We start from the raw sequence: 72,089 nt of genomic DNA, 5'->3' as shown, positions 1-72,089 counted from the left end.
TTTCTCCATCACCACTGGAATCGTGGAGTACATGCAAAGCATGTCCTGATGCTGCTCTATATACTTCACACTGTTCAATGAATCAGCTCTAGTACTGGGTAGGATTAAAGCATTACCCCATGGCCTGGGTTACCTGGCCTCCCTGTGAGATGGTGTGTCATGGAGGGAGTCTCTCTCCCTTTGATGCTCTGCAAACTCATAGTTTTCTGCATGGTTTATAGTGTATGCTCCTGCCTGTTGCTTTTTGCAAAGGGTCTGAGGTTTCTTTTAGTTTTTCTATTAAGTTCTTGTGTGGTTTCTCGAAAAAAAGTTCACAACAAGTATCTCCACACACCATTTTGTCTTCCCAAGTGGGAGAGGCATGCTAATAATGTCTCCGACCCATTGTCTTAGAAAGAAAATCTCCTTTGTGTTTTTAAGAAGACGTGAATGTCCAACAGCTATGTATCAAGATTATTGGGCTAGGATAAATCTTGGTAATACATTGAACTGGAAATTTTTTTTGTTTTAAACACATTTATTGTGAAGTATAACGCATATAAGGAAAACTATATAAAATATTTGTCTAGTTTAGCATTTGATTATAAAGTGAACATCCAGTAACCATAACTAAGTTCAGGAAATAGAGCATCTTTTTTATCACAAACTTTTTATCTCCCTTAAGGATTAATAGACTTCTGTTTTTGGTGAAAATTGCTTCTTTACTTTCTTCATAGTTTTGCTACTGATTCACACATCCTTAAACACTATTCTTATAATTCCCTGTGTTAAAATAAAACTTTCGACAAATTAAATTAAGCAGAGTTTGAGCAAAGAATAATTCATGAATTGGGCATCACTTTCAACCAGGAGAGGTTCAGAGAATGCCCAATAACATGGACAAGTAGCATTTATAGACATAAAAAGGAGGTTACATGCAGAAACAAATTGATTGATTACAACTTGGCATTTGCCTTATTTAAGCACGATGTAAGGAGGTCTTTGACTTTTATGTACATGATCTGATCAGTTGGTAGCCTGTGATTGGATGAAACTTGGCTGTTACGATTGGCTGAGACTCAGCTACTCCTTACTAAAATATATCCTTAAATTAGGATGCAGTATGTTTACATACTCGGTTAGGTTGCAGTTTGCTACATAGGAGCTCAAAGTACCTAGACAATGCTGGACCAAAATTAGTCTACTTTAAGAGATGTTTTTGACAAGTGTTGTAAACTTTTGACATATTTGACAAGCCTCCCAAAGTCAGATTTCAACTACAAAATTAAGTCTTTTGTTTTTTAAATTGTTAACTTCAGAATGTTATGGAGGGCATCTGCAACATCTGATAGAGAGATAAAAAGCATTATTTGATATGTTCAATTACTTGGAAAGCATTGTCAAATAAGAAATGTTGTTTAACCTTCTTTGAGATGTATTGTATTGAATATGTTATTAATATGTGTTCCAAAATTGTATGTGATTCCTAAAATGATGATGTCTGGGTACATGTTATCAGTTGTAATTATGGTTATTATGTTAAATTATGTAGGCCACAAAGTCACAAAATTTTGTTGGCATTTGTGTCTTTATGCTTATTTTAAGTTCTTTCCACAGTTAATCGCTTAATTCTGATGCACTTTTTGAAAACATCACTAACAAGTAAAATCTTAAGAGTATTGTGTTTTCAGGGAGGTTCATGAAAGGATGGAAAGAACCCTGACAAGTGCTCCTGAATACAAGGTTCTGATAACTTTAGGATTATATCATTTGGACTGAGTAACAATTCCCCTAACTCTAATAAAAAGACTGACTGGTTGATAATACTGCTAACCCCAGCAGAACAAAAATTAATTGAATACCAAGTAAATACCTCGCTAGATTTTTATGCTAAGTCTACCAGTACTGAAAATGTTTAGATATTCAGTTTTAATAAACTTATGATCCAAGTCAAATTATCTATGATAACCCTGATAAATAGTACACACCTAAATTGGAGAAGTAAAATTTGTATTTAAGATATAATTCCAATATTAAGTGTGGACTCATAGAGAAACTGGATGACTCTATGTGGTCTTTCGTGAGTCCTTAAAGCTTTCATTATTAAAAGCTCTGCATTCCATGACTCATTATGAAAGAAATAAGATGATTCAAATTGAATATATATATTTTTAGAAGTCACTATATATATATATGCATGTATATGTATGTAGAAACTTCTAAATTGCTAAAGTGGTTTTTGACCATTGTTTGGTTTGTCAAACCCATAATCCTGGGAAAACAGTCAAACTTCAGGTACATCTCTAATAGCTGATGGGCCAACTAAGCATTTATAGAAGGATTTCTTTCCATTGTCATTTTCGATGCATGTTTTCTGTTTATATAAAAGCTTTCCCTCACAAGAGGGCTGATGTTATAATGATAGCTGAAACATTATTAGGAAATATGTTTTCCTCATGGGATGTTCTTGAAGAAATCTCTAGTGATAGAAGTACTTGTTTCACTAGAAAAGTTGTAAAACAGTTAAATAAGGTATTACAGATACGATAGCATTAAGCAAAGCTAACTGAATTGACTGGCTTACCTTCATCAAAGGTATTGTAGATTAATGACAGATTCACTTCCTGTGGAAAAATAAGTTGATAACTTGTAAAATAGTCACTGAAAGGCCTATGTACCTAATAGTAGAAACTTATGTATCTTCTGCTTGTAAGCTCTGATATGACTAAATGCTACCAGGCTTTAATGCAATGTGCCAAAATGCATTTTCACCAGGTAAAGAAAGCTTTACATGTTCCACTGACTGAGCACATTCGAACCATTCACAATCTAGAACCTGGATATTGGGTCTTCTGAGAATGACATCAGAGAAAGACTGACCTTGCCACCCACACTGCCGCCAAATTTCAGGACCTTGAAACTTGGGGTTGGAATCTCACAACTCAGGAGGACCCTTCTCTGTATGTTGATTGGAGACCTTAAGGTAAAGGAACCCAGGGAAATTTCTCCCCAGAAGCAGACGTCATCCCAGACCTGGACTGGTTTTATCCCAAGATTGCAGATCAATACTTCTCTGCTATCATGAAACTCTTATTTCTCATTATTTTCCCTTGCTTATGCCTCAACGAACAATAGAACCGAAAATGAGGTCCCTCTTATTCATTCATAAGGTATACTTTTATTTGTGCAGGATTTTTTAGCCAACCTTATATGTGGACAACCATATGCCTTGATAGCTAAAATATGAAGGGCCAATGTGGATAAGAAATGATACCTTTGTTGCTTCATAATCAGTCAGAAATATAACATTGGTCCACTCCTGTTAACCTTCATCATAGATTAAAGAGAACAGTGTCAGAAGGCTTTCAGTCTTCTGGATGGGCATCATGTGTTAGGCCTCCTTTTTCATGGTTTGGAGTAAATGAAACAATGATTAGAAATGTATCCTTCATAATAAGTTGTATAGCAGATTATACTGTAAAGGCTATGATCACACAACACATTTTAAATTCTGTTGCTAAACTTGTGCTAAATAATATAATGGCTCTACTTTACTTACTGGTTAAACAGAGAAGTGGCTGTGCAGTTATTAATGAGTTCTAGTTGCACATGGAGGAATACATGAAGTATTTTAGAGGCTCATTTATAGGGGATCAATGAACAGGCTGCTTGATTAAAAGAAGTGTATTCTATATAGCTCATTCTTTGATCTGTTTGATTTTAGTTGATTTGGTTTATGGAGATCCTGGCTAGTGTACATGCTCCAAACACTTGGTATTATCTTCCTGATAGTCATAATAGTAGTTTCCCTGGTGTGCTTTATTCTTGCAAAAGCTTTAGACATTTGCATGCAGCCATCTCTAGAATGTCAAGGTCTCTCTTTGACTATAATGGCATAAACTCAAAAAAAGATGTGTGACCATGAGGACACCATAACTCATCAGTGATGTGCTGAGGCCAGGAACCCAAAATGATAGTAACTGAGTGACGCTAAGGCCCTATGTTTTGGTTACACTGTCATCTAAATGAGAACCTTACCAAAAGTGAAAAATTTTTAAAGAAAATTATGGGAAGCCATTGTTTTGGACTGAGCTCATGTTCTAGGCCCCAGCAGACTAAACCGAACAAAATTGGAGTCATTTATGCTAAATGTGACATAATCAAACTAAAACTTTAGCAAAACAGATAGATCCTAAAACAGACTAGGGTTTTTCTCCTGTAAATCAGAGATTACAACACAAAACTTAACCTCTTCTCTAAACATTTAAAAACTAATCACATAAAGTCCTTGTCCCCACCTTACAAAACCCACTGTTTTGCTATTTTCCAATGGGATTTGAGACCAAATAAGTGCATTTACAATGGTGACAGAGTGACATCAATGCTTAAAGTTTTGGTCTATCAAAACTAAGAGGATGATAAAACGGGGGGAATAGTTAAAGTAAGTTTAGCCTAAAGCTGCCTCACATATTTTATTAATAAGTTCTGCCTAAAGTTTTCTCCATACTTATCAAACTGTAACCTAAGTGGACATGTAAACTGACTGTAACCTACTCTTCTGCCCATCACTGAGTTTCAGCCAATCAAAGGCCGTCAACTGTTCAAACCAATTTCAAATAAGGCAAACACTGAACTCTATTCAATCTGGCTGTTTCTGTACACCACTTCCATTTTCTGTACATCACTTTTCTTTTTCTGTCCATAAATCTTCTTCTACCACGTGGCTGCACTCTGAGACTATTCTGGCTTGGGAGATTGCCTGATATATGAATCATTCTTTGCTCAATTAAGTTGTTAAGTTTTTTAAAAGGACATGTTTTGGGGCTTTTTATACACTTTTGAATATATGTGTTCTCTTGAGCCTAGCCTCTTTTGCATAATATCATGTTTGTAAAATGTATTCCTGTTGCTGTGTATACTTGTGTTTCTTTCATTTTTATTGCTTCATAGTGTGATGTTTATATGAATATACTATAATTCTACAATTATACACTTTTTGATGGCTATGTGGGTTTTTTTTTCTGTTGGGGCTGTTATGAATGGTACTGCATATATTTTCTTACATAAAAGGAGTAGTGAAATTGCTGAGTGGTAGGATATGATTTCCCTCAATTTTATTAGATAATTTCCAAATTATTCTCCAAAGTGGTTTTACAAGCTTATACTCTCACCAGGGGAATATGAACTTTCCTATCTTAAAGTGATTGCTTTCAATATTTTACCATTAAGAATGATACTTTATAGTTTTTTAGATGATTCTTATTGGATTAAATAAATTCACCTTGTTAATAGCACTCTACATATTTTTAATTGAGAATGGATGAGAACATTAAAAGAACCAGTTAGTCAATTTAGACATTTGAAATTTCATCCTTCTAGTGGTGTTTATCACTCTGAGCTGTTAATTTGTATTTTCTTGATCTTGAATATGGTCGAGCACTTCTTCATACGGTTATTGTCCATTTTGATTTTCTTCTTATGAAGTTTCATTCAAGTCAATTGCCCATTTTTAGAAGTTGGCATTGTTACCTGTTCTTTTTTTAAAATCGATATAGGTTTATTATATATTCTTGTTGGTTATATGCACAGTAAATATCTATGCTCACTCTGTGGCTTATTTGTTAATGTTCTTTATGATTTTTTTGATGAATAGAATTTTTAAATGTAATTTAATTTTTCAAACCTTCTATATTGTCATAAAAATCTACAACATTGTCTCTAAATGGCTTTGTTGTTTTTTCTTACAAATGTTGGTGCTTAATACACCTGGAATTGATATTTGTGTGTGGTGTATGGTATCCAATTATTTTTTACACTTTAATATTGTTCTATTGCCCTTTATTTAATTTTAAAAAGTCTTGTTATTACATCTTTTCATCACTGCAGCCTCTGTTCATAAATCAAGTTTCCATATATAAGTGAGTGAAAGTAACATTCCGTGCTTTATTTTCTGTTCTGTTGAGCTATTGTGCCCAATAATTAACTCATCATATTAACTACTATAGCTTTATAATAATCTTGGATAATAAGTTTATATGGTTATTGATATTTGGCAGAGCTATTTATACCATCATGTTCTTTTGCAACATTATTCTGACTATACTTGGCCCTTTGAATTTTCATATAAATTTTAGAGTCAACTTATCAAGTTATACACAAGAAATATTGTTGGAAATTTTACTGATGTGAAATTTAATCTATAAATCAATTTTTGATAGTTGACCTCTACAATTCATGTCTTTAATTTATGAACATTGTACTTCTCTCATTTATTTTGGTCTCCTTTAAATAACTCACAATGAAGTTTTAAATTTTTTCTAATTTTCTGTTGTGTTTTTTTCTAGTTATTTGATATTTTGGATCATATAAAATATTTAAAAATTTATAATCTTTTAAGAAAGACAACTTTACATTGTCCTTGTATTTAGCACATATAAGACAACCAGTTTTCATCATGAGTTTATTTGCAGATTCATTTTTATTTTCAACTTATAAAATCATATATTCTGTGGCTAATGATAGTTTTATTTCTTTCTGACCATTTTACCTCTTATTTGTACAGATATTCATTTATCTATTTATTTACAACTTACTGAGCTACCTAGGACATACAGTACACTGTTTTTATTTATTTATTTATTTATTTATTTATTTATTTGAGATGGAGTCTCGCTCTGTCACCCAGGCTGGAGTGCAGTGGCGAGATCTCGGCTCACTGCAAGCTCCGCCTCCCGGGTTCCAGCGATTCTCCTCCCTCAGCCTCCCGAGTAGCTGGGACTACAGGCACCCGCCACCACTCCTGGCTAATTTTTTGTATTTTTAGTAGAGATGGTGTTTCACCGTGTTAGCCAGCATGGTCTTGATCTCCTCACCTTGTGATCTGCCCGCCTCAGCCTCCCAAAGTGCTGGGATTACACGTGTGAGCCACCACGCCCGGTCCTGGTACACTGTTAAATAGAAACGGTGATAGCAACATTCTTCTCCCACTCCTGTGCTGAGAAAGTTGACTTCAGGATGTATAAAGCAAGGCCAACTTAAAAATCATTTATGTTGACTTGGAATGCAATGAATCCAAACCACTTAATTTAATAAGACAGTCTATATTTGAAATCACCAAATGTATGACTTATTTCATTCTTTATGAACTCTTTGCTAACTCAGAAGTGCTTTGACTGTTAACTTTTTTATTTTTACTGTTTTTAATTAGCCTTTCTCAGTTATACTTGCATATGTCAAATTTTTTAATTTTTAGATAATACTGAAATTTCTGAAAAAAAATTTGGGCTGTTTTTTACATGTTTGCATTTTTATAGAGTATACTTATATAGTCCATGTAGGTATCTGTGAAGGCAAATAGGTACATAGCTACATAGTAACTACAAGTTCCTATTAAGAGTAACAGAGTTTGGAAATTCCTTTCGGATGAAATGGTGGTAGTTAGAAATGCCTTTCTGATCTAGGCACCAACCCAACATTAAGATAGTAAGATAGGGGTAAGGAACGAAAAGCTTATTGCATAAGGATGTGATTTCAGAGAGGGTGGTACTATTTTTACAAGGGCGACATAAATTTAAAAATTGATTTGAGTACATATAAAAATTATTTAGATAGTTGCCTCATCTTCTCCCTATTAGAGCAATTTTAAAGCAGTAGAGGCTTCTCACCCACACTTAATGTGAAGAGACTGAAGATTTTTAGACATGTTCCAAAGACAAAAATCTGTGGACTCATGTTTAAACACTTAGAATTAATCCTGGGGGAAAATATACATATATTATTGGTCATCCTTACATTTTGTGAATACTGTTCTTCAGTTGCTAAAGGATGATGATTATCTCCCCATACTGCAAATGATCCAAATATTTTATTCATAGATAAGAGAAAGTGTATCATAATTTAACATCGTTCAAGAAGTGAAAAGCTCTGTGACTGCCTCACCCCAGGCTACAACCTAATGCTTTTACACAAAATCTGAGTTTAATTATATACTGTGTTTGTTGTCAAACATAACACCAGATAAGAAACAATAAATGGCTCAGAAGGCAGGACTGCATAGCCTATCCTTGTTGGTGATAAAAGCAACATCCATTATATGTATTATTATTTTTGAATATAAAGGGAAACATAGAGCTGTGGTTTTTGAAATTAAAAACATAAAATTGCCAATATTTTACATTCACTGACATGATTTTACCTATCACTAATAAACATTTGGGAATATAATATAGTTTAGAAATAGATTTACATTCAAAAGAAATATTAGATACTAGAATAGAATAGAATATATTTTAGAAATAGATTTACATTTAAAAAGAAACATTAGATATTATATTAAATAGCTTTATTTTATATAGATGAAAAAAGTTGCCAAAGTTGTCTCTTTAATTTGGAGCAAATTTAATCATTTGTCTCAGTTCTTGCCCATTCCTTTAATCAGATTAATTGTATCCTTGCTTTATTTACCTAGCAAGAGTTACTCTGTTGGTTCAACAATTCATTTTACAAGTGACTACAGATACTTAGTGAGCTTGACACCTACGTCTTCCTCAGTCTCAAGTATCTCTACTACTTGCTCTTCTAGGGGAATTATATAGAATGTGTATAATAGGTCAAAAAACAAAATATTTCTTTTATTAATGGTCTTTCTTTAACACTTTTATTCTCTTCCAAGTATACTTCATTTAGTGATGCCTTTCAATTTGTACTTTCTTTTCTGTTTCTGTTCTGAGTTAGTTAATGCTGAGGTTGTATAAGTCAGATAATATCATCTCTACTCCTATAACTGGTTTGCCTACTTAAATTACATTAATCAGGCAATTCTGATAATCTTTCTTCTCCCTGAGCACACAAAAACACATGAACAAGCAAACACACACACACGCTCGTGTGCAAAAAGACAGTTTGTGTAAAGCATCAAATTGATATTTGGTATAAGTTGGACACCACCATAGAGGAAAGGTTAAGATCAAGGTGAAGTTATTGGTTCTGGATTGGCAGGGGATAACTACATTGATTCTCTCCTTTCTCTTTGGATGTTATCCTCTATTTCTAACAACAGAAAATAATTTCATGGTTAGAAGAAAACCAGATGTGTATTTTCAATAATTTGATTAACAAATAGGTGCTATATACCTTCTATGATCTCATGTCTGTGGTAGATGTAGCTACTTGAGAAAAGCAGATAGAAAAAAAGGATGTTATATATAAAGAATAATGAGTTTGTCTGGCATGTAATAGTTATATTTGCAAACACAATGCACTTTTTTAGCATATGCTGTGGCATGAAAGAGGACTGGGGGCATGGCTATAGAAGAATGATGAAGCATGAAGAGTACTCCAAAGATGCTTACTGAGGTTTGAAAATGTTATTTTCCATTCTAATATGACTTTTCGGATGATAAAAACTTGTTCAAAACCTATGAACAACTTTAGAGATACTAAAACATATTGCTATCTAATAAAATAGTTTCAAAAGGATTTTATAAATTTAAACCCTGATAAGCAATACCTGAGAATGCCTGTTTTAACTACAGCCTCATCAATATTGACACTTTCTTCAGTATTACTAATTTCATAGGTGAAAACAGTATCTCACTAAAATTGCATCTTAGCTAGTTACTTTAGACAGTGTTATTGTCGTATGTCTGTCATCTAGTTGTTTTATCCTTTTATAGTTGTCTGTTGTTATGTTTTCCCAAAAACTACTTTTGCCCATGTGCTCTTGTATTGATTTGTGTGACCTCTTTATATAAAAACAAATAATATACCAATTGATTTGGCATAACTGGTGTGAATATTTTCCAAGTTTGCCTTCAAAATTTTATTTGGTTAATAGAAATATAAGAGTAAAATGTTAATATAGTTAAATTCATTGAGTTTTAATGTTTTATTTATTCTGTTATATTTTAATGATTTTTTGAAGTTCAACAATTTTATCCATTAAAAAATCATATATGTTCATTAAAGATAATTTGGAATATCCAAAAAACAGAAGAGTAAGAAAAGTTTTCTTTTGCTATTGCTATTTTCTGCCTTTTAGCACTATGCACTCTGCTTCATTTTGTTAACAGTATATGATAGAATAATTGCTCTTTCATGTCATGTTTCTTCCTGTCATGTCATGCAATTCATTTATTAAATAAACATTTATTTATCATCATTAAATATCAGCCACTCTTCCAGGTACTGAAATGCAGCTATGAACAAAGTCTTTGATCACATGGAAAATATTTTCTAGTGATAGTGTGGTGGGGGACAAAAACACATATCAACATAAAACATGATGGGTATTTTTTAGCGCTATGAAGAAAAAGAAAGTCGGTTAAGTAATAGTAATAAAGAGTTTTGGAAGGAGGGGTTGCAATTTAGTACAGGGTTTGAGGGAAACCGTTGTTTGGTGATACTTTAGCAGAGATCTGAGTGAAATGATAGAATGAGAAAAGAGAATCCCAGGCAAAGGGACAGAGCAGAAACAAAGGAGCTGAGATAGGAATGTGCTTGATGTTTTAGAGAACATTGAAGTGACAGTGTGACAAGAGTGGCATGAGGGAGGGGAAGTGCAGTAGGAGATTTAATCAAGGAGGTAAGGTCACAGTAAGAACTTTGAACTTCACTGAATATGAGATAGGCTGCCATTGATCATTTAGAGAGAGAAGTTACATGATATGACTTGTAAAGATTTACCTTGGTAGTTTTGTGGAGAATAGACTATAGGAAGAAAACAAGGAGAGCTGGAAAATCTGTTAGGAGACTACCAAAATAATCTGCCTTAATAAATAGCCTATCTTAATAGGCTACATAATGGCCTACATAAATAACCTACATTAGAGGATTAGAGGTGATGGCAGTTTGGACTGGGAGATTGGCAACAGAGGTGATATAAAATCCTAAGATTTTGAATATATTTTGAAAACGTAGCCATCATGATTTCCCGACAGATTGGATTTGGGGGGCATGAGAAGAAGAAAGGAGTAAAGAAAAACCCCAAGGCTTTTAGCCTAAAAACTTCAAGAAAAAAGCTGACATTTACTGAGATGAAAAATATACAAGGGTAGAGGAATAAGTTTAGACTGTGAGGACATAAGAGTTCAGTTAATACAAGGTGTTTGTAATTATATATTTAAATAGTTTTTCTTTATTAAAAATATCCTATACTTAAGCTTGCTATGGTGGAAATGTTTGTGTATTTCCAAAATTCATGTTAAAATCCTAACCTCCAAAGCTGCGATATTAGGAGGTAGGGTCTGTTGGGAGGTGATTAGAGAATGAGGGTAGGGTCCTCATGAATAGAATTGATGTCCTTATAAAAGAGACCCAAGAGAGCTTGTTTGCCCCTCCCACCAGGTGAGGCTGTGGGGAGAAGGCATTGTCTATGATCAATAGGCTCTCACCAGACACCTAACCTGCCTTGATCTTAGACTTTCAACCTCCATAACTGTGAGAAATAAATTTTCGTTGTTTACAAACTACCCAATTGATGGTATTTTGTATTAACAGCAGAAACTAAGACAAGCCTCTGGAACAGTGTTTCTAGATCAGAAGTTGGAAAATGAGAACTTGCAGGCCACCACTTGTTTTTGTATGGCCACAGCTAAAAAAAGGTTTTTACAGGTGAACACATTTACAATTGATTTGATGATTGAGAACACTAACTTTGAACCTTAAGTGAAATATACCCCTCTCAAATTCTTCTCATTAGTAGAATTTTATTATAGTATTCTTTTCTTCTCAATATCATCACTATATTTTGAATTTTGTCAAATTTAACATTTGTGGAAATGTGTTTTTTCTTCTTATATGAGAACCTGCATAATATCCTTGATGCTTCCTCTTGGCCCACAAGGGCTGCAACATTTGTTATCTGGACTTTTATATAAACAATTTGCTGACTCCTGTTCCAGAAAAAGTATGCATAAAAATCTTCTGGGAGCTATGAGAAAAAATGTAGATTTCTGTTCTTCACCCCAATGTCACCACTGCTACATCAAATTTGATTCGGTAAGCCAAGGGTGAGTCCTAGGAATCCAAATTTTAACAAATACTCCCATTGATTCTGATACACTTTGAAACACAATTTGAGAAACACAAAAATGCTGAACAGGTTTTAATACTGTCGTTTAACTAAATGTGGGCCAGTGCTTCCACACCAGCATGCTGGTAAATATTAGTTCACCAAAAAGATCTTACTGGAGTGAATTGCTACAGGGATCACACTTGCCTATGGTTCTGTCCACCTGTCCAGTCACCTTTCTTTGGACCATAGACTTGTTTGGGAACCAAAGCTTTGTTTTTGGACTAAGAGGTCTGTGGTTCCTAATTTGAGCCCACGTGATAATTGATGCATTGTTAGTCCTGGGATCCTTGTATTTGTTCTTATCTCCCTTTCTATATCATCTTTATTATTGCTTATATATGCATGCATCCACCCTCACATTCATCCATCCATTGATCTATTCGTCCATCCAATTTCCTTACAAACACAAAGATTTTAACTTGATTATATTTAGAACAGTCCTCCAGCCCAATTGCCATGCACATCTTGAGTTTTTAATAGGTATGATCTACCATTTGTGCCATAGAAAATTAAAAAATTTACCAATACACCTTGGAAAGAGAAAATTTTGGGTGTCTAACTCAGTACAAACAAAGGGAGCTTCAAAAATCAAATCATTATAACACATTTCAGAATCATTGTTATTATAATATTGCTTTAATACCTTAATAATTCTAAGAAGTTCTGGAGCTTTTAGATAGTACCTATGAAATTAAGAAAGCAAGCAGTAATGTATCTTCTGAGATAATTTCTAGCATTAAATACTGACACTTTTTAATGAACTTTCAATGCGTGCCACAAGTTTATATTTCCAAGGGCCAAGTCTTTCTTTTTGCCACCTTTTCTACATTCTCATTGTTCCTCTGGATCTACATCAATGGTGCAACAGAGAAAATGACTCTCCTTTCAGAGTTGTTATGAAAGATTTCCATGACTTTTTTTTATCCTTTTGTATCTAATCATCACCTTTAGAAATTTCTGTGAGGGCTCTCTCTCTGGAGAGAATGTATTAACTAGTATCTGACGCAGATATGTTTTCCATTTTTTCAACTGTAAAATTATTATTTTTTTTTGCATTTCAAAATGTGTATTCAATTGATCTGAAACTCCTCTCTTTTTAAATTATGAATTCTTAATACTGACAAGTTATTTAATATAATGTTCTTAATTATTCACTGAAGAATTTTTTTAGGGAGAGATTCCATATTGTTTTATGTATTTAAAAACATTTGAAATTTCATCCAACAACTTGAACACTAGGTAACCTTTGCATATATAGCAAGATAAACTGCTTTACCAGAAAAGGTTAGCAATACCCTAAAAATGTATGACCCAAGATCAATTAAAACATAATTGTCACAACCCCAATTTCTCAGCCCCAGATTACAGTTAAAATTTCAAGCAAGCAATTATTTGAGTCAGAAACTCAGCTTAAATGATATTTATGATGAGAATTGCTGCTGAGGGGAGGTTGTAGTCCTGTTTCCCAGTTTATATATTACCTTAAAATGTACTCAGGAGATATTTTTATACTTGAGCGTTACAATAAACTATATACCTGCATCTCTCACAATCTAAAGATAATACAAACAGTACTCAGTAGTCTGAGAAAATTATTCTGCCTGAAGTAAAACTGTTTTTCATTTTGGAGACTAAAGTAAGAGACATACCTAGTTTATACTTTTTCATTCTTTCATGGTTTCTTTCACTTATATCAAAATATAATACAAGTTTCAGAAAACTGCATCTTCCTACACATTTTTACTCTTTAACTGAGAGGGCTCACATTATTGTAATATGTCTCCATGAAACAACTAGATAATTTCATTGCCTATGTTACACTTCAGAAGTATTGGGCAGTTTCTCTTAGCGTTATCTCTTGTTATGCTTGCAGTATGATTTCATACCACAAAATTTATCCCACATTAGCAATATATATTTCTAGATATATTCCCTAGTCTTTGATATTCATATGCTCCAGCGCATGTATACATTATGAAACCACAATTCCAAACAGACCCCATGGCTTTGTCATTGGTTTAATTAGCATCATTATGAAATTTACATTTTTTAAAAGAATATCTTTAGCTAAATACATTCACTCACATCTAAACAGTAGACAAGTTTCCCACCATGTACAATGTAACGTGAAAGTCCTGAAGCTTTATCTCACCAAATTGTACAATATCAAACACATGCACATCTAATAGTTACAGATAAATTTCTGAGGTGATGTTTAGACAGACTACATAAACCAGAAATATCTCATGTACTTTTGCATAATCAGCAAGGATAGGATTGAGATTCAGTGAGGGAGGTAAGAGAGTAGAAGGAAGTAGATTAGCACCAATAATTATTTAAGCAATTTCACTTACAAATGAAATACTCCTGAGGCTTAGTGTCACTGTAGTAGTCATATCAATGATAAAAATAACCATACAAATTGAATACAAACGGTTTGTGATGTTTTATCTTCAATTAAGTATCAAAATAGGCAGAATTTTAATGCCTTTATAGTATTAATTTATATTTCTAACATTTAAATTACATTTATTTCTGTACATCCTTTCTTTTAATTATTTTGACTTAATTTGCCACTCCCCTATTTTTTTTAAATTCAGCAATAAACAAGGAAACAAATTATTCATGCTGACTTGCGTTGCTTTGTAATCATCTTTAATGTAATAAAACTGTCCTCTGAGACAAAAAGACTAAAGTAGGTTCTTATTTCTTTATTTATAAATATTAATATATGATAGATTTTTGTGCAACAAGACCATTTACTGATATATTCTGGGCTTCCTGAGACACTGAAAAAGAAATATTTGTAAATTCCTCACTGTATTTGTTTTATTCAGGGATTTAGTCTGCTCAATATCCTCAAAGAGAGGTTACTTAAAAAAAAGTTGGCTGTCATTCTGTGTTAATTCGCTTAAATTACTTTTTAAAATACTGTTTTGTAAAGTCCTTGATTTTTCAAAAGCATAATTTATCCTTTTAGAAGTTTCAATTTAATCACAAAAGGATGTAAAATTATTTAGTTTACATTATAGAAGACTTATTTTTTCATACAAAAGATTCCAACACTTGTGTTTCACTTACTCTAAAACAGAGCCAGTCATGCCATACAATATCAGCACTCATCCCTTATCAGCACTCCTTATCTCTCTTAAGCACTAAATATTTTTTTAAATAAATAAACTGTGAAGTTCCCAAAGTTTGATGAGAAATTTAGTGAGTAGACTGATCTTTTTTTCTACCAAATGGGAGCTATTTTGAAGTTGCCTGCGACTTTTGAGGGTGAAAGTATTTGGAGTTAGTTTTTTAAAGTTTTATAAGAATGATATCTTCAGTATTGGTACTTTGAATTCGTCAAGGCTTTATTTTCTCATATTTCCAATGGTAGCTAGATGATTTTTAAATACTTACTATGATTCCCTGGAACCAAGAGGGATACATGAACTCTCATGAGGCTTCAAGGAATCATTTGTTAAGTTACATTTCATGGGCAGTAAATAAAAACCTAAAATGTGTACGAATTAATTCCCTTCAAATGTGCATGCTCTTGTATCTCAGGGATTACTGTGGTCATACGGTTCGATTCAGGAGTAAGACTTTGTGAAATAGCATTGGTCTCGATGGAGCACCCCATTAACTTATAAAAAGTGTTGCTCTACAAATAGACTGTTTGATTTAAGTTACACCAATTATTAGAAGCTTTGTCTGTTGAAGACAGGCTCATCAATCAAGTATTAAACACAAAAATAATGAAAAAAAGAGCATGAGAAGAGGGAAAACATTGAGAAAACCTTTACACTGTAAGCACTAGTCTATGTAACCAACAGCACTATGTATAAGCACCAGTCTGTGTAACCAATCATTTCTCAATTACTGCTTCATAGAATGGGCCTTAATACAAATGGCTTATTCTGTAATAACTCATTTCTTTTGTCAAACATTGAGGGAATTGAAAAGCAAACAAATGGAGGGATATAATTCAGATTATGAATTCATTCATTCCACAAATACTTGTGGAATGCCTACTATATTCCAGGTATTGTCATAAGTGCTGAAAAAACTTGTTTTATCTATCTGCATTCATATATTGATACATGTCTAATTATTCCCTTAAATTAGGCCACTTATTTACAGGGAAGAGGATATTCACTCCATTCCTGTCTCCCCTTAAAAAAATATAGTAACTTTTTTCCACTGGGCTAAAAATATGACTTACATGTGTAGCATTTTATTTTTCTCCTTAACCATTATTACTAGATAGGCAGCAGCATGTGCCAACTTCTTGTACAAAAAAGCCTCCTCAAAATAACCTTGACTATGATGGCTTGCAATTACAAAACAATATTTTTAGTTTTCTTCTCCTTGGGTACATTTAAAGTTTGTACAAGTGATTGTTTTGAAAAGCTAAATAGAACAAAACAAAATTTGTACAAAATGGTGCATTCTTAACCTAACTGTTTAATTCGTACTAATTATCTCGTGCTAAAAGAAATGATGAGCAAAAGTACAGGATTGAAAAACTACTCTGGTGTTTACATTCAAATAGAGAATATCTTTCCTTCATGTTTTTGCTTTGATTTTCACCAACGGAATTTAAGGTGTTTTTTACAACAGTTTATCAAAGCCCTAAACATATATATTTTATCTGTTCTTAGGCATATTTTAATTTCTTCTTTTCTTTATACTGGCTAGCTTTTGAAAAATAGTAATAGTTTAAATACATTGTTCCAAAAATATATTAAATGCTTTTATTTGATAATTTTTACATTATAGATACCTGTCTATATTGAATCAAAGCATTTGTAAAGAATGCAGGCTAACACTGATACTTCAGGTTTATAAATTTACCTGAAAACTGGTAATGGGTAAAAACAAATGGAGAGTATATATGATAAATAATTACCAATATAAACATTTTAAATTTTATTTGTAGTTTCATAGTTTTCATATATGTTAATAATCACAATAATGTAAAGCAAGTTGGCTCAGAAAAATGAAAAATAATATTCGTTTTTAGTTTTCCATTTGTCAATCTAAATGCAGAATATATCTTGAAAGTATTCCAAAATTTTGATACATATATCAATATGATGTGCACATATTTTTTATCAGATTTAAGCTTTTACATATTATAGAAATTTTTTTGCAGTCAGTAATTAATAACGGTTTTAAGCAAGTGATGTTCATCACGGCATTGTTTACGCATGTAAAAATGTTAAAAATCATATAAATTAGATTCAATAGCAAACTGTTTAGATAAATTATAATATGTCAACACGGGAATAGAATACTATGCAGTCACTAAGATGATGATAGAGATTGATATTTATTGTCAGGAAAAGATGATTATTGTTCAGTTTAAAATTAAAAATACAGAACAGTACATATAGTGTGGATTTTTGGTCAAAATGTTTGTGTATACGTAGGAAAAATTATGAAAAGATATTTACACATTGAAAATATTAATTGTGGTATTTCTGAACTGTGGAAATTTTACTTCCTTCTGCCTTGTGTACATTTTTTACAATGAGCATGTCTTATGTTTATAATCAATATAAACAGTGATTTCCATTTTGAAAATATTTGCAAATGGATAAACCTGTAATTTGTAGATAAACAAATACATAGAAACAGCTTATTGTCATTATTTTATGGTCAAAGAGCTAACAAAAGTGTTAACAAAGTTATATATTTACATTGTACTATGTATGAAAATGAAGATTTGTATATAAGGTAATAAAACTGACAGTAGAGATAAAACATATTCTAATGTTGAATCTGTGGCATAAGTGAATCATATTATAAAAAAGTAATTATTTAAATTTTACATAAATTAGGTATTTTCTTCTTCCTAAAAGGACTTGAACTGGTATATATTTTTAAAAAGGTAATACAAAAAATAGAAAAATAAGTGTAATATGAATGGAAGGCAGGCAATGAGGAGAACAGGAAACTGCAAGTGAAATGTAGAGAATCTCCAATTTAGAAATTACAGGCTAATAAATGTAACGGCAATATTGAACAAACCTTTTTTTTTTTTAATTTTCAAGCAGCCAAGACATAAAGAAAACCATATTGGTTTCACAGTTCTCATATAATGGCTGGAGGCATATGACTTAATCCAAGAGACAACCTATTCCTTACCTTTGAAACACCTGTGAATATTATCAAAAGGACACACACAATAATTTACAAGAGATAACAAGTTTAATAGAAGGTGTTCTTCGAAGAAGTTTTTCAACATCATTCTGTGGAGTACTGCCTTTTATATTGACAGTTGATAAAACCCGAAGGTAAAATATTAAATTATTTATAGGTAAAGGCAATTCAGCGCAGTTATTCATCTTTCTTGTTAATTTAACATGATCCAAGTATATGTACTAAGGAATTTAGAAAAATGAATGGTAGGAGTGGTACTGAAAGTATCCTCACATACCAAATCTCTTAGGAAAGGTTTTTAAGATGCAATTCCTACTTTAAATAGCCACTGCCTAAAGTGTTAATTTTCTCAGTGACTAATTGAGAAAACACCAATATGCTTACTTCTTTGGGCAAGAAGTTAATACGACCACTCCCAACATTTAGTCAAAAGTACTATCAAATCTGTAGCATGTTCACAACATATTAAAAAATGAAACAAGAATACAAATAAAGAAAATAAAATACATTTCACATTTTTTGAAAAAACATTCATTTTTGCATAATAATTTTAAGTGAAATTATGCAGATGTTAATTGCATCACATATGTTTTCCCCTGCTGTACTGACTTCTCAAAAACAAGTTAGAACTTTTCACTGTGATAGATTCAGAAGAACCATGTTGACATTTTCATGAAAAAAAATAGAGTATTACTGAAATAAGAAGGGAAATATACTCAATCAATTGCCTCACCTTGACTGTTCAGGAAAAAAAAGTGGAGGAATACACTTTATTCTACAGATTTCTAAGGATATTACATCAAAAAAAGTACAAAATGACAATTTTACAGTTAGAAATTATGTTCTATTCTAAAATGAATAAAGTTTTCTAGTTTTGCATTTTTTTTTCAAAAGAATTCACTTCAAAAAAAAACTTGTGAATTAGCATAAAATAACCCCTTATCACAAAGGAGCCCAAACTAAGGAGGCACCAACTAAGGCTGAAACAAACTGAGCATTCTTATTCTCAGCACCTGCGCCTGGCCTGGCCCAGGGTGACATGCAGGGGCTTGGAGCCCACTATGCGGCCATTCATCTCATCCACTGCTTTGGTAGCCTCTTCAAAAGAGGAAAAGCAGACCACACCAAATCCTTTGCCTTGCCCCACTTCCATCATCACTTTGGCCCGACTAATTGACCCAAAGGAAGAAAATTCCTCCTTCAGTTTTTCATCATTGATTGTCTCATCCAAGTTCTTAATATAGATAGGCACCCCTGGGGGCCGACTTTTTTCTTTTAACCTCAGCCGTTCAAATCTCCGCCTCAACTCAGCCAGGCGTTCAATTTTCTTCTGTGCTCGCCCTACATAGAGGACTTTTCCATCGATGGACTTTCCATGCAAGTCTAGCACAGCCTTTTGGGCAGCCTCGTGTGTCTCATATCTCACAAATCCAAAGCCTTTAGATTTCCCACTGGCATCTCTTATTACTTTAACACTCTCAGTTGGCCCATATTCACAGAAAAGTTCCTTCAGTTTTTCGTCATCTATGTCGTCTCCAATGTTTTTAACGAAAACATTGGTGAAAGTTGCTCTATCCCTGGTTCTGACCTCAGCCGCCCGCTCTTCTGGGAATTTGAATCTGCCAACATACACCTGGCGGTTGTTGAGCCGCACTCCATTCATGTGCCAGATGGCTCTATTGGCAGCGGCCAGGCTGTCAAAGTGAACATAGGCATAACCCTTAGAGCCGTTGTCATCGCATACGACTTTGCAGGACAGAATGTTCCCAAAAGCAGAAAATAAGTAAAACAGGGCCCTATTGTCTATGGATTTGTCCAGGTTTTTGATGAATATATTTCCCACTCCAGACTTTCTTAAGCGGTCATCTGGCTGAGACCACATAAGGCGGAATGGTTTTCCATTAATCAAATCAAAATTCATGGTGTTCAAGGCCCACTCTGCATCCGCGGGAAAGCGGAAGTTAACATACCCATAGCCCAGGGGGCTGCGGGTCACCGGATCACGGCAGATTCGGGTGAATCGCAGAGGGCCAGCAGGCCTGAACTTCTTATAGAGCATGTCCTCGGTGACATCTGGGTCCAAGTCACCCACGTACAGAGCGGCCTTGAGATACTTCTTTTTCTTGCCAGCAGGATTAGGCTCCCCGCTCCCCATCTCTCTGAGCACTGGGAGGAGGTTCTCTTTGAAGAGAAAAAAGGCTGCTTTCTCTAAGCTATGGGCCAAACAGCTGTTCACGAACAGAAAAAGCCAAGGCAGGCAAAAGGAAGCTAAAAGCAGACTCAGAATCACTGTCGAGGCTGAGAAAATGAAGTTCAGAAACAGCTGGTCAGCAGGCTCAGAACAAACACATCAGACAAAAAGGCGCCCCAAATACGAATCTATTCTCCCTGCGGGGACTTAAAATTGTCACCCGTTCAGATTTAAAATCAGTTTCAAAAGCCAGTACCAGAAACGTAATTTTCCTGTCCCCGTGAAATTGTGAGAAGCCACCAAGCAGCTGGCTGGTTCCCCACAACTAGCATTGCAGACAGAGGCCTCCCGACCCGCTTTCTGCATAAATATAGGCCTAGAGCTCCTGTTGGTTTAAAATGATATCAACAAGGGCAGGGACCGAGCGCGTATTCCTCCGCCGGCTGCCTGGCCAGTCTCGGGCTGGCTAGCCTTTCGCTAAGGCCTCTCCGCACTCAGCGTCTGCGAAAGGGTACACCAGACACTTGGTGCGATAAGACCGGCAGGCAGGCTGCAGGCAGCGGATAGGACACAGAGACAGACAGACAGACACACGCGCGGGGGATCGAAGACCGCCCAGATACCCAAGATGCCCACTGGGTACGGACCGAGTGAGGCGCGGTGATTTCAGCAGCCTGAGGCTCGAGGCAGGTCCGGAGAGACTGACTGGCAAACGCGCAGTGAGTGGGTCAGCTCTGACGCGAGGCGGGTCTGGCCAGATGCGGGGCGGAGTCAGCGAAGAAGGGCAGATGCGCGGCGGGCGGTCCCAGCGCAGACCGATGGGCTGGGGTTTCTCTCCGCAGGACAGTCCAACGGAGGGACCAAGAGCCAGTAGCAGTGATAGGGAGGGGGGACAGGCGGGGCGCGAGAAACCCGGAACCGTGCTAAGTAACTTCCCGCTTCCTCTGTACCAAGATTTAAAAAAAAAGAGAGAGAGAGAAGGGGGGAGAGAGAGAGAGAGAGAGAGAGAGAGAGAGAAGGGGAGAGAATGAGAGAGAGAGAGAGAAGGAGAGAAAGAAAAATCTAAGATGGCTTTTAGATGTTTCTTATATTTTAAATGTTATTTATTATTTAAAACACTATATTTAAGCCGAACATCTAAAAATCACATAAGAAGATGACGACCTGGGCAAAAATAATAAGTTTTAAAAAACTAATTATCAAAATCATTTAAGCTTAGGGAAAAGGATAGGTTGCATACTTTCCTGAGTGCATTGGAAAGTCAAAGTTTACAAATGTCCTGGCCTCCCAATCCAGTGCTAAAGGATCACAGGGTCAAGTAGAACACAGGACCATGTTGCCTTTGGCCTTTAGCCTTACTTCATTAATCTCCAACATAATGGTAATATTTTCCTCAGGTGGTAGGCAAAGAGATCTTTTCTCTGATCCCATAATACTAAGGTTTTAATGATTGGAGAGCCATATAATGGCTTTTGATGGTGTTTAGTGCCACAAAACGTTGAAACTGTTGAGCTGCCGCGAGAATTACAGTTACAAAATCTCAGTTAAAGAGATAAAAGCCACAGAATCAATACAAAATATGTAATTAATATTTACAGATGAAATAAACATGTTAAGATATATGCACTTTACACAATTATGAATTTCATCATGAGTTGTCAACTTGAAACCCTTGAAGGAAACAGTGCCATCAGACTGGACTCAACTCAGCAGTTTCTCAACAATATCTCTCTTCAGAGTATTTGAGAAACCCTTTTGGAGAGAAATTTTGACCGTGTTTTCAGAAATTCACTGATATCTAGCATGCGCAAACAACACTTCAAGAGGCTCCTTCCACAATTCCTACCCCTCCAGAAAAATCCAAACAAAACATCTATCACTACTCTTAGGCTGGAAAAGATCCTGGGAAAAAAAGATTGCAAGAGAAGGACATTACCTTAGTGGGTGTTTTCCTAATAAGTCCTCAGAATAAGAGGCTAAATTAACGTATTCATTCACTTTATACATTTTATAGTGTCTATTAGACTGTAGAGTTGACATTAAACCTCATTATTTACTCAAAAACTTAGTAATTTTCTTTACTATTTTTTTTTTTTGCTTGCTTTCTAGTGTTCTTGGTTAACTAAGACATGGAGATTTTGAGAAAAGGCAAATATGAACAATGATATTATAGACTAATAAATGGGTTTTACAGTGTGACCAGAGTGACCAACATGTGGAAACACTTGTGAACATCTGCCTAGTTTATTGCATTTTGAATATATTTTTATAAACATATTTTCTTTTATGCGTAATTAACAATGGGTTAGAATTCTAGTCTGTTTTGGACTTTTCTCATTTTTAAAACTGCCTTATTGAAAATAGTAAAATAACAACATAAATCCAATTTCCACAATCTCATCATTGATTCAAATCAATATTTTCATCTGTTCCTGTAACCAACTAAATGTTGTCCATATTCAAATTTATTTGTACATATTTTCTCTAAGATTATAGTTAGAATTGATTTGTTATAATACACGTTTTCAAAATAATCACTTCTCTACACTTACCACTTCCATTCAACATAGTACTGGAAACCTTAGGCAGAGCAATTAGGCCAGAGAAGGAAATAAAAGCATCAAAATCAGAAAGAAAAAAGTAAATTAATCTTTGTTTGCAGATGGCATAATCTTATCTGTAGAAAACCCTAAAGTCTAATATTTTTTAAATCTCCATACTATCCAAACTGATCAATATAATCCCTATCAAAAGCCCAATGGCATTTTTTTTTTACAGAAATAGAAAAAACAACCTAAAATTCATTTGTAGTCACAAAAAAACCCTGAATAACCAAAGCAATCTGAGAACGAAGAAAAAAGCTGGAGACACCATTCTTCCTGATTTCAAAACATGTTACAAAGCTACAGTAATTACAACACTGTAGCACTGTCATAAAAAACAGACATATAGGCCAATGAGGCAGAATAAAGAGCCCAGAAATAAACCCACACATGTACAGTTAAGTGGTCTTTGACAAAGGTGCCAAGAAAACACAATAAAGAAAGGATTGTCTCTTTCACAAATAGTGTTAAAAACTTGGATATACGTAAAATTGGATCCTTATCTTACACTGTACACAAAAATCAACTCAAAATACAGACTTTCAACCTGATCCGAAACTATAAAATTTTAGAAGAAAACAGGGTAAGAGCTTCTTGACATTAGTCTTACCAATGACTTCTTGTATATGACACCAAAACACAAGCAAAAAAAAAAAAAAAAGAATATAGAAAAAGAGTACATCAAATTAAAAGGCTTCTGCACAGCAAAATAAACAATCAACAGTGTAAAGGTAGCTTACAGAATGGGAGAAAATTTTTGTAAAACAAGTATTTGATAAGGGGCTATCGTCCCCAAATAAAAGGAACTTTTACAACTTAATGGCAAAAACAAACAAAGAAACAACTTGAATAGTCATCTCTCAAAAGAAGGAATATAAATGGCTAATGGGTAAATGAAAAGATGCTCAACATCATAATCATCATTGGAATGCAAATCAAACCCTTAATGAGATGTCGTCTCACATCTGTAGAGATGGCTATTATAAAAAATCAAAACATAACAAATGTTGGCCAGTATGTGGAAGAATTGGAATCCATTACCTTTGGTGGGAATGTAAAGTGGTACAACTGCTATGGTAAACAGTATGGAGGTTCTTCAAAAACTTAAAAGTAGAAATTCCATATGAAGCAGCAATCCTACTAGGATTGCTAAATCCTTACAAGGTAACATGTAACCTTACTCCTGCAATCTGCCAACATTCATGCTCTCTACCCCTCCCCACACACAACTAATTGAGTTAATATGTATCCAAGTTCTACTGGATAGTAGTCACATATATTTAGGTATATATCCAAAGTAATTGAAATCAGAATCTCAGAGATATTTGCACTCCCGTGTTAATTACAGCATTATTTACCATAGCTAAGTCTTGGAAATGACATAAATGTCCATTGATGGTTGAATGCATAAAGAAAATGTGGTATAAACATACAATGGAATATTATTCAGCCTAAAAAAAAAGAAATCCTGCAGCATGTGGCAACAGGGATGGGATGGAGCTCAAGAACATTATGTGAAGTGAAATAAGCCAATCACGGAAGGGCAAATAGTGCATGATTCCATGTCAATGACATATTTAGAATAGTTAGACTCATGGAAACAGAGAGTAGAGTGGTGGTTGGGAGCGACTGCTGGAGGGGAACTGGGGAATTCAGTGGACATAAAGTTTTGGTTACACAAGATGAACAAGTTCTAGAGAGCTGCTGTACAACATTGTGCCTATATTTAAAAATACTGTATTGTGCTCTTAAAAAGTTTGTTAGAAGGGTTGATCGCATGTTAAGTGTTCTTAGTACAATTTTTTAAAAAAATCATTCAACTGTGAAGAAATATGAGTATTAAAAAACATATAATAAAAATAATATAACAACTTTAAATATATTTTGAGTTAGTTTGGCATCTCCTCAGGGTGATTTTTTATTTTAAAATATTTAATGGACAAAGATCGTATATATTCAAGATGTACAATGTGATGATTTGCTATATGTATGCATTGTATAATGATGACTAAAATCAGATTGATTAACACATCTTAGAGTGCCCTTTTAATTAGATATTATTAGTTTAAAATAAATACTTAGAATAGTACATGTGAATTTAAGCAGTTACTATGTATTCAGAATCCAGTGTATTTAGAGATTTATATATAATTAAGCTATTTTCTGTTATGATACATTGAAACAAGGTAGGCGATCGTTGCCTGCTTAGCAGATAGTCTCAGACAAATTTCTGTTTCTTTGCTAGTGCTTGTTAACTGAACACGTCTCATATAGGGAAAATATATATTTAGCACATTCTCTGATTAGAAATCTTGATTTGTAGTCCTTTCACTTGACCTAGAAGAATAAATAAAAGAATAATAATTTTAAAAGATGTGAACATTATGCTTTATTTTAAATTTTAAAATTGTTGTAAAATACATGTAACAAAATTTACCATCTTGATGATTTTTAAGTGTTTAAGCGGTATTAGGAACATTCATATTGTTGTGTAACCATCACCATTATCTATCTCCAGAACTCTTTTTATCTTGTTAAACTGAAACTCTATACCTATTAACCTGTGCTTTTAGATGACATTTAAAATATATTAAACCGTTTCTCTATTGTTGGACATTAAAGCTGCTTTTAGTTATTTTAGTATTATAACAAACAATGCTATAATAAACATCCACATTGCGTAATTTTATATATTATTGATTCTATTAACTAGATTCTCAGAAGTGGGGATTGCAAAATTAAGTGGTATGTATATTATGAAATGTTATTATATACTGTCAGACTTGTTTCAAATATGCTGTAGCAATTTATCTATTTTGCCAAAAACATGAAAAATTGGAGGAACTTGGAATTTCTAGCAAAATAGAAATTACCAAATTTCATTGAAAGGAAAAAAGAACAATAGCCTTAGAAAAAAATGACAGAATGATTACACATATGCTACTAATAAAACGAACAGGAACAGGTGATTTTATAGTTGAGTACTGTTATATAACCTTTGAGAAAACATAAGGCATGGTGGCTCACTCCTGTAATCCCAGCACTTTGGGAGGCCGAGGCAGAAGAATTGCTTGAGCCCAGGAGTTCAACAGCAGCAGCCTGTTGAACATGGAAAGACCCCAGCTAATTAAACAATTAGCTGGGTGTGATGGCAGGCACCTGTGTTAGCAGCTACTCAGTGAAGTGAGAGTATCGCTTGAGCCCAGGAGGCAGAGGCTGCAGCAAGCCATGTTCATGCCACTACACTCCAGCCTAGGCAACAGAGCAAGACCCTGTCTCAAAAAAAAAAAAAAGAAAAGAAAAAGAAAGAGAGAAAATACATGTACAGCCAATGGCATTCCAACCATAAAAATGCATATTCAACCATAAAAGCTCCTGAATCATTTTTATAACATTATCTCTGAGTGAGTAGTCACATAAACTTAGCCCATGTTTTCAAAGCAGACTAGTGTATATATTCATGGTCAGTCCATTTACCAGTAAAACTTGGATATATATGGACTCAATTAGGTGTGTGCAGGGCAGGGTAGAGAGCGTGAGAATTGCAGATTGCAGGAGAGGGTTACACGTTAGCTTGTAAGGATTAAGAAAGGAATATGTGGCAGGAAGCTAATTGAAGACTTCTGGTTTAGAACGTCAGACCAAACCAAACCATCTTCCAAATACTGACCATCATATATTAACATTTTGTCCTCATTTGTGGAATGTCTGTTCAAAAATATAAAACATGGAGAACACTTCTCCGCAAATGAGGAAAAGTTAAAATTGTAACAAGCAGATGATTGAGGAAAAGCCTCTGCCTTTCCTTACATAAAACTGCGTATGTAAAACAATACATTATTATTTAATCAATTTCAATGGAAAAATCGTAGAGTTTCTTTCTCTTAAAGCATCCTGTGTCCCCAAATCTCTGCCTTGTGTTTATCAACATACTAAGTAATAAGGCAATTCCTGTGAAAGCTGATGGGACTCCCCTTTTATAGTTCTCAGTCATCCACATTAATCCACATAATAGAAAACAGGAACTGCGTTCCCATTTTCTTCTGAGAGTGATCACTATTTTTCTGCTTTTTTACATATAACAGCAGTTATATCAATTGCACATTATATTTAAAGGGTAAAATATCTTCATTTTCCATTTGGTCTTTTAATTCCTTAGTACTTCTTCTTTGCCACTGTCTAAAATATGCTCTTAAAAAGTTTTTTTATTATAAAATTTCCTTTCCATATATTTCATTTTGGGGGTGAGGTGGCATAAAAATATTTTACCCTTATAAAATGTAATGAATATTTCTACTATTATTTTATTAATATTATACATTTACTTCCTTACTTTGTCCTTTAAACCTAATTCCTGTGCAATATCAGAGAGTGTAAATGACAATACTAGAATCTGACAATGTGAAAACTCAAAGAAACTCCAAGGCTTAAAGTAAACTAATGCATCTGATCCGAGAAGAAACACACATTCTAATTACTTTGATTTTTCTCAATAAAGAATCATCGGTAATACTTACCTTTGGTTTATATTATAATCAAAATAAGTATTTGTTGACTTGGAGCAATACTTAAGCTCTAGCACATTTCCATTAGAAATACAGTTTAAAAATTTATATATACATATAATATAGATATATATATATTTCTCCAAAAATGTTGAATTTCTTTGGGAATTAGAAATGAAGTTTATAACCTGAGATGCACAGCTATGCCAAGTCATGCATGCATTTGAAGAGGCAGAGTAAAGGGAAGCTGATATTGGCAAAAAAATAAGTTCACATAAGCTGCTTGGAAATAGAGTTCATTGGTTTTGGAGAATCGAAGACAGAGTTGGCGTAAGTTCACTGGTGGAAACGTCACTACTGGAAAGGTGTTCTTTTAATAGCATCTTATATGAATTATTACAGTATTGAAGAAATAATTTCTTTGAGGGTTATTTTATTTTTTAAAACTTTTTGTTTCCATAGGTTTTTCGGGAACAGGTGGTATTTGGTTCCATGAGTAAGTTCTTTAGTGGTGATTTGTGAGATTTTGCTGCAGCCATCACCCCGGAAGTATGCACTGAACACAATTTGTAGCCTTTTAGCTCTCACCCGCCTCCCACCCTTTCCCCGGAGTCCCCAAAGTCCGTTGTATCATTCTTATGCCTTTGCATCCTGATAGCTTAGCTCCCACTTCTGAGTGAGAACATGCGATGTTTACTTTTCCATTCCTGAGTTACTTCACCTAGAATAATAGTCTCCAGTTCTATCCAGGTTGCTGCAAATGTCATTAATTCATTTCTTTTTATGGCTGAGTAGTATTCCATCATATAGATATATACATATGTGTGTGTGGCACAATATCTTTATCCACTTGTTGATTGATGGGCATTTGGGCTGGTTCCATATTTTTGTAATTGTAAATTGTGCTGCTATAAACATGCATGTGCAAGTATCTTTTTCGTATAATGACTTCTTTTCCTCTGGGTAGATACCCAGTAGTGGGATTGGTGGATCAAATGGTAGTTCTACTTTTAATTCTTTAAGGAATCTCCACACTGTTTTCCATGGTGGTTGTACTAGTTTACATTCCCACCAGCAATGTAGAAGTGTTCTCATTTCACTGCGTCCATGCCAATGTCTATTATTTTTTGATTTTTTCATTATGGCCATTCTTGCAGGAGTAAGGTGGTGTCACATTGTGGTTTTGATTTGCATTTCCCTGGTCATTAGTGATACTGAGCATGTTTTCGTACGTTTGTTGGCCATTTGTATATCTTCTTTTGAGAATTGTCTGTTTATATCTTTAGGGACTTTTTGATGGGATGGTTTGTTTTTTTTTTTTCTTGCTGATTTGAGTTCCTTGTAGATTGTGGATATTAGTCCTTTGTTGGATGTATAGATTGTGAAGATTTTCTCCCACTCTGTGGGTTGTCTGTTTACTCTGCTGACTGGTCCTTTTGCTGTGCAGAAACCATTCTAGACATTGGCTTAGGCAAAGACTTCATGACCAAGAACTCAAAAGCAAATGCAACAAAAACAAAGATAAATAGGTAGGAATTAATATTAAAATTAGATTTAAATTTAAATAGAAGAGACAAACCTGCCTCAAAAAAAATCAAAGGATATAAGAGGTCCTGGTATAGTTACTGTTGATTGAAGTGTCCTGATTGTGGCTCAAATTTTTTATCCTTATTTCTTTTCATGGTTGTTAAAGTCTTAATTCTAGACTTTGGTTGCTGAAATAGCCTTGAAACTGATTTACTATTAAGACAAAAAAATCATTCATTAATAATGTGGGGACATTTGTTTTGGTTAATTTGTTGACGTACCTGTGGCTCCAATAACACTGAAATAACCTTTAAAATGTTTGGATACATTATCATCAACTTAAGTGAGCTCTCTGTTTCAGTTTGACTGCTAGGTATTTCACGTTTGCTTCAACTCTTCCCCCCTCACCAACACGACATGTATTTTTCTTCACATAATTATTTATAGATCTTATTTCATTTTCATGACACTCAATATATGATGATATTAAGGTGCATTTTAAGATATATGTGATCATTTTAAGATCTATTTGCAGTCCACTTACTTATATAAAGTATATTTATTAAGGGACCCCTATGTGTCAGGCACTATGCTTGGCCTAAGGGATAGAATGTTGAACAAGATAGACATGGTTTCTGCCATACGTAGTAGTTTTTACATTCTAGAGGGGGGAATATAATTAAAAAAACATAAGAAATAAGTGAATTTTAGTTTATGACATGCTTACAGGAAGCATGGTGCTAGCATCTGCTCAGTTTTTAGGGAGACCTCAGGCAGCTTTTATTCAAGGTGGAAGGTGAAATAGGAGCAGACACTTCTCATGGTGATAACAGGTACAAGATGAGGGCAGGGTGCCACACTTTTCAACAATCAGATCTTGCAACTCATTATCCAGATCTTGCAACTCATCAATTAAGATTGAGGAGGCGGAATAAAAATGGAAGATAAAAATCAAAAGAAAGAAGGACAATGAATAGAAAACAGTAAAAAATGTTGCAGATATTAACCAAATTATATCAGTAATCACCTTAAACATCAATGATCTAAATACAGCAATTAAAAGACAGAGACTGTCAGAGTGGATTATAAAAGACCCAACTGTGTGTTGTCTTAAAAAAAAAAAACTATTTTCAATATAAAGACACATCTAGATTAAAAGTAAAGGGATAAAGAAAGTGAGTGGCTATATCAATTTCAGAGAGAGTAGACTTCAGAGCAAGAAAAATTGTCAAGGATAAAGAGGACTGTTACCTAGTGATAAAAAAGTCAATTATTCAAAGAGACATAATAATATTTAATGAATGTGTCTAAAAACCGTGTCAATATAGATGTGGCAAAACTAATAGAAATGCAAAGAGAACAATACTAATCTACTATTATATTGGAATACTTCAACACCCCTCTGTCAGAAATGAACAGATCCAGCCAGAAGATTATCAGGAAAGATACAGTTGAACTTAACAACATTATCAATCAATTGGATCTAATAGACACCTATAGGATATTTTACCCAGCAACAGGAGAAAACACATTATCCTCAAGCTTACACGAATTCAACAAGATAGACCTTATTCTAGGCCACACAACACACTAAACCAAATTTAAAAGAATATAAATTATAAATGTGTGCTCTCAGAGCACAATGGAAATAATTAGAAACCAACAACAGAAAGATAGCTGGAAAACCACAAAATACATAAAAATTAAGCAACACACTAATAAGTAAGACACATGGCTACGAAAAAGTCTCAAGAGAAATTTAAAAATACTTTGAACTAAATGAAAATGAAAATAAAACTTATCAAAAATCATGTGATGCCACAAAACTAGTGCTTACAGGGAAATCTATAGCAGTGAATTAATATGAATTTATATATTAAAAAGAAGAAAGATCTGAAATGAGTAATCTAAGCTTCCACCTCATGAAACTAGAAAAAGAGAAAATTGAATCCAAAGTAAGCGGAAGAAATAATATAACACATATTTACAATAAATGCAACTCTAGTTTCAAATAACGCTATGCCACTTTGGAAGCAGTACAAATACCCTCTAATGAAGTATTGCTAATTTCTCCTTCCCATTCCTCTATAATAACTGTCATTCATTTAACTTATCTATAGCTATAATAATTGTATACATTGTTGCTATTATTATTTTGAACAAACTTATTTGTTAGATCATTAAAAATAAGAAATATGTTTTATTTTACCTTCATTTATTCATTTACTAATGTTCTCATTTTCTTTATTTAGGTCCAAGTTTCTGACCTATGTGATTTTCCTTATCTTTAGATAAATATTTTTAACCTTTCTTGCCAGGTAGTCTTACTGGCAGCAATTGCATCAATTTTTGTTTGTCTGGAAGAGTCTTTATTTGTCCTTCACTTTTGAACATTAATTTGGCTAGATGGATAATTCAAGCTGGTGGGGTGTTTTCAAGACTTTAAATATTTTATTGTACCTTCTTGTTGTTAGCAGCTTTTTTTTTAGAAAAAAAAGAGGAAAGTTTATTGAAATTTCAAGCTACATTTGAAAAATCAAAACCCAAATCCTGGAAACATACATCAGGATAATGTGTCAGAAACTATCACACACTCCCTGTATTGGTCCTTTCTCATGCTGCTATGAAGAAATACCGGAGACTTCATCATTTATGGAGAAAAGAGGTTTTAACTGGCTCACAGTTCCACATGGCTTAGAAAATGCCCCAAGAAACTTACAGTCATGGTGGAAGTCATCTCTTCACAGGGCAGCAAGAGAGAGAATGAGTGCCAAGTGGAGGGGGAAGCACTTTATAAAACCATCAGATCTCGTGAGAACTCACTCACTATCACCAGAACAGCATAGGGAAAACCATCCCCATGAGTCAATTATCTTCACCTGGTCCCGCCCTTGACACGGGGATTATTACAATTCAAGGTGAGATTTGGGTAGGGACACAGAATCAAAGCATATCACTCTCCTACAGACAAGCTCCCTGTGTACACCTCCCAGGCTCCATTTGATTAAAGCCATTCCCTTGTCCATCCCTCATCCACAGTAGGACACCCTCCTTCTTTTCATTTGTAAGTTTTCCACATAATTATTTATTTATTTTTAAATAATTAAAAAAAATTTAAATGACACTGTGAAATGCAAACTGGTCCGTTAACCCCATTCTATGAAGTCAGCATCAGTGAATGGTGGGTATGGCATTCAAATGACTTCATGTGTCTCCAGTGGACAGCTGGGGAAAGGATTGCAGCAGTAAGGCATCTGTGGCTGCATTCAGAGGCTGGCACCCTCCCTGCCTTTACTTATGAGTCTTACTTAACCTAAAGGAGAAACTGCATCAATATGGTAAATGAACACAGTCAAAAGACTGAGCCTTAAGAGATAAGGTACCAGTCAATACTCCCAAAGCTGTTTAGGCCCTTCAACGTGTAGGTGGATGAGTGTATGTATATATCACTACACTAAGATACAGATCTAGCCCTATGGGTGTGTGTGTGTGTTTGTGTGTGTGTGTGTGTGCATGCATTTGTGACTTTAAGAAAAACTATGCCAATACTAACCAAGCAGAACTTTGTAAGCAGTTATCCTAAAGCTGTAATCTCACACTGCACTGTGTACAAAACCATGCTTTATACCATATTAACCAACAGAAGGCTGACTTGGCTCAATCTGTCCCATCTGTGTCCTCTGCTTTCACAAAGCAGAGGAGAAAAGGGAGGCTGCCTCTGCTTAAAACACAAGTGACTTATTCCTAGGAACAGTTATTGTCAGGTGAAATTGCTGAAGATGTCCATGGAATAAGAAACAGGCCCCTTATACTTTCTGGAGAAAACTGGTATCACATCTCAAACTACCCTTCCTCTTTGCCAGTTGCAACTAAGTTGCCCAGTCCCTGGGAGGCCCCAGGGTTCAGTAGCATTAGAGGCTCATTGGCTTTGAGTTACTAGACCCCATGCAAATCAGCCTCCAGAGATCTACTCTTTGCTGGGGATCTGTCACTAGAGTGGACCCAGGTGGCCATGTCCTTTTTTCTTTTCTTTTTTTTTTTTTTTGACAGAGTCTTGCTCTGTCGCCCAGGCTGGAGTGCAATGGCACAATCTCGGCTCACTGCAGCCTCCACCTACCAGGTTCAAGCAATTCTCATGCCTCAGCCTCCCGAGTAGCTGGTATTACAGGTGTGTGCCACCACGCCCAGCTAATTTTTGTAGTTTTTTAGTAGAGATGGGGTTTCACCAAGTTGGCCAAGCTGGTGGTTCTGTCCTCAGAGTGAGCAAAGCCACCAAACTTATTTTACCTAGTTCTTTCCAGTTTGTTTTTGTCTCCCCAAGCATCATCTCATGAGAAGTTGACACCTTGCATAGCTGGTGTAACCACTTACACTGCAGAACCACCAAGGGCCTCAGGCACTTGGGATTCTGGAGCTTCCTCTTTAGGGCTCAGACCAGACTGGAACTTCTCCAGCTGCTCTGGGCTCGCCAGGGTTTTCAAGAGGGTGTTGTTGCACTCCAGCTAGGAGTTCATCTCCATCAGCTCTAGTATCTGCTCCTTCAGAATCTCCACCTCTTCTCTCACAGCATGCATCAGATGATTCTTCATCACATCCAGGGATCCGTGGCTTGCTCTATCTTGTTGTCTACGGCCACCGTGCTGGCTCTGGAGGCACTGACTTTAAAGCTAGCTAGGAAGTCCTTCTGGGCTGGGAAGCTTGCAGCCTTCTCCAAAGCAGTGCATGGTGGACAGCCAGAAGCCTGCCCCACCCTGCACAGCCCTGCACAGCCCTGCACAGCCCAGCCCACCTTCCCTCTGATTCTGGCTACCTCTGTGGCTGCAGCAGCTGGTTCTGACGGCACAGGCTGCAATTTAAAAAAAGAAGTCCAGTATAATTCTTATCCTTGTTGCTTTCTAGTTACGGTATTTTTGTCCCTTATGACCTGTTTCAAGATTCTTTCCGTCTTTGATTTTCTTTATATAATTTTCCCAGGTGTAGACTTTTTGACATTTATACTGCTCTGTGTGCTCTGAAATTCCTGTAACTGTGGTTCGTGTCTGACATTAATCCTAGTAGATTCTTGGTCATTATTGCTTCAAGTATTTCTCCTGTTCCTTTCTCATTTTCTTCTTTTCCCAGTATTCTCATTACATATATGTTATACCCTTTGTAGTAATCTCACATTTCTGTTCTATTTTTTTTCTGTATTTTTGTTCTTTGCATTTCAGTTTGTGAAATTTCTATTGATGCTATCTTCCAGTTCACTGTTTCCTTCATGGGCCATGTTCAATTTACTAATGAGCCTGTCAAAGGTATTCTTCTTTTTTGTTACAGTGTTTTTTATTTCTAGCGTTTCTTTGTATTCTTTCTTAAAATTTCCATATCATGGCTTACATTATCCATCTGTTCTTGCATGTTGACTTTTTTTCATTAGAATATTTGGCTTATTAAATCAGTTATTTTTAATTTTCTACCAGATAGTCTTCAAATCTGTGTCATATCTGAATCCAGATCTTATATTTGCTCTGTCTCTTCAAATTGTGTGGTCTTTTACTATCCTTTGTAATTTTTTGTTGGAAGGAAGTCATGATATATTGGATAACTGTGGTACATAGGTCTTTACTGATGTATTGCTAGAATGTGGGTGGAAGGAGAATCATTATATTGCCCTATGGTTTGACCTCAGCCTTTTAGTGAGCCTGTTTCCCTGAGCTATGACCTTTGTAAGTGCTTCTCATCTTTCCTCCACCACCTAGGTGATGCAGGGATTCCAGATATTGCTGGAGTTGAATATTTTCCTTCCAGGTGGGTTAGCCTCTGGTAAAACCCCAAGTGGATACAGCTTTGACAAAATAGTCTTTCTTGAGGGCAGGCCTTGTGAAAAACTGAATGCTCTCAGAGTATTTCCTAATGGCTACTTTTCCTCTCCTCCTGCTGAAATAACTAAGACATTTTTCTCTGATGTTCACTGTGAGAACCTAGTTATCTCTTGGCAGTAAAGCTTACAAAAATGTGAAAGCATCTCCAAGACTACCCCCACCTTGGAGCTTTTAACTCTCAAACTTTTTTCACACAAATCCTCCAGAAATGTATTAATTACTGTTTAGATTTTTCTACTCTGGATTGGTTAACATGGGGATTTCTGTGTGTGCATTTCTTCTTCAATAAGTTGTTATTCTATCTGCTTATCTTCCTCTCCAATTTTGGGGACAGTGGTTTACCCTGTGCCCTAGGTTCTCTGATGAATCAATAATATGGTGTTGAATTTCAGTTTGTTCAGCTTTTGTTGTTGTTGTGTGGACAGGACTGTTGACCTCCACATTCTTTACATGATGAGCTGGAAACTGGAAAGTCCCTTTATGAACATTTCAAGTGGGAAAGTTTTCTGGGAACTTTTTGTCTCTGTATTGACATGTTAGTAATTCTTTTTATTTATTTATTTATTTATTTTTTTTGAGATGGAGTTTCTTTCTTGTCGCCCAGGCTGGAGTGCAGTGGCACAATCTTGGCTCACTGAGACCTCTGCCTCCCAGGTTCAAGCAGTTCTCCTGCCTCAGCCTCCCTAGTAGATGAGATTACAAGCGCTTGCCACCATACCTGGCTAATTTTTGGATTTTTAGTAGAGACAGGGTTTCTCCATGTTGGTCAGGCTTGCCTCGAACTCCTGACCTCAGGTGATCTGCCTGCCTCAGCCTCCCAAAGTGCTAGGATTACAGGCGTGAGCCACCGCGCCCGGCAGTAATTCTTATAACAAGATTTTCTTTCATTTATGAGTGGAAGCTGACATGATGTTAGTCCTTGGGAGAAATTAATAGTCCTGTGCATCTTGAGTCAGAATAAAAGTTCACTTCAGAGAAAAAAACCTAACTATATAAAAACAGGGAAATAGGTAAAGACAAATACCAAAGTGATAAGTTTAGTTGTTTATCCAACAAGTTGCCTTTTATCATGTTGACAGCTATAGTATTTTTGTTTTTGTGGTTGGAAAACTGGAGTATCAATTAAGATGCTTTCAGCCCCATGTATTAGAATACCAGACTAAAATGGAATTAAACCCTAGAGGTTTATTACTTTCACATAAAGAATACCAGAGAGAGATGGTTCAGGTGTTGGTTAAGTGTCTTCTTTTATTCTCTCAGGCTTCCCCTTGAGGGATCTCATCCTCACATACTTATAACTGAAGCCCCAGGAATCTCATGCTGACAGACTATATATTTGATTCAGGCAAGGGCAAGGCAGAACATTTGCCTAGTTTATCACTCCTAATCATGGAAGAAAACCTTTCTCTGAAGTCACATCCCAGCACAGAAGATTTCTTCTTGGATTCTATTGGCCTCAGTTGGTTTTCAGGCTCAAACCCGAGTGAAGAATCAGATATAAACATTAGGGCACCATGAAAATCCAGGATGTTTATGTCTGTTTCTGAGAAAGAATACGAGAATAGTGTTTATAATATTATTTTTCGGAATAAAATGGCCTATTAAGAAAAAATATTTTACTTCTACATGAAATTTAGCATTTCAACATTGAAGTTGCTTATTATATGCATATTGTAAATGTATCCACCAAATGTTAAGCTTTTCTCATATAATTTAATTTTTATCTGCTACCAATTCTTCAATACCTGAAGAAGAGAACTATCTTAACCATGAATTTTTTGTTGAGTTAATTTCTTAGTTTAAACTGTTATCACTTGTGAAATTTATAACTACAGAAGAGCAGTATGTGAGAGACAGAGTAAAAATAGACATGTGAAGTCTGTTGTATTCGATCTAGCCGTAACATAATTATTTTGCAATGAAAGGTATAGTTCTGAATTTACTGGAACTACTTAATTCTTTTCCGTTGTAATTCAGGATAATAAACTACTTGAAAACATATGATGAAACTGAAGGACGTAGTTCCTTTTTTACTTTAATAATTGGATTCAGGTTAATTGCTCTTATTTTACATTGAAATGAATAGTTTGGTTAGGTCAGAGCTTAATAAAACATGTGAATGAAGTTACGTGGTATAAAATCATAGTTTTCTTATTTTTTCTGATGTGTTTCAGATAGAGTGATTAACCATCCCTGTTAATGTGGAACAGAGAGGTTTCCTGGGATACTGGACTTTCAGTGGTAAAAGTTGGAAAGTCTAAGGTAAGCCCAGAGGAATTGATCACTCTAGCTTCAGAGTGTCTTAAAGCTTGGAAGTATGTATTTTGGATTAGAATTCATGAATGAATTTTAGGCAGTTGGCAAATAAATGTATTTCATGGGGAGTCATCTTTCTGTCATCCTTAATATAAAACTCTTTGTTTTCTAATTTGGCTTTCTTAGTAAATTATTTGGCTTCTTTAATAGTTTCTGTAGTCACATCTTATTATTCTTTTGGTCTTTGCCTCTCATTTAAAAATAATTCTGATAATAATTAAGTTACAACATAGTATATAATATTTATTAAAAGTGTGGACTTTGTGAGAAGCATAACTTAGAAACAGAATCCATTGACTGTGAGTTTAACATATTGCATTGTGTTTTCATCTACAGCTGGCTGGCAAAATGTAATAATGTGAAAGAAGAAAACTCTAGGAAGAAACTTCAACAGTAAAATGAAATGTCTGTTGATTTAGAGTTTAATATTTATTTAATACAATATCCCCCCAGATCCACAATATTTTACTGGCAAAATTAGTCCTGACCCTTCCTGAAACTGTTTGACAATGAGAAGTTTCTGGTAATGCATAGTAGTATGTTTTAAGATAATATTTAGCTAGTGGCACATTGCACCTCCTGTTATAATTAAGGTATTTTTTGTGTTAAATACATAATTTTAAAATGTTTGCTATGATAAATATAATGTTCTGTTACAGGTTTTCTATGGTAAGTCTTCAGCATTGACTACATTGAGAATTCTTGGAAAATATGTTTCAAATTTAAAAAACTTAATGTACTCAAAGTTCTTGCGTAACACTCCTTTTACTTATATTGTAGCTACTTAGTGTGGGTCTTTTACTTGCTTTCAATTTATTTATTTATTTAACAAATATTCACTATGGGCCAAGCACTATAATAGTAAACAAGTGATAGTGATGAACAAAACAAACACATTCCCTGTTTTCCATGGTGGTTTTCAAAGTCTTTTTATAAAATAAAACAATATTTCTCTGCCTTTCAGTGCTAGTTATTTCAAATCCTTTTAGAAATTAGATAAGGTGTAATCAAATAACAAATTTTAGTTGAATTAGATTAATGTTAATTTATGCAAAGCTTCTCACATAATTATTGTACTGGTGGGAAGAATTTTTAAGCCAGCCGAGGTTAACCGTGCAATCAATTCCCATGAAGATAACGAAAGGTAATTGGACTCTGAGCAGTTGAACAAAACTAAGTTATAATGCAAGTTATGTTTTCATTTATATATGAACCTCATATTTAGTCACTTCCAAGAGAAACTGCTGTGGGGTCATTGATGGTTCCTCCTCTTCTTTACCATCCATGGACTACCCAATACCTATGTCCTTTTCTTTTTTTTTTTTTTAATGGACTGCAGCCTGGGACATACTCCCAAGTTTCCTTGGGAGCGCTCCTTCCTATGTCTTAATTAAATTTATTTCTACTTCTTAATACATTTTCCATCATTTTTTCTATCTTTGTATTAGCTCAGATACTTATAATCTCTCACATGGTTTAGTGGAGCGCTCATATATTTAGTCTTCTTACCTCCAGGATTCTCTGTTCTCATCCCATCATTTACATTGGCACAAGAATAATCTAAATGTAGTGTAAATAGAGTTATTTGTTTACAGAATAGAATGTAAATGTAAAATTTGTAGACTAGAATCTAAAAGTAAAATGTAAATACAATTTTGTTCATCTCTTGCTTGAACGTCTTCTATGGCTCCAAATATTTTCACTATAAGGATAAATTAGTCATTGCAAACAAAGTCCTTCATGACCTGATCAGTTAACCTTGTTTGCTTCATTCCCCACTGCTCTTTACCGCATACCATATACAGCTGCTTCATTGAAATAGTCTCTTCACCATTCATGCCATTTTCGTGTCATGCACTTTTATACTTGTGTGTTGCTCCCACTGTCTAGCATGTCTTTCTCTCTTTTTCTACCTTATCAACTGCTACTCACTTTTCAAAATTCCTTCTCTGAAACATACTGTTATTTCCTGATAGAGATAGTCTCAGTCCCTCATTTGATTTCCCATAGCATATTACACAAATGTTTACTATAGAACTTGCCACATTTCATCATCACTTTACCTATCTTTCCGACTCTGCTACTAGTTTCTTAAGACCAGACGCTGTCTTAAGAAACTTTGAAACTCCATCCCCTATCATAGAGATTAGCTAGTTAACTATCTAGTTAATATATGTCTTGCACTAATACTGTCTTAGTGTCTAAGACATAGCAATATGTCTTAATCATCAAAAAAGCTAAATTGCTTATTCAGAATAACTTGAATAAATTATAGATTGCTTACTTGTTAGAAAATATAAGTGATTTTACCATTTGGACACTTTGAAAATACTGAAATTATTTGCAAGGAAGATATTTAGAAGAGGACAGGTGCAATAGTGCTGCTCTGCAACTTATGAGAGCTTAGACAAGCTAGTTAACCTTTGTAATCTTCATATTACTATGTTTCATGGAGATAAAATAGCATATACCTTATGGAGTTTGTTAAGGAAAAACCTAAGACAAGTTAAATTCAACAAAGTTTATTTGAGCAAGCAGTAGCTTCTAGAACCAGGCAGCATTCTGGACCAAAGATTATTCAGAATGCTCCCACCCCCAACGTGGTGAGCTATATTTACAACAGAAAACAGAAAATGACATATAGGGATTACTTGATTGGCACAGTTTGCATTTGCCTTATTTGGGAATAATTTAGCAGCTTTCAGCAGCTTTTAGCAGCTTTCAGACCTTCAGCTGAAGGTCCGGCTACTATACTTGACTGAGACACTGTTGCTTCATTACAAGGGCGTACTACTATGTATGCTGACAACTTGTTTACACATCAAGCTAGGCCACAGTTCATTATGTAAAAATGCCCTTTTAAACCATACTTAATTTAACAATTCCCCCCATTTGGTCATCCTCTCACCCGAGAGAGATTGACCAAAGCCATAGGCATGGGGAGTTACACCATCCTCTGCAGCCTTCACAATCAATCTTCTGGATCCAGCAATTGTCAAGAATTTACAATTTCACGATGTAAAATAAGTTAGCTGACTCTTATGTTTTATGTTTTTGTTATTCCAACTGTAATGAGACCATTCAATGCACAGAAGACAGCTGTATATGGGTATTTAAAATTTTTGAGTGAATACAACACAATTCAATGCCAAGAAACTGAAACTCACCTTCCAGCAGGAGTCTCCATGAATTAACTAATCAAAATTGAACAACTGAAAGTTCAGGCACTAGGTGTAATTCATTAGTGTTTGAGTCCCATTGGTCATACTCCTTGTTTGGAATATGATGGAGAACAAGGCCCATAGCATGCTGCAAGATTGCGTGATCTAAAGAGGTATTGAATTTTGTGGTTAGTCTGGTGACACAATTCACAGTGATCTGGAGGTCCATTAACAGAAATGTAAATATTAGAAAACCTTAGAGCAGCCAAGCTTGCCATCCATTTGTCAGAGGGTAGCCTCTATGCATCTGAATCCCTGAGAGGTTTGGCCACAAATTCCAAATTTTTTCCCACTATATGAATTAGCTTTACATTTCATACAACTGACACCTCAATACTGCCAAAAGTTAGGCATCAGAAACATGATGGGAACCTTTCCTCATTGAAAACAAATTTGTCCATATTCATTTCAACATGGATACTAATTTTGATTATTTTCCTTTTTGATTTCTGATTATAGAAAATACTAAGAGGATTTTCAGGAAACGCTGTTTGGAAGGCAGAAGGGAGACGGGACAAATAGCAAGATTTTAAAGTGAAGAGGCCGGCCCAATATAGGCCCTCGGGAGCTGGAAAGGAAGGCCACCTAGTGGCGTTTGAGCGAAGGTCAGTTATATCTACTCAGTCAATAATCATAGTTCCTGAATAAAATACAAAAAGAAATTTGCTCTTAGGTGGCCCCTCTGTTGTATACTGTAGGTGTGCATAACCACACCTATTGGTGAGTAGTGTTATATAAGCAGTTACTTGTACCCACATAGGTAGTTCCTGGGTCTCTAATATTTGATGCCAGAAGGCACAGTATACCTTGTAAAAGGCATCACCCAGAGAGGATTTTTTTTAAAGTTCCTGGTAGCAATTAGGCTATTGATTGAAAAGGTAAGAGTACTACTTCTATAGATCATAGGAAAGCAATAAGTAGTGATGTTTAACATATCAGGGATAACTTTTCACTCTTCCTTTGAGGTTTTCAAGGTGTGTATGGGAACATGAAGAAGTATTGGCAATAATGGAATGGTTTCTTAAGGGTTTTTCTTTTTGCATTAGATCACAAAACCAACAATTATTTGGTTTCTTGCTAGAGCACAAGCTTTTGCTAAAGCCATCTGCAGGTTATTGTCCCATGAATTTTCCTGCATGAAAAGAGAAAGGGTGAGAACAGCAGAAAACAGGAGGAAAATTAAGGTCTTCATAATTGCAGAGAAATCTTGGTCCATGATCTTAGGAAAGCTGTCCATGTATTACAATGCCATCTGTTTCTCGGAAAGAATTTCTTTGGTTAGCTTTACCTTAGAGTCTCCAACAGGTGTGCAGTTCCAGGAGCCTGGAGGGGCCCTCTTAAGTTGTGACTTGTAGACCCAAGATTTGAGTCTCTTGAGCTTTGCTGTGGTGAGGGTGGAGAAAAAAACTTGGTAGGGTTCTTTTTATTTAAAAAAATTATTTTAGGCAGAACGTGGTGGCTCACGCCTGTAATCTGAGCATTTTGGGAGGCCGAGGTGGGCTGATTACCTGAGGTCGGGAGTTCGAGACCAGCCTGGCCAACATGGCAAAACCTCATCTCTACTAAAAATACAAAAAAAGTTTAGCCAGGCATGGTGGTTTGTGCCTGTAATCCCAGTTGCTTGGGAGACTAAGACAGAATGGCTTGAACCCAGCAGGCAGAGGTTGCAGTGAGCCGAGATCGTGCCACTGCACTCCAGCCTGGGTAACAGAGGGAGACTCCATCTCAAAAATAAATAAATAAATAAAAATTATTTTAGATTCAGGGGTACATGTGTAGGCTTGTAATACAGGTAAACTAGTGTAATGAGAGTTTGATGTAAAGATTATTTTGTCACCCAGATACTAAGCCTAGTACCCATTAGTTATTTTTTCTGCTCCTCTCCCTCCTCCCAGCCTTCACCGTTTGTTAGGCCTCAGTGTCTGGTGTTTCTCTCTTTATGTCCATCTGTTCTCATAATTTAGCTCTCACTTATAAGTGAGAACACGCAGTATTTGTTTTTCTGTTCCTGCGTTAGTTTGCTAAGGATAATGGCCTCCAGCTTTATCCATGTTATTGCAAAGCACATGACCTCGTTCTCTGTTATGACTGCATAGTATTCCATGATGTATAAGTACCACTTTTTTTTCAACCAATCTGTCATTGGTGGTCATTTAGATTGATTCTTTGTCCTTGCTATTGTGAATAGTGCTGCAGTGAACATATGTGTGCATGTGTTTTCCGTTATGATTGTTGTGAGATGGTATCTCATTGTGGTTTTGATTTGCATTTCTTTAATGATAAGTGATATTGAGATTTTTTTTCATATGATTGTTGGCTGCGTGTATGTCTTCTTTTGAAAAAGTTTATGTTCATGTCCTTTGTCCACTTTTTAATGGAGTTGTTTTTTTCTTGTAAATTTGTTTAAGTTCCTTATAGATACTGGATATTAGACCTTTGTTAGATGCATAGTTTTCAAATATTTTCTCAAATTCTGTAGGTTGTCTGTTTACTGATAGTTTATTTTTGCTGTGCAGGAGCTCTTTAGTGTAATTAGATCTCATTTATAATTTTTTGCTTTTGTTGCAGTTGCTTTTGGCATCTTCATCATTAAATCTTTGTGAGTTCCTGTGTCCAGAATGGTATTGCCTAGGTTGTCTACCAGGTTTTTTAAAAATAATTTTGGATTTTACATTTAAGTCATTAATCCATCTTGAGTTACTTTTTGTATATGATGTAAGGAAAGGGTCCACTTTCAATCTTCTGCATACGGCTAGCTAATTATTCTAGCACCATTTATTGAATAGGGAGTCCTTTCCCAATTGCTTTTGTCAGCCTTGTTGAAGATCAGATAGTGGTAGGTGTGTGGCCTTATTTCTGGGCTCTCTATTTTGTTCCATTGGTCTGTGTGTCTGTTTTTGTACCAGTTCCATGCTGTTTTAGTTGCTGTAGCCCCGTAGTATAGTTTGAAGTCGGGTAGCATGATGTCTCCTACTTTGTTCTTTTTGCTTAGGATTGCCTTGGCTGTTCAGGCTGTTTTTTTTATTATTATTATTCCAAATGAATTTTAAAATCTTTTTTTATAGTTTTGTGAAGAATATCATTAGTAGTTTGATAAGAATAGCATTGAGTCTATAAATTGCTTTGTGCAGTATGGCCATTTTAGGGATCTTGATTCTTCCTATCCATGGGCATGGAATTTTTAAATTTTTTTTTCATCTCTGATTTATTTGAGCAGTGTTTTGTAATTCTACTTGTAGAGATTTTTCGCCTCCCTCATTAGGTGTATTCCTAGGTATTTTATTATTTTTGTGGCAATTGTGAGTGGGATTATGTTCCTGATTTGGGCCTCTACTTGGCTGTTGTTGGTGTATAAAAATAGTAGTGATTTTTGTATATTGATTTTGTATCCTGGGACTTTGCTGATGTTGCTTATCAGCTCAAGGAGATTTTGGACTGAGACTATGGTGTTTTCTAGATATAGAATTAGTCATCTTCAAACAAGGATAGTTTGACTTCCTATTTGGATGCACTTTATTTGTTTCTCTTGCCTGATAGCTCTGGTTAGGACTTCCAGTATTATGTGGAATAGGACTGGTGAGAGAGGGCATCCTTGTATTGTTCCAGTTTTCAAGGGGGATGATTTTAGCTTTTGGCCATTCAGTATGATGTTGGCTGTGGGTTTGTCATAAATGGCTCTTATTGTTTTGAGGTATGTTCCTTCAATAGCTAGTATGCTGAGAGCTTTTAATGTGAATGGATGTTGAATTTTATTGAAAGTCTTTTCTGCCTCTATTAAGATGATCATATGGGATTTTTTTTCTGTTAATATGATGAATTGCATTTATTGATTTACATATGCTGAACCAACATTGCTTCCCAGGGATGAAGCTTACTTAGATCGTGGTGGATTCACTTTTTGATGTGCTGCTGGATTCCATTTGCTACTATTTGGTTGAGGATATTTGCATCAATGTTCGTCAAGGATATTGGCCTGAAGTTATATTTTTCGTGTATGACCCTGCCAGGTTTTGGTATCAGGATGGTGCTTACCTCATAGAATGAATTGGGGAGGAGTCCTTCATCCTCAATTTTTTTTGTAATAATTTCAATAAGAATGGTACTAGATCTTTTTTTGTACATCGGTAGAATTCAGCTGTGAATCCGTGTGGTCCAGGGCTTTTTTTGATTAGTAGGCTATTTATTACTGATTCATTTTGGATCTCATTATTGGTCTGTTCAGGGATTCAATTTTTTCCTGCTTCAATTTTTGGAAGGTGTATGTGTCCAGGAATTTATCCATTTCTTCTTGATTTTCTAGTATGTGTGCATAGGGGTTTTCATAATAGTCTCTGATAGTTATTTGTATTTCTCTGGAGTCAGTGGTAAGATCTTTGGCATTTCTGATTGTGTTTATTTTAATCTTCTTCATTTTCTTTTTCATTAGTCTAACAGCCTATCTATCTTATTAATTTTTTCAAAACATCAGTTCCTGGCTCTGTTCGTCTTTTGAATGGCTTTTAATTTCTCCATTTCTTTCACTTCAGCTCTAATTTGGGTTATTTCTTGTCTTCTGCTAGCTTTTGGATTGCTTTGCTCTTGCCTCTCTAGTTCTTTTCGCTGTGATGTTAGACTGTTAACTTGAGATCTGTTTCACTTTTCAATGTCGGTATTTAGTGCTATAAATTTCCCTCTTAACACTGCATTAGCTGTGTCTTAGAGATTCTGGTATGTTGTATATTTGTTCTCATTCACTTCAAAGAAGTTCTTGATTCCTGCCTCAATTTTATTATCTACCCAAAAGTCATACAGAAGTGAGTTGTTTAATTTTTATGTAAATATATGGTTATGAGCTATTTTGTTCATATTGAATTCTACTTTTACTGTGCTGTGGTCTGAGGGTCTGGATTTTTTTAAAAATTTGCTGAGGATTGTTTAATGTCTGATTTTGTGGTCTATTTTAGAGTATGTGCCATGTACAGATGAGAAGAATGTACATTCTGTTGCTTTTCAGTGGATAATTCTATAGATGTCTTAGATCTTAGATGTATAGATCCACTTAGTCCTGTTTTGAGTTAATATCTTTGTTAATTTTCTGCCTCAGTGATCTGTCTAATATTGTCAGTGGGGTGTCAAAGTCTCTCACTATTATTGTGTGGAAGTCTAAGTCTCTTTGAATGTCTCTAAGAACTTGTTTATGGGCCGGGCGTGGTGGCTCACGCCTGTAATCCCAACACTTTGGGAGGCCGAAGGGGGTGAATCACCTCAGGCCAAGAGTTCGAGACCAGCCTGGTCAACATGGTGAAACCCCGTCTCCACTAAAAATACAAAAATTAGCTGGGCTTGGTGGCCGCCTCCTGTAATCTCAGCTACTTGGGAGGCTGGGGCAGGAGAATCACTTGAACCTGGGAGGCGGAGGTGGCAATGAGTAGAGATTGCACCACTGCACTCCCCCTGGGTGACAAGAGCAAGACTCTGTCTCAAAAAAAAAAAAAAATAGAATCTGGGTGCTCCTGTGTTGGGTGCATATATGTTTAGGACAGTTAGCTTTTCTTGTTGAATTGAACCCTTTATCATTATGTAATGCCCTTCTTTGTCTTTTAAAATTTTTGTTGACTTAAAGTCTGTTTTGTCTGAAATCAGGATTGCAACCCCTGCTTTTTTTCTGTTTGCCTTTTGCTTGGTAGATTTTTCTTTGTCATCTTATTTTGAGCCTATGGTTGTCATTGCGTGTTACATGGGTCTCATGAAGATACCCTTGGGTCTTGGTTCTTTATCCAGCTTGCCACTCTGTGCCTTTTAATTGGGGCATTTAGCCCATTTACATTCAATGTTAGTAGTGATATTATGGATTTGATCTTGTCATTGTGCTGTTAGTTGTTCATTATGCCGACTTGTTTGTAGGATTCTTTCTAATGAGGTTCAAGGGCAGTCTTTCTCTGATATCATTTCCAGAATACCCAGTCTCCAAGGTTCTAGATTTTGGGAGGTCTGGTTTTCATCAGTTCGTGGGCCACAAAAAGCTTTGTTTACTTAATGAAAATACTCTCTGGCATAATGCATCCGTAATACCTTATAATTTGCCCAGTAAAATGTTTTTTTGTTTGTTTTTTTTTGTTTTTTTTTTTTTTTTTGAGACGGAGTCTCGTTCTGTCTCCCAGGCTGGAGTACAGTGGCATGATCTTGGCTCACTGCAAGCTCTGCCTCCTGGATTCACACCAGTCTCCTGCCTCAGCCTCCCAAGTAGCTGGGACTACAGGCGCCCGCCACCACGCCCGGCTAATTTTTTTTCTTGTATTTTTAGTAGAGATGGGGTTTCCCCGTGTTCGCCAGGATGGTCTCAATCTCCTGACCTTGTGATCCACCCACCTCGGCCTCCCAAAGTGCTGGGATTACAGGTGTGAGCCACCACGCCCAGCCTAAAATGTGTTTTTCTGTCACTGAAATTTTCTCCAGGGATTCCCCGTAAAGGGAAGGAAACATACCTTCTAAAAGCTTTCCAGTCACTTTCACAGCATCAGTGCTCCTACATGTAAAAGCTTCTGTCTAACCAAAAAACATTCAGACCATTTCAAGTATATACATACATAGTTTAATATTTATTTACTATTAAATTAAATAAAGATGAAGGTGGCAACTGAATAAAGTCTATCAGTAGATATTCAAATTACCCTTCAGGTTGTGGAAATGCACCACCTGAAGTTTTTATTTTCTTCCAAGGATTTTGCATTTCGAAAACCAGACATTGATTACAAACTATTGTAACTATTTTAAAACAGTTACTTCACCAATTATTTTTTCAATTTGGATCAGCTTGCCCATTCCATGATGAGTTGTGGAGTGCAAGGCTTTTTAAAATTATTAAAGTGGTGAATTACTTCAATTGATTTTCTAATGACATACCAGTCTTATGTTCCTCAATTAAATCTAACTTGCTGGATTCACTTTGCTATTATTTTATTTAAATATTTTGCCTACAGTGCTCATTATCTGGATGATGGGGTCATTTGTACCCCAGACCTCAGCAATTAGGCAGTGCACTCAGGAAACTAACCTGCATATGCACCCACAAATACAAACGGTAAAAAAACGGTCTATATATGCATGAATGATATTGGCTAGTACATTTTTCTCACATTATTTTTCTCAGGTTTTAGAATCATAGTTATGCAAGTGTTATATATTATGAAAAACTTCAGGTATTATGGTAGTACTGGCTTCACTGAAAGTTCAGGAGAACTTACAAAGCTGATAGACCTCGGATTTGGGAGTGGACGATTTTTGACTTCTCATTCAATTTAATGAAAGTTATACAACTACTCATAAGCTGTGGCTCTTTGTGAGTCCGTTTGATAAGCTATAGTTTTCAAGGAGTTGTCCATAGCATATGAAGTATCAAAATTTGTTGATGTAATACAGTTAAAAATAAGTTTTATTATCTTTACAAGGTCTACAGCATCATATTTAGGTGCCAATTTTTATTACTAGTATTGTTTATGCCTTCACTTTTTTCATCCTAATCATCTTGCCAAAGGCATATCAACTTTTGGCCGGGCATGGTGGCTCACACCTGTAATCCCAGCACTTTTGGAGGCCAAGGCAGCTGGATCATTTGAGGCCAAGAGTTAGAGACCAGCCTGGCCAACATGATGAAACCCCATCTCTCCTAAAAATTCAAAAACTAGTCAGCTGTGGTGGCACTTGCCTGTAATCCAAGCTACTAGGGAGGCTTAGGCACAACAAACACTTAAACCTGGGAGACAGAGGTTCCAGTGAGCCAAGATAGCACCATTACACTCTAGCCTGGGTGACAGAGGGAGACTCCGTCTCAAAAAAAAAAAAAATGACATAACAATTTTATTAATCTTTGCAAATAATAAATGCTTGGTTTAGCTGATACATTGTATTGCATTTCTATTTTATTAATTTCTACTGTAGTCCTTCTATTTTTCTTCCACATCCTAGATTTATTTTTTATTTTTAAATATTTTTTATTTCTTTTTATTTCCAACTTTCATTCAAGGTTCAGGGATTATGTGAGATGGCCAGACACATGTAAACTTAGAGAAATGGGGCCTTGGTGGGCAGATTATTTCACCATCCAGGCAATAAGCATCATACCTGATAGGTAGTTTTTTGATCCTCAACATCCTCCCACACCCCATGCTGAAGGAGGCCCAGGTGTCTTGTTCTCTTCCTTGTGTCCAGGTGCAGTCAGTGTTTAGCTCTCACTTATAAGGGAGAAGGTGTGATATTTAGTTTTCTGTTTTTGCATTGATGTTCTTAAGATAATGACCTCCAGCTCCATCCATGTTGTTGCCAAGGACATTATCTCATTTGTGTTCTGACAGTGTGGTATTCTGTGGGGCATATGTACCACATTTTCGTTAGTCCAATATTGATGGGCATTTAGGTTGATTCCATGTTTCTTCTATTGTTAATAGTGCTGCAAATGAAACTATGTGTGCATCTGTCTTTATGGTAGAACAATTTATATTCCTTTGGATATATACCCCAAAATAGGATTGCTGGGTAGAATGGTAGTTCTTTTGTATGTTCCTTGAAAAATCTCCAAACTTCTTTCCACAGTGTATGAACTAATTTACATTCCCACTTGCAGTGTATAAGTACTCTGTTTTCTGTGAAACCTCAACAGCATTTGTTATATTTTGACTTTTTAATAATAGCCATTCTGAGTGGTGTGAGATGGTATCTCATTGTGGTTTCAATTTGCATTTCTTTGGTTTTGATTTGCATTTATTTTATAATCAGTGATGTTTACTTCTTTTATATGCTTGTGGACCACGTGTATGTCTTCTTTTAAGAAGTGTCTGTTCATGTCATTTGCCCATTTTTAATAACTTTTTTTTTGTTTTTTGCTTGTTAATTTGTTTAGGTTCCTTATAGATTTGAGATGGTAGACCTTTGTCAGATGCATGGTTTGAAAAAATTTTCTCCTATTCTTTAGCTTGTCTGTTTATTACTCTATTGATAGTTTATTTTGCAGTGCAGAAACTGTTTAGTTTAATTAGGAATGATTGATCAATTTTTGTTTTTGTTACAATTGCTTTTGGAGTCTTTGTGATGAAATCTTTGCCAAGGCCTATATCCAGAATGGTATTTCCTACGATTTCTTCTAGGGTTTGTATAGGTTTGGGTTTTACATTTAATTCTTTCATTCATTTTGAGTTGATTTTTGAATTAATGTTAGGGAAAGGAAGGGGTCTAGTTTCAGTCTTCTGCATATGACTAGCCAGATATGCCAGTGCCATTTATTTTATAGGCAGTCCTTTTCCCATTGCTTGCATTTGGAGACTTTGTCAAAGATTAGGTGGTTGTAGGTGTGTGGCTTTATTTCTGGGTTCATTAACCTGTTCCATTATTCTGAGTGTCTGTTTTTGTACCAGTACCATGGTTTTTTGCTTAGCGTAGCCTTGTAGTATAGTTTTAAGTCAGGTAATGTGATGCCTTCTGGTTTGTTATTTTGGCTTAAGATTGCTTTGGCTATTCAGGCTCTATTCATTCCATATAAATTTTAAAATAGATTTCTCCGCTTCTGTTAAACATGCCATTGGTAGCTTGAAAGGAATAACATTTCTGTAATTTGCTTTGAGCAGTATGTCCATTTTAACAATATTCATTCTTCCTATCCATGAGCATGGAATGTTTTCCACTTGTGTCATCTCTGATTTCTTTCAGAAGTGTTTTGTAATTTTCATTGTGGATGTCATTCACCTCCCTGGTTAGATCTATTCCAGGGTGTTTTATTTTGTTGCCGCTCTTGTGAATGGGACCGTGTTCTTGATTTAGATCTCAGCTTGGCTATTGTTGATGTATAGAAATGCAACTGATATTTGCACATTGATTTTGTGTGCTACAAGTCTACTGAAGTTGTTTATCACTTCCAGAGGCTTTTGGGCGGAGACTATAGGGTTTTCTATGTATAAAGTCATATCATCTGTGAAGAGAGATAGTTTGTCTTCTCTTCCTATTTGGATGTATTTTATTTTTTTCTCTTGCCTGATTGCTCTGGGTAAGGCTTTTAGAACAATGTTGAATACGAGTGGTGAGAGTGGGCATCCATGTCTTGTGCCAGTTTTCCAGGGGAATGCTTCTAGTTTTTGACTGCTCAGTACGATATTGGATATGGGATTTTCATAGATGACTCACTATTTTGAGGTATTGTCCCTCAGTGCCTAGTTGAGGGTTTTTAACATGAAAGGATGTTGACTTCCATCTAAATCTTTTCTTTGTCTATTGAGATGATCATGCGATTTTAGTTTTTAGTTCTGTTTATTTGATGACTCAGATTTATTGATCTGCATATATTTAACCAGGCTTGTATCCTAGACATAAAGCCTACTTGATCATGGTGGATTAGCTTTTTGATGTGCTGCTGAATTTTTTCTGCTTGTATTTTCCTGAGGATTTTTGATGTATGTTCATCAGGGATATTGGCCTGAAGTGTTCTTTTTTTGTTTTGTCTTTGCCAGTTATTGGCATCAGGATGATGCTGGCCTTATACAATGAGTTAGGGTGAAGTCTGTCTTCCTCAATTTGTTGTAATAGTTTTCATACGATCGGTTCCAGCTGTTCTTTATGTCTGGCAGAATTCAGCTGTGAATTCATCTGACCAGGGCTTTTTCTGATTGATAGGCTTTTTATTAGTGATTCAATTTTGGAAATTATTACTCTATTTAGAGTTCAATTTCTTCCTGTTTCAATCTTGGGAGGCTGTATGTTTCCAGGAATGTATGCATTTCTTCTTGGTTTTCTACTTGGGTACATAGAGGTGTTCAAAATAGTCTCTGAGGGTTTTCTGTATTTCTGTGAGGTCAGTGGTAATGTCCTCTTTGTTATTTCTGATTGTGTTTATTTCAGTCTTCTCTGTCTTTTTCTTTATTAGTCTAGCTATGGTCTATTAATATTGTTTATTTTTCATAGAACCAATTTATGGTTTCATTGACCTTTCGTATATTTTTTTGCATCCTAGTTTTCTTCAGCTTAGCTCTGATTTTGCTTATTGCTTCTCTTCTGCTAGTTTTGGTATTTGTTTGCACTGGTTTTTTAGTTACCCTAGGTGTGATATTAGATTGTTAATTTGAAGTCTTTCTAACTTTTTGATATGGGCATTTAGTACTAAATACTTTCCTGTTAAATCTGCTTTAGTTGTGTCCTAGATATTCTGGTATGTTTTTATCTGTTTTTCAATAATTTCACTAATTTCAAGTAACACTTGATTTCTGCCTGAATTTTAATTTTTACCCAAAACTCATTCAGAAGCAGGTTAATTTCTATGTAATTGTATGGTTTTGAGAGATCTTCTTATAGTATTTATTTCTGTTTTTATTGCACTGTGTTCAAAGAGTGTGGTTGGTATGATTTTACATTCTTTCAATTTGTTGAGAATTGTTTTATTCTTGATTGTGTGGTCAAATTTGAAGTATATGCCACATGCAGATGAAAATGTATATCCTCTTTTTTTTTGGCTTTTTACGAATTTCAACTTTTATTCTGGATATAAGGGATACATGTGCAGGTTTGTTACATGGGCATATTGTACTCAGGTAGTAAGCATGGTACCCAATTGGTAGTTTTCTAACCTATGACCCCCTCTTTCCCTCTCCCCTCTAGTAGTACACAGTGTCTATTGTTCCCACGTTTGCGTCCATGTGTGCTCAATGTTTAGCTCCCACTTATGAATGAGAATGCACAGTATTTTGGTTTCCTGTTCCTGCATTAATTCATTTAGGATGGCCTCCAGTTCCATCCATGTTCCTGCAAAGGACATGACTGCATTCATTTTTTTATTGCTGAATAGGATTCCATGATGTATATATATCACATTTTCTTTACCCAGTCCACCATTGATGGGCACCTTACTTGATTTCATCTCATTGCTATTGTGAACAGTGTGGTGATTAACATATGACTGCATGTGTCTTTTTGGTATAATGATATATTTTCCTTTGAGTATATACCCAGTAATGGGATTGCTGAGCCAAATAGTAGTTCTGTTTTAAGTTATTTGAGAAATCTCCAAACTGGTTTCCACAGTGCCTGAACTCATTTGCATTCCAAACCACAGTGTATAATTGTACCCTTTTCTCCACAGCCTTGCCAGAATCTGTTGTTTTGACTTTTCAATAATAGCTATTCTGACAGGTGAGAGATGGTATCTCATTGCGATTTTAATTTGCATTTCTCTAATGATTAGCAATGTTGAGCATCTTTTATATATTTGTTGGCTGTGTGTATGACTTCTTTGTGTGTGTGTGTGTTTAACTCATTCATTTATTCAACAAATGAGATTTTGTTGCACCCATCACAAGAGCAGTATATAGTGCACCCAATTTGTGGTCTTTTATCCCTCACTCCCTTCCCTTCCTTTCCTCCTGAATCCCCAAGGTCCATTGTGTTTTTCTTATGCCTTTGCATCCTCATAGCTTAGCTCCCACATATGAGTGACAATATATGATGTTTGCTTTTCATTCCTGAGTTACTTCACTTAGAATAATGTTCTCCAATCACATCCAGGTGGCTGTGAATGCCATTAATTCATTCCTTTTTATGGCTGAGTAGTATTCCATCTTATACCACAGTTTCTCCATCCACTTGCTGATTGATAGGAACTTGGGTTGGTTCCACATTTTTGCAATTGTGAATTGTGCTGCTATAAACATGCCTGTGCAAGTATCTTTTACATATAGTGACTCAGGGTAGATACCCAGTAGTGGGATTTCTGGGTCAAATGGTAGTTCTACTTTTAGTTCTTTACGGAATATCCACACTGATTTCCATAGTGGTTGTACTAGTTTACATTCCCACCAGCAGTGTTAGAAGTGTTGCCCGTTCACCGCATCCACACCAACATCTATTAGTTTTTCATTTTTTGATTATGGCCATTCTTGCAAGAGTAAGGTGGTATCGCATTGTGGCCTTGATTTGCATTTTCCTGATCATTAGTGATACTGAGCATTTTTTCATATGTTTGTGGGCCATTTGTGTATCCCCTTTTGAGAATGGTCTACTCATGTTCTTATGAATTTTCTGTCTTTTTGGTTAATTATTTGCTATTTATCAATTTATTTGTCTTATTTGCTAATTATTTATCTGTCTTATTTGCTAATTATTTGCTAATCAATTATCTGTCTTATTTGCTAATTATTTATCAATTTATCTTTTCAAAGAACCAGCTTTTTGTTTCATTTATCTTTTGTATTTTTTGTTTGTTTGTTTGTTTCAATTTCATTTAGTTCTGCTCTGATCTTGGTTATCTCCTTTCTTCTGCTGGGTTTGCATTTGGTTTGTTCTTATTTCTCTAGTTCCCTGAAGTGTTACTCTAGATTGTCTGTTTGTGCTTTTTCAGACTTTTTGATGTAGGCATTTAGGGCTATGAGCTTTCCTCTTAGCACCGCCTTTGCTGTATCCCCTGGGTTTTGATAGGTTGTGTCACTATTGTCAATCAGTTCAAAGAATTTTTTAATATCTATCTTGATTTCATTGTTGAGTCAATGATCATTGAGGAGCAGGTTATTTAATTTCCATGTATTTGCATGGTTTTGAAGGTTTTTTTGGAGTTGATTTCCAGTTTTTTTCCACTGTGGTCTGAGTGGGTGCTTGATATAATTTCAATTTTCTTGAATTTATCAAGGCTCATTTTGTGGCATATCATATGGTCTATCTTGGAGAAAGTTTCATGTGCTGTTAAATAGAATGTATATTATGCAGTTGTTGGGTAGAATTTTCAGTAAATATCTGTTAAGTCCATTTGCGCCAGGGTATAGTTTAAATCCATTGTTTCTTTGTTGACTTTCTGTCTTGGTGACGTGTCTAGTGCTGTCAGTGGAGTATTGAAGTTCCCCACTATTATTGTGTTGCTTTCTATCTCATTTCTTAGGTCTATTTGTAATTGTTTTATAAACAGCTGTTTTACAAACAGCTCCAGTGTTAGGTGCCTGTAATATTTAGGATTGTGATATTTTCCTGTTGGGCAAAGTCTTTTATCATTATATAGTGCCCCTCTTTGTCTTTTTCAACTGCTGTTGCTTTAAAGTTTCTTTTGTGATATAAGAATAGCTACCCCTAGCTGGGTGTGGTGACTCACACCTGTAATCCCAGCACTTTGGGAGGCCAAGGTGGGCGAATCACGAGGTCAAGAGATCGAGACCATCCTGACCAACATGGTAAAGCCCTGTCTCTACTAAAAATACAAAAATTAGCTGGGTGTGGTACTGCACACCTGGAGTCCCAGCTACTCGGGAGGCTAAGTCAGGAGAATCATTTGAACCTGGAAGGCAGAGGTTGCAGTGACCCAAGATCATGCCAGTGCACTCCAGCTTGGTGACAGAGCAAGACGCCGTCTAAAAAACAAACAAACAAACAAACAAAAAACCCAAAAACCCTGCTCACCTTTGGTGTCCATTTGTTTGCATAGAATGTCTTTTTCCATCCGTTTACCTTAAGTTTAAGTGAGCCCTTATGTGTTAGGTGTGTCTCTTGAAGGCAGCAGATGGTTGGTTGGTGACTTATTATCCATTCTGCAATGCTGTATCTTTTAAGTTGAGCATTTAGGCCATTTACATTCAACGTTAATATTGAGATGTGAGGTACCATTCCATTCATCATGCTATTTGTTCTGTGTATACCATGGCTTTTTTTTTTTGTATTTTTGTTTTGTAAGTCTTGTAAGATTTATGTTTAAAGAGGTTCTGTTTTGATATGCTTCCAGGATTTGTTTCAAGACTTAGAGCTCCTTTTAGCAGTTCTTGTAGTGCTGGCTTTCTGGTGGCAAATTCTCTCAGCATTTGTTTGTCTGAAAAAGACTGTATCTTTCCTTCACTTATGAAGCTTAGTTTCACCGGGTACAAAATTTTAGGCTGATAATTGTTTTGTTTGAGGAAGCTAAAGATAGGGCCCTGATCCCTTCTAGCTTGCAGGGTTTCTGCTGAGAAATATGCTATTAATATGATAGGTTTTCCTTTATAGGTTACCTGATGTTTTTGACTCACAGCTCTTAAGATTCTTCCCTTCATCTTAACTTTAGATAACCTGATGACAATGTGCCTAGGCAATGATCTTTTTGCAATGAATTTCCCAGGTGTTCTTTGAGTTTCTTGTATTTGAATGTCTAGGTCTCTAGAAAGGCCAGGGAAGTTTGATTATTCCCTCAAATATATTTTCCAAACTTTTAAATATCTCTTCTTCCTCAGGAACACCAATTATTCTTAGGTTTGGTCACTTAATATAATCTCAGACTTCTTAGATGCTTTGTTCATATTTTCTCAACCTTTTTTCTTTGTCTTTGTTGGATTGTGTTAATTTAAAAATCTTGTCCTTGAGCTCTGAGGTTCTTTCTTCTCCTTGTTTTATTCTATTGTTGAGTCTTTCCAGAGCATTTTGCATTTCTATAGGTGTATCCATTGTTTCTTGAAGTTTTTATTGTTTCTTATTCATGCTATCTATTTCATTGAATATTTCTCCCTTCACTTCTTGTACCATATTTTTTTCCTTACATTGGGCTTCCCCTTTCTCTGGTGCCTCTCTGATTAGCTTAATAACTAAACTTCTGAATTCTTTTTCAGGTAGATCAGATATTTCTTCTTGGTTTGGATCCATTGCTGGAGAGCTAGTGTAATTTTTTGGGGGGTGTTAAAGAACCTTGTTTTGTCATATGACCAGAGTTGGTTTTCTGGTTTCTTATCATTTATGTAGGCTCTGTCAGAGGGAAAGTCTAGGGTTCAAGGCTGTTGTTCAGTTCCTTTTGTCCCACCAGGTATTTCCTTGATGTAGTACTCTCCCGCTTTTCCTAGGGATGTGGCTCCCTGAGAGCTGAGTTGTAGTGATTGTTATCTCTCTTCTGGATGTAGCCACGAAGCAATTCTACCAGGCTCCAGGCTGGTACTGGAGGTTGCCTACACAGAGTCCTGTGATGGGAACTGTCAGTGGGTCTCTCAGCTGTGGATACCGGCACCTGCTTGGGTGGAGGTGGCAGGGGGGTGAAATGGACTCTGCGGGGATCCTTAGCTTTGGTTGATTAATGCACTGTTTTTGTGCTGGTTGGCCCCTGCCTGGAGGTGGCACTTTCAAGAGGGCATCAGCTGTGGTAGTATGCAGAGGAACAGATGGTGGGTGGGGCCCTATAACTCCCAAGAGTATATGCTCTGTCTTCAGTTACCAGGGTGGGTAGGAAAAGACCAATAGGTGGGTGCAGAGCTAGGCATGTCTGAGCTCAGAAGCTACTTGGGCTGGTCTTGTTGCAGCTGCTGTGTGGGTTGGGGGTGAGGTTCCCATGTCAATGGAATTATGTTCCTAGGAGGATTATGGTTGCCTTTGCTGTGTCATGCAGGTTGTCAGGAAAGTGGGGGAAAGCCGGTAGTCACAGGCCTCAGCCAGCTCTCACACAACCCAAAGGGCCAGTCTCACTCCTACTGTGCCCCACCCAACAGCACCAAGTCTGTTTCCAGGCAGCGAGCAAGCAGGACTGAGAACTTGCGCCAGACTACCCTAGCCTTCCAGTTGTGAAAATAAGTAGCGTTTTCCTTCTTCCCCTGCCTGTGGAGTCTGCACACCAGATTCACGCCCTCCCACAAGTTCTGGCCAGGAGACTTCTCTATCGGTTCAAATTGTTAACAACGTTCAGCTGGAGGTTTCTTTCTCCCCGGTTCAAATTGTTAACAACGTTCAGCTGGAGGTTTCTTTCTCCCCGTGGCCTTTTCCCAGTGCCTCTGGCAGCCCTCCTCGAGGATCCCTGTGAGGCAAGGGAGAAATGGCTTGGTAGGGGACCCAGCGAGCCCACAGGGATTTTCCTGCTGCTTCCTCTACCCCTCTATTTCACTCTGCTCTCTAGTTCGACTCAACTCCAGGTAAGGTCAAAATCTTCTCCTGTAATCTAGACCTTCAGGTTCCCTAGTGGGAGGGGTATGTTATGGGGTGGATGATTTCCCTTTCCCACTTCTACAGTTTGGGCACTCACTTTATTTGGGTTGTCTCCTGGGTCCTGCAGGGAGCAATCTGCTTCCTTCAGAGGGTGTCTGGGTTCTCTTGGCTTTCCTAAAGTATTCCTGAAGCTGTTGTGGAGCAAAAGTTCACAGTGCGGGCCTCATCAAGCTGTCCTGTCTGTCCAAGCGGGAGCTGCAATCTAGTCCTGCCTCCCGTCCACCAGGATATCGAGAATGTATTTTCTGTTTTTGTTGGGTGGAGTGTTCTGTAGATGGCTGTTAGGTCCATTTGGTGAAGTGTTTAATTTTAGTCATTAATATCTGTGTTAGTTTTCTGCCTCAGGGATCTGTCTAATACTGTCAATGTGTTGTTGAAGTCTCCAACTAGTATTGTGTGGTTATCTCAGTTTCTTCATTGGTCTGTAAGAACTTGTTTTATGAATCTTGGTGCTCCAGTGTTGGGTGCATATATATTTAGGATAGTTAAGTCTTCTTATTGAATTGAATCCTTTATCATTATGTAATGCCTTTCTTTGTCTCTTTTGATCAGTGTTGGTTTAAAGTCTGTTGTGTCTGAAATTTGAATAACAACCTCTGCTCCTTTTTGGTTTCCATTTTCTTGGTAGGTTTTTCTCTGTCCCTTTACTATGAGTCTGCACGTGTCATTGCATAGAGTTGAGCCTCTTGATTACAGTATAGAGCTGGGTCTTGCTCTTTTATCTAATTTGTCACTCTGTACCTTTTAAATGGTGTGTTTAACTCATGTTCATTGGAGATTAATATTGATATGTGTAGATTTGATCCTGACATTATGTTGTTAGCTGGTTGTTTTGCAGACTGATTGTGTAGTTGCTATATTGTATCAATTATCTTTGTACTTACATGTGTTCTTGTGGCGGTTGGTAACAGTATTTCATTTCCATGTTTAGCACTCTCTTATGGACCTCATTTAAGGCAAGTCTAGTGGTAATGAATTCCCTAAGCATTTGCTTATCTTAAAAGGATCTTATTTCTCCTTTGCTTATGAAGCTTAGTTTGGCTGGATATGAAATTATTGGAATTTATTTTCTTTAACAATGCTGAATTGTTAAAGCCCCCTAATCTTTTCTGGCTTGTAGGGTTTCTGCTGAGAGATCCAATATTATCCTGATAGGGTTCCCTTTGTAGGTGACCTGCAATATCTCTCTAGATGTTTTTAATATTTTTTTCTTTCATCTTGACCTTGGAGAATCTGATGAATATGTATCTTGGGTATGTTCATTTTTTTTGTAGTATCTCTCAGCAGTTGTCTGCATTTTCTGAATTTGAATGTCAACCTGTCTAGCTAGGTTGGGAAAATTTTCATGGACAATATCCTTAAATATGTTTTTCATGTTGCTTGCTCTCATTCCCTCTCTTTCTGGGACACCAGTGAGTCATAGTTTTGGTCTCTGTACATAATCTCATGTCTTTTAGAGGCTTTGTTCATTACTTTGTATTCTTTGGCTGATTGAGTTGATTCACAGAACCAGTATTTGAGCTCCGAAGTTCTTTCCTCAGCTTGGTCTATTCTACTGTTAATACTTCTGATTGTATTATAAAATTCTTGTAGTGAGTTTTTGAGCCCTATCAGATCAGTTTGGTGCTTTCTTAAAATGGTTCTTTTGTCTTTCATCTCTTGTATTGTTTTCTTGGATTCCATGGATTGGATTGAGACTTTTTCCTGAATCTCAATGATTTTCATTTCTATCCAGATTCTGAATTCTACATCCGTCATTTCAGCCAATTTAACCTGGTTAAGAACCATTGCTGAGGTGCTAGTATGATCATTTAGAGATAAGAAGACACTGTGGCTTTTTGAGTTGCCGCAGTTCTTAGGCTGTTTTTTTTTTTTTTTTTTCATTGGCATGGCCTGATATTCCTTTAATTTTTGAAGTTGCTCTATTTTCAATGGATTATTTTGCTTTTATATTATTTGATGCTCTTGAGGGTTTGACTGTGGTTTGAGTTGGGTTGAGTAGACTATCTTTACTTCTGGAAGATTTTACTGGGCCAAGGCTCAGCTCAACAATCCTGGGCTACATGCTCTAATCATGGTGGGGCTGGTACCAGGCCCACAGCTTTGTTATCTGGCCTCTCAATATTAAGCACCTGCTGCAATTGAGGAGCCAAGGTGTTTCTGGTACGCTGGTCACAACACCTTGGTGGGGGTAATCGCCAAAGTGCTGCTTCACAGTGGTGGCAGCAGAGACCACACTCGTGTGCATGCCAGTGGTGGCAGTGACACTGCCTCTGTGCTTTTAAAAGTGGAGGCTTTAAAGTCTTGAGGATATCCTGGCAACTGTCATGCCCCCTGATGAATCTACACTTAGCTTTGAATTTACATCCTTTTAGATATCACTATTACTTTTTCTAACCATGTGCATTGCACTATTTATTAAATACATCATAATAAGAAAGTCGACTTGGACTAATCTTATAGAGTTCATTCAAATTACATATCTTACAAATTTCAATACAGGTTGGCTTAGGATAAAAACCTGCATTTCCTTGGTATTCATTTTATTCTTGTTCTGCTTTGTGCTGTGTTAGCAGTTTTATGGAGCCAATCAATTTCTTCATTAGAGTTCTGAGAACTCCCACCTAGTCCAATGGTATGATGGATTTCTAGAAATTTTATTATTAGTATATTTTTGATATCAATACTGATTTTCTTAGGAATATTTATAAATAATGTCCTTGTAATCTTAGCCAACTTGATTACACATAAAGTTGCTTTCACAAGATTAATCTTCCACAAACCTAGAACTTTCATATCCATTCACTTTTGTCCTTCTCCCATTCTGGAACAATCCAGTAACTCTACTTTAGGAAAAGACTTTCTCTCTTCTTTCCCTCAACAAAACAAAATAGAACATCCTCACACTGTGTGATGCTGTCACACCAGCAATCTTTAAATTGGCAATTAAGAATAATAATTTCTAAAAGTATGTGCTTTCCCATAGTACAATTTGTTAATCAGAGCATGTAACGGTGTGAGTCGTAATTATAGGATTAGAGAATGCTTCCCCTTCCTAACACATCAACTGGGCTAATGTATAATAATAGATTACACATGAAAGAACTACATGTCTCTGAAACTATTTAATAAAAAGTTTATAAGGAAACTGAAAGATAACAAAGGAGGCAAAACAAAGACAAAAGAGGAAATTGTGGCCTCACACACATATAGCTACAGAAAACAATAAACTAAACCTAACTCATAGTCAGATAAATATAAAATTTTACACTAAAGATCTGTTTACTTTAGATCCTGTTAAACAATACACAGTGTTTGACTTTTACCAAATGATTACAAGAAATACTAAAGGTAAGAAGAAGAAGTGATTGAAGAGACAAAGGAAACATTAAAACAGAACCAGATATCACACAGATTTGGGGATTATCTGATAGAGAATTTAATTATCTCTATTCTGATTATTTGATATTATCAAATAATCTGATAATCTGATTATCTGATATGTTAAGGGCTCTAGTGGAAAAAGCAGACAACGTGTGAGAACAGATGGTTAATGTAAGCAGAGAGAATTGAAACTATAATAAAGAATCAAAGTAAAATACTAGAAATCAAAACCACTCCAATAAAAATAATGTATTTGATGGGATCACCAGTAGATTGGATACAGCCAATAAAATAATCAGTGAGTTGAAAATATGTCAATATAAACTTTCTAAACTGAAATGCAAATAGAAATAATACTCAAAACAAAAAAGTATACACAAAATATTCATGAACTGTGGGACAATTCAAATAGTATAACGTATTTATATTGGAAATACCATAAAAAGAGATAGAGAAGGATTTAAAGTACTTATGCCTGAGAAGTTTTAATAAGCAATGACAAACCACAATGCTCAGGTAAGCCACAGATTCAGGAAACTTAGAGGAGACCAACAAGATAAATACTAAAAATGTACAATTAGGCATATTATATTTAAATGGCAGAAAGTCAAAAACAAGTAAAAAAATCTTGAAAGAAATCAGGTGCTATGATCTGAGTATTTGTGTACCCCCTCCCAAAATTGGTATGTTGAAACTTAACCACCAACATGATAGTGTTATGAGGTGAGACTGTAGATGATTAGGTCATAAGGGTAGAGACCCCATGGACTATGGAACTTATAAAATAGGCCCAAAGAGACCATTTTTTCCCTTCTACCATGTGAGAACGTAGCAAGAAGTTGCCATCTGTGAACCAGAAAGTAGGCTCTCACCAAACACTGAATCTGATGGCCCCTTTGATATTGGGATTCCCAGGATCCAGAACTACAAAAAATAAATTTCTGTTGTTTATAAGCCACTCAGTATTTTCTAATTCCAGACTGAACAGACTAGGCCACTAGAAATGGGGACTTTGCCTACAGATGAACAAAAATGTTTAAAGAAGTTTTTCGTAAAGAAAAAATATAATAAGGTCCAAAACTCAGATCTATGTTTAAAAAGAGCATTAGAAAAGGAATAAATGAAAGTAAATTATTCCTAATGGATATAATAGAAAATCATTTGTCAAAATAATAGCAACAATTCAGTGATTATAACTCCTGGATAAATGAAATAAATGACAGCAATATGATAAGTGACAGGTTGGAGGGAGGAATTTAAATACTCTTATAAGGAACTTGCACTACTCGTGAATTGGTGTGTTATATGAAAGTAGACTTGGATTAGTTGTAAATGTATATTGCAAACTATAGGGCAAATAATAAAAATAAATGAGGAAGTACAATGAGTATACTAATACGGGAGAAAAAAAATGAAATCAGCTAAGTATATAGTTGAACTGAACAGTGCCATTGTATGAATCAGAGTTCTCTAGAGAAACAACACATATATGTATATATGTACACACACAAAATCATGTGCTGTATAATGACATTTTGGTCAATGACAGATAACAGATCACACACATATATGACAGTGGTCCTATAAGATTGTAATGGAGCTAAAAAATTCCTATCACCTCATGTCCTCATATTCATTGTAATGAAGTAGTGCAACACTAACTCACGTGTTTGTGATAATGCTGGCGTAAACAAACCTAATGCGTTGCCAATTATATAATATAAAAGTATAGCACATACAATTATGTGTAGTATGGTAATATTAATAATAATAAATGAATATGTTACTGGTTTATGTACAGTTGACCCTTGAACAATATGAGGATCAGGGACTCCAGCCTCTCCTTTTCATAGTTGAAAATTTATGTATAACTTTTGACTACCCCCAAACTTAATGACTAATAGCTTGCTGTTGACCAGAAGCCTGCTGATAACATAAGCAGTTGATTAGCAAATATTTTTGTTATATGTATTATATGCTATATTCTTAAGACCAGCTAGAGAAAAAAATGTTATTAAGAAAATCATAATGTACTTTTGGAATCTTCACAGAAAAAAAATCATAAAGGAAGAGAAAATATATTTAATATTCATTAAATGGAAGTAGATAATCACAAAAAATTCTCATTGACCTCAAGTTTTGTAAGTTGAGGAGGAGGAGGAAGAGGTCTTGCTGTCTCACGGGTAGCAAAGATAAGGTGGGAGAGATAGAAGAGGCTGAAGGGGAGGCAGGAGAGGCAGGCATGCTCTGTGTAACTTCATGAAAATACATTGTAAATTCTGATTTTTTGTTTTTCAATTGTTTAAAAATATTTCTATATAGTGCCAACCCTTCTTCCATCATCAGATTCAGTGGCAGTATCCATATAAGTGTTCATGTTATTAAAAAAAGGTAAAAGGAGTCTTGAATAATCAGGACCTTCATGCCAGATTGTCTCATGTCAATTTGTATTTTGGCACTGCTTCTCCTGTGTTTTTTCCTCCTCCTCCAGCACTGATTCAGAAGCACTCATCTCTATCAAGTTGTCTTCTGTTTTTTCTTCTGATCTACTAGCTTCTGAATTTCTGCAAGATCTGTATTTTGAAATCCTTCATATACCCCCTCACACACTTTCTTTGGCCATATCCACAATCCCTTTTATGATTTCCTTGATTGGCTCTGCTGTAATGCACAATGTCTGGACACAGTTTTCTCCAGCAGGAATTTGTTGTTTGGGGCTTGATGGCTTTCATGGCTTTTTCTACAACAATGATGGCATCTTCAATGGTGTAATCCTATTAGACTTGCTTGATGCTGTCTCTACTGGGGTCATTTTTCATGGAAATGTCAATCTCTTTCATAGAGTTTCATGTGTAATGAGCCTTAAAGCCTTGTTATCCTTATTATCTCATTATCTAGAGGCTGAATTAGAGATGTGTTTGGCAGCAAGCAGACCATGTTGACACCCACTCAAAGGCTTATGGTGGCTAGGGTCATTTTCCAATATCAAAAGAACTTAAAAAACAGTTCCTTATTGGAAAGATGCTTCTTGACTACAGGGACAAAGCATCAATTGAACTAATCCAGGAAAAAAGATTATTGCCCAGACATTCTTGTTGTACAACCCAGAGAGTGTCAGCTGGTATTTATGTTTTCCGTTTAAGTCTCTGAGGTTAGCAGCTTTATAGATAAGAGCAGTCTTGGTTATAAATCTATCTGCACAAGATAGGAGTTAGCTTATCTCTTCCTGCCTTAAGTCTTTGTACTTGCCTCTTCTCCTTATTAATATGTGTCTTCTCCGGCCTTCCCCTCCCCACAGATTAGGAGACTTTCATTTATAGACAAATATCCTTTCTCCTCAATGATTTTCTCAATGGCATCTGGAACTTATCTGCTGCCTCTTAGTCAGCAGAATCTGCTTCTCCTGTTATCTTGACATTTTTTAAAGCCAACTCTCTTTTCAAAATTATCAAACCATCCTTTGCTAACATTAAATTCTCCCAGATTAGATCTTTCACCTTCTTTTTGCTTTATGTTGTTGTCATATAATGACGTTGCTTTTTCTCAAAATTATATGAGTTTATAGGCATGTCTTTCTTATAGCAATCCTGCAACCACATAAAAATTACATTTTAAATACAAGATTAAAAGATATTTTGCAAAAACTGCAAGATATTTACTACTTATGCCTGCTGGCATATCTGCAGCTACAGATGTATGAATTTCCTTTTTATTTTTTGCAATGGTCCTTATGCTGGATTCATTTATCTTGAAATGGTAGGCAGTTGCAACTGCAGATCTCAATCTGCAGTACATATTAAGGAATTCAACTTATTCTTGTCATGTTATGACTTTTCTCTGCTTCTTAGGAGCACTTCCAGCATCATTAATGCCACTTCATATGGGTCCTATGGTGTTATTCCAGGTTTATGGTATTGTACTAAATATGATGAAAAATAGGCAAGAGCTGCCAGAAACCAATTATTTTACTGCAATACACAGCTTACTGAGGAGAAGAACTGCTCATTTGGAGATGATAAGCATCATAGGGCATTTTAATTGAATGTTGGCAACACTTGAGCTCACTGCAATAGCATCATGAGGTGGTTGTGAAATTTTTATAGTAGTGTACTACAGACTAGAGTTAATGTTACCCAGTTACGATTTAATACTGCATCTTTAGGTTTGTTTACATTTTTCTTGACTGTGAATGGAACATTTCTCTTGATTGCGAATGACAGTATGTATATCTGTGCATAGGTTTTTTTTTTTTTTTTTTTTTTTTTTGAGGCAGGGTCTTGCTGTGTCACCCAGGCTGGAGTGCAGTGGCAAAATTTTGGCTCACTGCAACCTCTGCCTCCCTGGTTCAAGTGATTCTCCCATCCTAGCCTCCCAACTATAGGGACTATAGATGTGCTGGGACTACAGGTGTGCACTACCATGTCCCGCTAATTTTTGTGTTTTTTTGTAGAGACAGGGTTTCACCAAGTTGGGCAGGCTGGTCTTGAACTCCTAACCTCAGGTGATCCACCCAACTCGGCCTCCCAAAGTGCTGGGATTATAGGTGTGAGCCACCGTGCCCAGCCATAAGTTTTGATAAATTTTAACTTTAATATATTTGTTTATATTTTATAGTAGTAAAAAATAAAATAGACTAATATCTACATATATTTTATGCATTTATAGCATACTAAACTTTTTCTTAATTTTTGATATTTCTAGGCCATGCCTTAAAAATTTTTGCCTTAACATTTTTTCAATATATTTACTACAAATGTCTGTGTATAAACGAACCCGCACAGTTTAAACCTATGCTATGCAAGGGTCAAAACTGTATTTACTACAATCTACTTTTAATAATTATATAAGCGTATATTCCTTCTACTTTAAAATAGTAGTTAACTGTAAAATAGCCTCAGGCAGATCCTTCAGAAGGTATCCAGAAGAAGGTATTGTTATCATAGGTTTTGACAGCTCCATGCTTGTTACTGCCCTTAAAGACCTTCCGGTGGGACAGGTTGTGGAAGAGGCAGACAGTGATTTCGACAGATTTTACCCTATGTTGGCCTATGTTAATGTGTGTGTTTGTGCCTTAGTTTATAACTACAAGTTTAAAAATTAAAAGACTAATTGTAAAAATAGAAAAAAAGCTTATACAATAAGAATGTAAAGAAAGAAAATAATTGCTTTAATTTTTAAATTTATTTATTTATTTATTTATTTTTTTTTTTTTTGAGACGGAGTCTCGCTCTGTCGCCCAGGCTGGAGTGCAGTGGCGCGATCTCAGCTCACTGCAAGCTCTGCCTCCTGGGTTCACGCCATTCTCCTGCCTCAGCCTCCCGAGTAGCTGGGACTACAGGCACCCGCCACTATGCCCGGCTAATTTTTTGTATTTTTAGTAGAGACAGGGTTTTACCATGTTAGCCAGGATGGTCTCAATCTCCTGACCTTGTGATCCGCCCGCCTCGGCTTCCCAAAGTGCTGGGATTACAGGCATGAGCCACCACGCCCGGCCTAATTTTTAAAAATTTTTTATGAGTACGTAGTAGGTGTATATATTTATGGGTTACATGAAGTATTTTGATACAGGCATGCAATTCGTATTAATTTCATCAGAGTCAGTAGGGTATTCATTACTTCAAGTATTTGTCCCTCATGTTTAAAACAATCTAATTATAGCCTTTTAATTATTTTAAAATGTACAATTGTATTATCTTTTTACCATAGTCACCTGGGTTGTGTTATCAAATACTAGACCTTTATTCTTTCTATTCATCGTACCCATTAACAATCCTTCCTTCACCCCCACCCCTTCAGATGCCCTTCTAAGCTCCTGATAACCATCCTATTCTATCTCCATGAGTTCAATTCTTTTTAGTTTTACCTGGCACAGATAAGTGAGAAAATGTGATGTTTAGCTGTATGTGCCTGACTGATTTCATTTAACATAATGACCTCCATTTCTATCCGTGTTGTTGAAAACGTGAGGATCTCATTCTTTTTCATGGCTGAATAGTACTCCATTGTATATATGTACCATGTTTTCTTTATCCATTCATCTGTTGATTTATAAGCACTTAGGTTGCCTATAAATGTTGACTATTGTGAACAGTGCTGTAAAAACAAAGGAGTAGAAATATCTCTTTAATATACTAATTTTCTTTATTTTGGGTATATACATAGAATTGGGATTGCTAGATCCTATGGTAGCTATATTTTTAATTTTTTGAGGAATCTTCAAACCGTTTTATATAGTGGTTGTACTAATTTACATTCCCACCAAGAATGTATGAGGGTTCCCTTTTCTCCACATCCTCACCAGGATACTTGTTATTGTGTGTCTTTTGGATAAAACCCACTTTAACTGGGGTAAAATGATATCTCATTGTAGTTTGTGATTTACATTTTTCTGATGATCAACGATGTTGAGCACCTTTTCATATACCTGTTTGTCATTGATATGTCTCCTTTTGAAGTATGTCTATTCAGATCGTCTATTTATTTTTTAATTAGATTATCAGATTTTTTTCTTATAGAGTCGTTTCACCTACTTATATATTCTGGTTATAAGTCCCTTGTCATATGAGTAGTTTGCAAATATTTTCTCTTTCTATGGGTTGTCTCTTCACTTTGTTTATTGTTTCATTTGCTGTGCAGAAGCTCTTTAACTTGAGGTGACCTCATTTGTCTATTTTTGCTTTGGTTGCCTGTGCCTGTGGGTTATTGTTCCAGAAATCTTTGCCCAGTCTAATGTCCAGGAGAATTTCCCTAATATTTTATTTTAGTTGTTTTATAATTTGAGGTCTTAAGTTTATGTCTCAAATTCATTTAGATTTTATTTTTTGTATATGGTGAGAGATAGGGTTCTAGTTTCATTCTTCTGCATATGGATATCCAGTTTTCCCAGCACCACTTATTGAAGAGACTGTCCTTTTCCCAATGAATGTTCTTGAAACTTTTGTTGAAAATGAGTTTACTGTAGATGGATGGATTTACTACTGGGTTCTCTGTTCTGTTCCACTGGTCTTTGTGTCTGTTATTATGCCAGATCCATGCCATTTGGTTTACTAAAGTTCTGTAGTATAATTTGAAGTCAGGTAATGTGATTCCTCCAGTTTTTCTTTTTGTTTAGGATAGTTTTGTCTATCCAGGGTCTTTTGTGGTTCCATATGAATTTTAGGATAGTTTTTCTATTTTTGTGAAGAATGTCATTAATATTTTTATAGAAATTGCATTGAATCTATAGATTGCTTTGGGTAGTAGGGAAATTTTAGCAATATTGATTCTTCCAATCCGTAAGCATGGAATATCCTTTTTTTGGTATCCTTTTCAATTTCTTTCGTCAATAATTTATAGTTTTCTTTGTAGAGATCTTTCACTTATTTGGTTAATTCCTAGTTATTTATTTCTAGCCACTAGAAATGGGATTAATTTTGATTTTTTTTTTCAGATTGTGTGCTGTTGGCATATACAAATGCTACCAGACTTTCTATGTTGATATTTTATATTGCAACTTTACTGAATGTTATCAGTTCTAATAGTTTTTTTGGTGGAATCTTTAGTTTTTTTCCAAATTTAAGATCGTATCACCTGCAAACAAAGAAAATTTGGCTTCTTCCTTTCCAGTTTGGGCATCCTTTATTTCTTTCTCTTTTCTGATTGCTTTAGCTAGGACTTTCACTAATATATTGAGTAACAAAAGTGAAAGTGGGCATCCTTGTTGTATTCTAGATCTTAGAGGAAAGGCTTTCAGTTTTTCCCCTTTGAGTATGATACTAGCTGTAGGTCTGTCATATATGGCTTTTATTACATAAAGGCATGTTCTTTCTATCTCAAGTTTTTAAATGTTTTTATTATGAAGGGATGTTGAATTTTATCAAATGCATTTTTAGCATCAATTGAAATGATCATATGGTTTTTGTCCTTCCTTCTGTCCTTCTGTTGATAATGATGCACAATGTATCATATTAACTGATTAGTGTACTTTGAACCATCCTTGCATCCCTGGGTTTAAGTTCCACTTGGTCATGTTGAATGATCTTTTTAATGTGTTATTGAATTTGGTTTGTCAGTTTTTTTGCTGAGAATTTTTTATTAATATTTATTGGAAATATTGGCCTGTAGTTTTCTTTTGTTCATGTGTCTTTGTCTGGTTTTGTAATCAGAGTAGTACTGGCCTTGCAGAATTAGTTTGGAAGTATTTTGTGCTAATATATTTTATGGAATATTTTCAGTTGGATTGGCACTACTTCTTTAAATGTTTGGCCAAATTCAGTAGTGAAGTCATTGAGTCCTCGGCCTTTTTTTTTTTTTTTTTTTTTAGAAGACTTTTTATTATGGCTTCAACCTTATTACTTGTTATTAGTGTCTTCCTTATGTTTTGGATTTCTCCATGGTTCAGTGTTGGTAGACTGTATGTGTCTAGGAACTTGTACCTATCTTCTAAATTTTCTAGTTTGTTGGCTTATAGTTGCTCATAGTAGCCTCTAGTGATCCTTTGAATATCTGTGGTATCAGTTTTCTTTTTTCTTCTCTAATTTTATTTGTATTTTCTCTCTGTGTTTCTTAGCCTGGTTAAAGGTTTGTCAATTATGTTTATCTTTTCAAAAAAAACCCCAACTTTTTGTTTCATTGGTCTTTTTTATTTTTTTTTTCATTTCAATTGCATTTATTTCCACTCCAATCTTTATTATTTCTTTTCTTCTGCTCATTTTCAGTTTGGTTTTGCTTTTGCTTCTCTAGGTATTTAAGATGCATTGTTAGGATGAATATTTGAAGTTTTTGTTTATTTTTTGATGTAGACACTGATAGTTGTGAACTTCCTACTTAGTACTGCTTTTGCTCTATAATATAGCTTTTGGATGTTATGTTTCTATTATCATTTGTTTCAAGAAATTTTGCAATTTTCTTCTTAATATCTTCATTGACCCTATCACATCCAGAAGCATATTATCTAATTTCTGTGTGTTCATATAGTTTTAAAAATTCCTCTTGTTATTGATTTCTAGTGTTATTACATTGTGCTCTGAGAAGATCTTTGATATTATTTCAATTTTTTGAATGTTTTAAGACTTCTTATGTGGCCTAACATATGGTCTAACCTTGAGCGTGGTCTGTTTGCTAAGAAAAAGAATGTGTATTCTGCAGCCATTGTTTGAAATGCTCTGTAAATATCTATTAGGGCCATTTGGTCTATAGTGTGAATTAGTCTGATGTTCCTTCGTTTGTTTTCTGTCTCGAAGATCTGTCCAACGCTGCAAATGTGGTGTTGAAGTCTCTAGCTATTATTATATTGGGGGCTATCTCTCTCTTTAGCTCTAATAATATTTGCTTTATATGTCAGGGTGCTCCAATGTTGGGTGCCAATATATTTAAAATTGTTGTATCCTCATCCTGAATTAATGCCTTTATCATTATATAGCGGCCTTCTTTGTCTCTTTATATAGTCTTAGTCTTGAAATATATTTTGTGTAATATAAATATAACTACTTCTGCTCCTTTTTAGTTTCCATTCACATGGAATATCTTTTTCCATACATTTATTTTCAGTCTATGCATGCATTTACAGGTGAAGTGTGTTTTTTGTTGGCAGCAGGTCTTTTTTTTTTTTTTTTTTTTTTTGCTATTTGGCCACTCAGTGTCTTTTGATTGGGAAGTTTAGTTCACTTACATTCCATGTTATTGATAAACAAGGACTTACTTTTACCATTTTGTTATTTGTTTTCTGGTGATTTTGTGGTGTTCACTTTCTTTTCTTTCCTTCCTGTCTCTTTTTAGTGAAGGTGATTTTCTCTGGTGATATGATTTAATTATTTGATTTTTATTTGTTGTGAATCCATTGTATGTTTTCGATTTGAAGGTATCATGAGACTTGCAAACACTATCTTATAACCCATTATTTTAAGTTGATAACAACCTAACACTGCATAAACAAAGAAACAAACAAGCAAAAATAAAACTAATAAACACCCTATGTCTTAATTTCATCCCCCCTTTTAACTTTTTGTTGTTTCCAATTATATTTTATTTTACTGTCTATGTCTTGAAATGTTATTGAAGTTATTATTTTTTATTGCTTCATCATTTAGCCTTTCTATTTAAGATAAGAGTGTTTTACCCACCACAGCTACAGTGGTATAATATTCTGTGTTTTTCTGTGTACTTACTGTTACCAGTAAATTTTGTACCTTCAGGTGATTAGTTATTGCTCATTAATGTTCTTTTCTTTCTGATTGAAGTACTTCCTTTGGTGTTTCTTGTAGAACGAGTCTGGTATTGATGATATCCCTCAGCTTTTGTTTGTCTGGGGGATATCTTTATATTTTATTAATGATACTTTTTAATAGATTTATTATTTATTTATTTCTGAGTCTTTATTTCTCCTTCATGTTTGAAGGACATTTTCACTGAATAGACTATTCTATGCTAAAGGTTTTTTGTTTTGTTTTGTTTTCTTTAGCACTTTAAATACGTCATACTACTCTCCCCTGGTCTGTAAGGTTTCCACCGAAAAGTCTGCTGCCAGACATATGACAGCTACATTGTGTTATTTATTTCTATTCTCTTTGTGACTTTAGGGCATTTCTTTATCTTTGTCCTTTGAGAGTTTTATTAAATGCCTTGAGGTAGTCTTCTGTGGGTTAAATCTGGTTGGTGTTCTATAATCATCTTGTACTTGGATGTTGATATCTTTCTCTAGGTTTGGAATGTTCTCTGTTATTATCTATTTGAATAAACTTTATACCCCCAAGCTCCTCTTGAAGGTCAGTAACTCATAGATTTGCCTTTTTGAGGCTGTTTTCTAGATCTTGTAGGTGTGCTTAATTGTTTTTTATAAATTTTTTTTTGTCTCCTATATTAGGTCCTTCTTGCATTGTTATAAAGAAATATCTGAGACTGGGTAATTCATAAAGAAAAGAGGCTTAATTGGCTCATGGTTTTGCAGACTTTACAGGAAGCACAGTTCTAGCATTTGCTCAGCTTCTGAGGAGGCCTCAGGACTCTTACACTCTCAGTAGGAAGGTAAAGCAGGAGCAGGCACTTTATATGGCAAAATCAGGAGCAAGAGAGAGAGAGAGTGAGGTGGGAAGTGCCACACACGTTTCTATGACCATATCTCATGAGAACTCCTTACACAAAGACAGCACTAAGTCATAAGGGATTAGCCCCCATGATCCAAACACCTCTCACCAGCCCCTACCTCCAGCACTGGGAATTACAATTTAACATGAGATTTGGGTGGGAACAAATATCAAAACTATATTATTAGACCCCTGACTCATCCCAAATCTCATTTCCTTCTCATATTGGAAAATACAAGCATGCCTTCCCAACTCTCCTCCAATGTCTTAACTCATTCCAACATTAACTCAAAAGT

General features: G+C 35.5%; 1 protein-coding gene, 1 long non-coding RNA gene and 2 pseudogenes across 2 annotated transcripts; 1 reads left to right on the top strand and 3 right to left on the bottom strand.

The window, feature by feature from the left end:
* PABPC5 (poly(A) binding protein cytoplasmic 5) lies at positions 17,357–21,102 on the bottom strand. The gene is made up of 2 exons (NM_080832.3): positions 21,047–21,102; positions 17,357–20,506 (listed from the first exon to the last, which is right to left on the bottom strand). The coding sequence occupies exon 2, from the start codon at positions 20,361–20,363 to the stop codon at positions 19,215–19,217; it is 1,149 nt and encodes a 382-aa protein (NP_543022.1). The 5' UTR covers positions 20,364–20,506; positions 21,047–21,102; the 3' UTR covers positions 17,357–19,214.
* PABPC5-AS1 (PABPC5 antisense RNA 1) lies at positions 20,942–41,038 on the top strand. The gene is made up of 4 exons (NR_110659.1): positions 20,942–21,038; positions 37,070–37,157; positions 37,548–37,616; positions 40,892–41,038. It is a non-coding gene; the product is annotated as a PABPC5 antisense RNA 1 (long non-coding RNA).
* On the bottom strand, positions 31,525–33,054 carry LOC100287033 (TSC22 domain family member 3 pseudogene; annotated as a pseudogene).
* On the bottom strand, positions 33,402–38,497 carry LOC107985643 (TSC22 domain family protein 3-like; annotated as a pseudogene).
* Positions 41,039–72,089: the final 31,051 nt, after the last annotated feature.

This window comes from Homo sapiens, chromosome X (assembly GCF_000001405.40).
Source record: "Homo sapiens chromosome X, GRCh38.p14 Primary Assembly".
NCBI lineage: Eukaryota > Metazoa > Chordata > Mammalia > Primates > Hominidae > Homo > Homo sapiens.
This window is presented reverse-complemented; position numbering and strand designations above follow the sequence as displayed.

What these genes read in the sequence shown, in the direction of transcription:
- PABPC5 (NM_080832.3), bottom strand. Translation starts at nt 20,363, where the DNA reads ATGGGGAGCGGGGAGCCTAATCCTGCTGGCAAGAAAAAGAAGTATCTC.